Raw genomic sequence first — 69145 nt, 5'->3', positions numbered from 1 at the left:
AATGGAACTTCAATGATGGGGAGTGGTTGTAGAGGGGCTTTGACCTGGTCTTGGGGTTTTCCCACTCTTTGGCACACCTCACAAGACTGGACATAGGTAGAAACATCCTTGCCCATTCCCTCCCAGTGGAATGACCCCCCCAAACGGTCTTTGGTCCTGTTCACCCCAGCATGACCACTAGGGTGATCATGGGCTAAGCTCAAGAGCTTGGCCCGGTATTTAGTTGGAACTACCAACTGTCTCTGAGGATGCCAGTCTTCCTGGTGTCCCCCAGAAAGAGTTTTCTTGTATAAAAGTCCTCTTTCTACAACAAACCTGGATCGATTAGAAGAGCTGAGAGGCGGTGGGTTGCTCCGTGCCGCCGTCCAAGCTCTCTGGAGGCTTGCATCTGCTTCCTGTTCGGTCTGGAACTGTTCCCTTGATGCTGGAGACATCAGTTCCTCATTGGATTGTGGACCTAGGCTTGGTCCCTCTGGAAGCGATATAGGGGATGGAGCTGTTTCTGTTGACTGTGAACCGCTCTCCGCTGGTGCACTATGTTGGGATTCAGGCTCCGGCTGAGCCTCTTGTGTAGGGTTATCGGCTGCTGCCAGTTCAGGTTCAGTGGGGCCCTCTGGTGTTGAGGTTGCAAGTACTGGATTCAGTGCTGGCACGGGGTCTGGTGTTGGTTGTTTGGCTGGTTCCGGTTCTGGGACTGGTTCCGTCTGGGTCTCTGGGACTGGATCCACTACTGCTGTTGTAGACATTGGCCTGGGGTCCGGGTCCATCACCTCTGACTGGGTCCTGATAGAAGTTTCCGGAACAGAGCTAGGCCTCACGGTTTGTTTAGCCTGGCTGCGGGTGACCATTCCCACCCTCTTGGCCTGCTTCACATGATTGGCCAAGTCTTCCCCCAACAGCATGGGGATGGGATAATCATCATAGACTGCAAAAGTCCACATTCCTGACCAGCCCTTGTACTGGACAGGCAACTTGGCTGTAGGCAAATTGAAAGAGTTGGACTTGAAGGGTTGAATCGTCACTTGGATCTCTGGGTTGATTAAATTGGGGTCCACTAAGGAAGCATGGATAGCTGACACTTGTGCTCCGGTGTCCCTCCACGCGGTGACCTTTTTCCCGCCCACACTCACAGTTTCCCTCCGCTCCAAGGGTATCTGGGAGGTATCTGGGCCTGTGGACCTCTGGTGTGATTCTGGTGCAATGAACTGTAATCTGTTGGGGTTCTTGGGGCAGTTGGCCTTTACATGCCCCAGTTCGTTACACTTAAAACATCGTCCAGCTGACGGGTCACTGGGGCGAGGAGGGTTGCTGGAGAACGGGGTGGTGGGATGATAAGGGGTCTGGAGGGTTCTTTGGGAGGTAGGTGGGGCTTTGGGCGGCCCCCGGTAATAGGGTATGGTCTGGGGTGGTCCGTTCTGGTCTCCGCTCCAACTGCGACCAGTTTTCTTCTTCTCTGCCACCTCCACCCATCTGGCTCCAATCTCTCCTGCCTCAATTACAGTTTTGGGTTTCCCATCTAGGATGTATCTTTCTATTTCCTCAGGAACACCCTCTAAGAATTGTTCCATTTGCATTAGGAAGGGCAAATTTACTGGAGATTCAACACTTGCTCCTGATATCCAGGCATCCCAATGTTTCACAATGTGGTAGGCATGTCGGGTAAATGACATGTCTGGTTTCCACCTTAGGGCTCTGAACCTCCGACGAGACTGCTTGGGTGTTATCCCCATTCTGACTCTCGCCTTGGATTTAAACAGTTCATACTTGTTCATGTGTTCTTTAGGCATTTCAGCTGCCACCTCAGCTAAGGGTCCACTGAGCTGCGGCCTCAGCTCTACCATGTATTGGTCAGTAGAGATGTTGTACCCAAGGCAGGCCCTTTCAAAGTTTTCTAGGAAGGCCTCAGTATCATCGCCTGCCTTGTAGGTGGGGAACTTTCTGGGATGGGAAGTGGTACTTGGAGAAGGATTACTAGGGTTTGTTGGGATATTCTGCTGAGCCTTTATCTTATCCATCTCCTCCACATACTTCCTCTCTTTTTCCTTCTCCTCCAGTTCTTTGTCCCTCGCTTCCATAGCTCTCCTGTGAGCAGCCGCTTGGTGTTGTTCTGCCTCCCTTTCTTGTTCCTTCTTCAGCTGCATGAGTTCTATCTGTCTTTCATGTTCCCTTTGTCTTTCCTCAGCCTGAAATTTGGCTAATTCCAGCTGTAGTCGAGCTGAGGATTTGGTCATTCTAACCTCTCTGTTTTTAACTAACTTTACACCCGAGGTTTAGAAATAAACAAACAAAACTTGGCTGTAAAATTTTGCTGTGCTGGAATAGAATACCTATTCTCTGATAGTGATTGTCAGCCTACAGAAAAAGACAATTCCCTTGTCTCTGCTCTGGGCCCAAATTAAAGCAAAAAACCTCCAACTACTTGGAAACCTGCTTACCCAGACCAAAGAAAAAAAAATTTCTTTTCAAACCTGTGCTCCTTGTAAAACAAAAAAAAATCAAAATCCTAAAAAAAAAACCCTGCCACTTTTGTCTCCAGGCAAATGGGTAGAGCACACACCCCCTATTTACTTTTAGGAAGAAAAGAAAAAAAAACCTCTGGGTTGGAAGACTGTGAATTTCCCTGCAGGAGTTAAGTACCCTGCCTCCAGGCAAAGAAAACCTGCAATTCACAAGATAATCCCCTTTTGTCTCTGCTTGGCCACAAAGCAGAGAGAAACCAAGCTGCTTTCAGTTTCAAAGCTGCTTTCTGGACTTCCTAAAAATTCCTTTTTAAAATCTGTATTTCTAGTTCAAAAAATCTCAACTGGATCTCAAAATGATTTCAGGTTAATCCCACCGCTGTGCCACCATGTCAAGGTTCCTCCCCCAAACTGGCCAGTGAGCTCCTGGGCCTCTTCTAATCTGTCCTGGAGGAAAATTCCTTCCTGACCCCAAATATGGCGATCAGCTGAACCCTGAGCAATTGGGTAAGGTTCACCAGACAGATACCCAGGAAAGAATTCTCTGTAGTAACTCAGATCCCACCCCATCTAACATCCCATCACAGGCCATTGGGCCTATTTACCATGAATAGTTAAAAGATCAATTAATTACCAAAATCATGTTATCCCATCATACCATCTCCTCCATAAACTTATCGAGTTTAATCTTAAAGGCAGATCGGTCTTTTGCCCCCTCTGCTTCTCTTGGAAGGCTATTCCAAAGCTTCACTCCTCTGATGGTTAGAAACCTTCGTCTAATTTCAAGTCTAAACTTCCCGATGACCAGTTTATATCCATTTGTTCTTGTGTCCACATTGGTACTGAGCTTAAATAATTCCTCTCCCTCTCCGGTATTTATCCCTCTGATATATTTATAGAGAGCAATCATATCTCCCCTTAACCTTCTTTTCATTAGGCTAAACAAGCCAAGCTCCTTGAGTCTCCTTTCAAAAGACAGGTTTTCCATTCCTTGGATCATCCTAGTAGCCCTTCTCTGTATCCGTTCTAGTTTGAATTCATCCTTCTTAAATATGGTAGACCAGAACTGCACACAGTATTTCAGATGAGGTCTCACCAGTGCCTTATATAACGGTACTCCTTATCTTTACTGGAAACACCTCGCCAGATGAATCCCAAGACCACACTAGCTTTTCTCACGGCCATATCACATTGGCGGCTCATAGTCATCCTGTGATCAACCAATACTCCAAGGTCCTTCTCCTCCTCCGTTACTTCTAATTGTTGCGTCCCCAGCTTATAACTAAAATTCTTGTTATTAATCCCTAAATGCATGACCTTCCACTTCTCACGATTAAATTTCATCCTATTACTATTACTCCAGTTTACAAGGTCATCCAGATCTTCCTGTATGATATCCCGGTCTCTCTCTAAATTGGCAATACCTCCCAGCTTTGTATCATCCGCAGACTTTATTAGCACACTCCCACTTTTTGTGCCGAGGTCAGCAAGAAAAAGATTAAATAAGATTGGTCCCAAAACTGATCCCTGAGGAACTCCACTGGTAACCTCCCTCCAGCCTGACAGTTCACCTTTCAATATGACCCGCTGTAGTCTCCCTGTTAACCAATTCCTTATCCACCTTTCAATTTTCATATTGATCCCCATCTTTTCCAATTTAACTAATAATTCCCCCTGTGGCATGGTATCAAACGCCTTACTGAAATCTAGGTAAATTAGATCCACTGTGTTTCCTTTGTCTAAAAAATCTGTTACTTTCTCAAAGAAGGAGATCAGGTTGGTATGGCAGGATCTACCTTTTGTAAAACTTTTGTCCCACTTTTACAGCTTCTTTTTATGGCTTCTGATAAGGATCCTTCCCGATGCTGAATAAAGAGACATTCCTTTCAAGTCAGGACTCTCTTTAAACCACAAACATCCTGCTGGGTTTGTTCTCGAGATAATCTCATCCCTCTACCAGACTGCTGTCCTGGTCTTCGATAAGGTCCAAGTGGTTTGTTTGCCTTTTGACCCAAGTGGCTTTAACATCTGCCATTCACAGTGTATTTACAACTTGCCACTAAAGACTTCAAGTAATTATTGCAGACAACAAACAATGCTTATCAACCTTTGCAAAACAGCAGAAAAGAAGATAGTCTAAACCGCCAAAGGAAGATACAAGTTATGTTTTAGAGCCTGTGTAAACACACTTGAGTGTCATAAAGATGGTTTTATGACTAGAGACATGCTGTCTTCCTCACGCATGGCTTATCCCTGGGTGACAGTGTGGTGTGGTAGAGAGCTGTCACTTCAAGTGCAAGGGGTTCCCTGATCCTGCTGACAGGCTAGGGGGCTCTGGAGGGGAGCATTTGATCTGGGTCTTCAGCACCATCAGTCTGCAGAGAGCCTGCCTGGAGTAAGGTGGGGTGAATTGTTCCTTGGGGAGCAGCCTGTTGTTTCTCTCTCTGTGTTTTTGGATTCTTATGTCTTGCGGTTCTGGATTCTAAGAAATAAAGTTGCTACCTTCCAGCAAGAGTATTGTATGATTTTATCTAATTTCTCTGTGTGTGTGCCATGAATGTAACAGACAGAAAGAAAAATCCTCCTTGAATTTCTTTATTTACCCTGAGCAATTAAAATCTAGGCATGCCAGTTGTTACATTCTCCAAATATGCTAGATAAAAATAATTGTGAGTGTCTCTTTAGTTCAGTGAAGGCACAGGCAAGTTTGTACTGAGGTAACATTCTAAAAAAATAGATAACCCTTTTTATGTCAGTACTGAGGTTTACCCGCCTCCTTCTGCTGGATATTCCCGCTAGGATTTGGTTCAGAGGGAAATCTGCTGCTCTGGCTGCAATAAAATGTTTTTACTGCAGATCAAAGGCAGATCCCAGATATCTGACAGCAAATAGGCAGATCCCAGATATCTGACAGCAAATATTTACTGAAAGTGGTGTCTACTTTTTATGGCCATTGATCAGGGAGGAGGGTGTAATTGTTGCAGAGCAAAGGGCCCATGTACTTAAATGGCCGACACTCTGTCTCCTGGCAACTGATGGCCTGGGCCCTTCCCCCCTGCAAGGTGATAGCTAAAGGGTTGGAGAACAAAGGAATCAGGTGACCTCCTGGCCCGGGAAAGGGCACCCATAAGCAATTACTGGGAGATTAACAGGGTATCGCAGGTGGCTCCTTGTCCGAGGGGGGAGAGATTTCATTGCTGTGCTGTAGTCCCAGCATCGCCCGTCATGACTGGGTCCCATGTGCTCGGTGCTGGACAAACACAGCGCCAGGGACAATCCCGGCAGCAGAGACCCTAGAGTATAAAAGCCACCATTCAAGCAGGAGATTGCAATTTCAGAGTCAGCTGGTATTTACCTGGTTTCAAGTGGTGAGGTCGGGGCAGGAGGATTAGAAGCCAGGAGTCTGGAGTTCTAGCCTTCCTCTGGGGGGGTCTAGTGGGCTAGAGCAGGGAGGGATGGGAGCCAGGATTTGTGGGTTCTAGCCCTATCCTGGGGTGGCTAGAAGGTCTAGTGGGTTAGACCAGGGAGCCAGGACTCCTGGGTAGAACAGGGCAAAATTTGTATGAATTTATTCACCCCAATTGTCAAGCATGGTGACGCTGAGTAGCCATTGTGCCTGGGACCGCCCTTGAGAATGACTCTGGTTAACGCCTGCACCTCAGATGTGGGTGACCCAGTTTCCAGGCCCTGCTCCAACAGCGATCCAGCCAAAGTGGAGCAGGGCAGCTCCAAGTGGAGCGAGTGAAGAGTCCCCAGCTGAGAGGAGGCAGATCTCTGGTCTAATCCCTTCCCCTTGGCAGGCAGAGGGGGGATTTGAACTGGGTTTTCCCACAGCCCTGGGTGAGTGCTCTAACTGCTGGGCTGAAAGTTACAAGGGAACCCGTCCCCACCGGCCATTTTGTGGCTTTAGGCCTCTGCTTTTGTCTAAATGCCCCAAACTGAAAAAAAACCATTTCCAGTCAGGTCAAACAGAAATGATTTCTGTCCAGGTGACGTGGAATTTTTTGACTTTTTATTTCGCCAAAAATTTGGAATAATATGGGGTTTGGTTCAACCCAAGACAAAACCACAGTAGGGCCTCAGAGTTACAAACACTTCGGGAATAGCGGTTGTTCATAATTCTGCAATGTTCGTAACTCTGAACAAAGTGTTTGGTGGTTCTTTCAAAAGTTTATCACTGAATGTTGACATAATACAGCTTTGAAACTTTACTATGCAGAAGAAAAATGTTGCTTTTAACCCTCTTAATTTAAATGAAACAATTTAAAATTAACTTAATTGCTTTTAACCCTCTTAATTTAAAAGAAATAATTTCTTACCCTTGTCAAATACTAATTTTAAAACTTTCCCTTTTTTTTAAGTCATTTACATTTAGCACAGCACTGGATTTGTTTTTGTTTTTTGTCTCTGAGGCTGGCTGATTGCATACTTTCTGTTCCAAACGAGGTGTGTGGTTGACCAGTCAGTTTGTAACTCTGGCATTCGTAACGCTGAGGTTCTACTATCGTTTTCAATTGCTCGGAACCAAAAAATTCATTACTCACCCAGCTCTACTCCTGGATTCTGTTTCTGATTGCGGGAGATGGAGATGGAGTCAAGACTCCTAGGTTCTAGCCCAGCTCTGGGAAGAGAGTTGCGGGCTGGGAGTCAGGACTCCTGGGTTCCATCTCTGAGGTGAGGAACGGAATGGGCTGTAGTTGACTAAAAGAGGAAGAAAGGGCTGAAGGGCCCCGCAGAACGACTAATGCTCACCACTCTGAGCATTAGAAACTTTTCCCTAATATCCAACCTACATCTCCCTGGCTGCAGACTCAGGCCATTACTTCTTGTCCTGTCCTCAGTGGACACAGAGAATGGTGGATCTCTGTCCCCTCCTGAACAGCCCTGGACAGATTTGAAAGCTGTTCTCAGCTCCCCCTCAGTCTTCTTTTCTCAGGAGTAAACCTGCCCAGTTTTTAACCTTTCCTCACAGGTCAGGTTTTCTAACCCTTTGATCATTTGTGTTGCTCTCCTCTGGACTATCTTCAGTTTGTCCACACCTTTCCTAAAGTTTGGTGCCCAGAACTGGGCACAGGACCCCAAGTGGGACCTCACCAGTGCTGAGTAGAGCAGGACAATTCCTTCCCGTGTCTTGCATATAACACTTCTGGTAATCCACCCCAGGAGGACACCAGCCTTTCCTGCCACTGCATCACATTGTTAACCTGGCATCATTCCCTCCTCTGCCCCGCTCCCAATACCACAACGACACTCCACGTGGGAGCAGGGCTCTGCCGTTAACAGCGGGGAACGAGCAGCCGTTGGCACATCCCACCGGCCTATGGAGTCACCACCCGTTAGCCCGTTGCCCCATCCCAGGTTTTGAAACTTCCTCTGTACATGCAGGGTTTTGCCACCCTCCCCCCAGTCCCAGGGAGAGCAGCCTGCCCCAGACCACAGGGAGGGATCCAGCAACGGCCAAACCACCAACGGACACCCAGCATGCCAGCGGGGCTGGGCAGTGCAGATTGGGTGGGGGCCGGTCCAGGCTGACTGGGTCGTGGGCAGCCCTGTTGGGCCAGATCTGGGCTGGCCAGGGGATTGGAGGGTGTCAAAGCCCTGAGCCCATGAGCACCGTGAGACACTGCAGGGTGAATGGGACAGGATCTGGCACAGAGGGGCCTGGCAGGACCCCCATAGCTTGTGCCAGTGGAGACAGATCCCTCCTGGGCTCAGATCCCCCTGGGCCCAGCCAGCCCAGCCTAGCCTGCACCGGATCCCCCTGGGCCCAGCCAGCTCAGGCCAGCCCAGGCCAGCCCAACCCAGCCTGCTCCTGGGACCAGCCAGCACATGGCAGGGCTGGCTAGCTCAGACCTCTCTGCACGTTCCGTGTGATCTGTCTGGGGCATGAGTGTTAGGTGTGTTCGTTACCTGTCATGAGAGCCAAACTCTCTGTCTCTTACCATTCTCAGTTTTGTTCCCACAAAGGGCTAGTTTGCGGCCTGCCCTGTGGGTTTGGGGGGCCCCAAGACCCTGGGGTGATGGTCATGGTCTGGATTTGAGACCCAGCTCCGCACCAAGTTGGGCAATCCAGGCACTTTCAGCCAGGCTGTTTTGTTCAGGGATGGGGAACCCCTTCCTCAAATGACCCTAAGTTTGGGTCAGTCACTCCAGCTTCCCCCGCTCCCTAGGGGCCCACAGCAAATTTCTTGGCAAGCTGTCATAATATAAAGGGAAGGCTAACCACCTTTAAATCCCTCCTGGCCAGAGGAAAAAACCCTTTCACCTGTAAAGGGTTAAGAAGCTAGGATAACCTCACTGGCACCTGACCAAAATGCCAATGAGGAGACAAGATACTTTCAAAAGCTGGGAAGAGGGAGAACATCAAAGGATCTGTGTCTGTCTGGGTGAAGCTTTTGCCGGGGACAGAACAGGAATGGAGTCTTAGAACTTAGTAAGTAATCTAGCTAGATATGCGTTAGATTCTGTTCGTTTAAATGGCTGAGAAAATAAGTTGTGCTGAATAGAATGAATATTCTTGTCTGTGTGTCTTTTTGTAACTTAAGGTTTTGCCTAGAGGGATTCTCTATGTTTTGAATCTAATTACCCTGTAAGGTATTAACCATCCTGATCTTACAGAGGTGATCCTTTTCTTTTTACTGTTTCTTCTATTAAGATGTTTCTGTTCAAGAACTGAATGCTTTTTTTCATTGATCTAAGATCCAAGGGCTTGAGTATGTGGTCACCTATACAAATTGGTGAGGATTTTTACCAAACCGTCCCCAAGAAGTAGGGTGCAAGGGTTGGAGGGAAAGACTTTTCCAAACAACGCTTTCTCAGGAACCCAGATTAACGTTAGGTGGTGGCAGTGGAAAACCAAGGGCAAAGGGTAAAATAGTTTGTACCTTGGGGAAGTTTTAACCTAAGCTGGTAAAAGTAAGCTTAGGAGGTTTTCATGCAGGTCCCCACATTTGTACCCTAGAGTTCAAAGTGGGGAAGGAACCTTGACACAAGCCAAGTACCTGTGTGGATTTTAGAGCACTTAGGAGAGCTGAGGTTTGAACGGGGAGCTGGTCTTAACCTTCGGTGTAGCAGGGCTGGCAGCCACTGTGACAGCACAGAGGGCGATGAGCAGGTGCCCCCAAAGGGACATTGTCTCATAACCTCCCAAACACACACGAGACCCCACTGCCCACCCAGAGCTGGGATAGACCCCAGGAGTCCTGGCTCCCAGCCCTCACCAGCAGTGGGCAGGCCCCAGACTCAGGAGAGACGACTCCAATCCCCAAGGCCAGACTGGTGCCGGCTGCCAGGCCCTGCCCCCTACATGTCCTGTCCAGCTCTCACCATTCCTCCCTGGGGGGGCCAGGCCGCGGCTCCCACTGGCTCTGCTGGGCACGGGCATTTCCAGCAGCCAGGCCTGTCCCTCCCCTGGCTGGGTCGCTGCCCCTTGCGATGCCCAGGGCTAGGACTGCCAGTCGTCCTGTTTTCGACTGGAACATCCAATCGAAAAGGGACCCTGGTGGACTGGGCCGTTAAAAGTGCGGTCAGTGGCACAGCAGTGGCCCGGGCCTAAGGCGGGTGCCAGGCTCCCTGCATACCCTGGCTCCACATGGTTCCAGGAAGCAGCCGCCAGGTCCCTGCAGCCCCTAGGTGCAGGGAGGCTCCGCGCGCTGCCCCCACCCCGAGTGCCGGCTCTGCAGCTCCCATTGGCCAGGAACTGTGACCAGTGGGAGCTGTGGGAGCAGCGCCTGCAGGTACGAGGGCAGCTCCTGGACGGAGCCTCCCTGCGCCTAGGGGCCACAGAGACCTGGTGGGTGCTTCCTGGGAGCTGTGATAAGTGCCGCCGGACCCCGGACCCCGGACCCCATCCCCCTGCCCGGAGTCCCCACCTGTACTCAAACTCCCTCCCTGAGCCTGTACCCCGGACCCTCCACTCCCCAACCACGGCTCCACCCCGGAGCCCTCACCCCCAGCTGGAGCCCTCGCCCCCCCTGCATGCCAACCCCCTGCCCCAGCCCGGAGCCCCGTCCTGCACCCCAAGTCCCTCATCTCCAGCCCCACCCCAGAGCCAGCACCCTCAGCCAGAGCCTTCACCCCCCACCCCCGCATCCCAACCCCCTGTCCCAGCCCAGAGCCCTCTCCCACACCCTGAACCCTTCATTTCTGGCCCCATCCAGAGTCCGCACCCACAGCCAGAGCCCTCATGCTCCCCCTGTACCCCAACCCTCTGCCCCAGCCTGGTGAAAGTGAGTGAGGGTGGGGGAGAGTCAGCGATGGAGGGAGGGGGGAAAGGTACGAGTCGGGAGTGGGGCCTTGTAGAAGGGGGGCAGGACCTCAGACAAGGGCTGGAGCAGGGGGTGAGGGGTGTGGCAGGGTGTTCGGTTTTGTGCAGTTAGAAAGTTGGCAACCCTACCCTGGGACCTGGGCAGGCAACGCACAGAGGGACTTGCCAGGTCTGGGGGTTGTGGTTATGGGGTATCCAGGGCACCCAATTAGGGGCAAAACCTGTAACAGGGCACTAGGATTGTGTGGTTAGAGAGGCTGGGAGCCAGGAATCCTGGGTTCTAACTTGGCTCGGGGAGGGGAGTGGCGGCTAGTGGGTTAGAACAGGGGGTTTGGGAGTCAGGACTCCTGAGTTCTCTCCACAGCTTGGGGATAGAGTTGGGCTGAGGATAACAGGGAGAGATGCACCAGGCACTGTGGCTGTGGGGTTCACAGTGTCTCAGGACCCTGCCCTGTGCCCACTTCTCCCCTAACTCCCTGCCACACCCAGAATCTCTGAGGTCCTGGGTGGGAGGAGCTGCCCCATCCCACCCACAGCTGCCTGGCCGTGCTCTATATAATGATACCCGAAGGGGAAGGAGACTTAGAGACTCTCAGCTCTGCTGGCAGCTGAATCCATCTCTGACGGAAGCCCCAGGAGTTGGGTGAGCTGAGAACAGACACAGCCAGGGGAAAATGCAGAGGGAGGGTCACTGCGGATTGACCCCAGAGGGGCTGGGCACAGAATCCGGCCCTGATCCCACTGCACTCAGGGGTGACTCAGGATTGACCCCCAGGCAGCTGAGATCACAATCTTGGCAAGAGGGTAAAAGAAAGAGGAGGTGAGATCCAGAGTCAGCACTCCTAAGATCTCTCCTGGGGCAGTGGGGTCTAGTGGTTCGAAACAGGAGGCTGGGAGCCAGGACTCCTGGGTTTTCTACTGGCTCTGCAGGGGTAGTGGGGTCTAGTGGATTGGAGCAAGGGGGGCTGGGAGCCAGGACTTCTGAATTCTCTCCCCCACTCTGGGAGAGGAGCAGGAGCTAGGGTCGCAGAAGGGGGAGAGCTGGGAATGCGGACGAAGGACGCGCTGTGGACAAACAGCTAAAGCAGAGAGTTAGTGGCACGCTGGGGTTGTGGCCAAGGCTCCCCACTGGGGTTTAGGAAACCTGGGTTTCATTCTCTTTGTCTTAGGATGGGATTTTTCAAACCCCCTAAAGGGGTCCTCATGTACCCCCGTGGGACCCAAGTCACCAAATGGGAGCTGAAAAGCTGAGCCTTAACCATTCTGTGCCTCTGTTTCCCCATCTGTAACAAGGGAAGAACAACCCTTTCTCGGTGTGCGCTGCCCAATTAGACTGTAAGAGTTTCTCACTGGCCACTAGCCAACCAGAATCCACGTGACAAAAAGAGAGAGCTGGCTTAATCCATGGAGAAGGGCAATATCACACACCTGGGCTGCTGGGAAGGGTATCTTCAGCTAGGCAGAGAGATAGATAGATATGGGGAAAGAAAGAGAGAAAGAAAGAAAAGCCCTCAAATCTCTGGAACCTAGTCAATGCAGCCCAGCCCTGTTCCTTTAACTCTGCCCTCTTTGAGTGATGGTTGTGGGGCGGAGCTGGTGTGCTCCACTTAATTCTTTAATTAGTGGTTTCAGGAGCATTTGACGTTCTGGCAGAGGCTGAGGCAATTCCGGGTAACTTTAAATGACATTATGGAGTTTGGCAAGAAGCGACTGCCTGCCTGGCAGCCTTAGCCTGCAATCTGCAAGGAGCTCCCCGGCGGTGCGGGGGGCCTGGAGGTGATGAGTGGGTGCAGATCCCATGGAGCAAACAGGTCCCCTCCCCCATGTCCATTCCCCCATTTCCTCCCCACTGCAGGGCGAGCCAGCAGCAGAGGTATCATGGCCCAGAGGGGACCCCACCCAACACTGCTGCTGGTCTTGCTGGCCACGTGCCTGGCTCTGGCCAGGGGGGAGACGCGCTATGAGAAGTTCTTGAGGCAGCACGTCGATTACCCAAAGACTGCCGCCCCAGACACCAGGACCTACTGCAACCAGATGATGCAGCGCAGGGGCATGACCTCGCCAGTCTGCAAGTTCACCAACACCTTCATCCATGACAGCGCTGCCAGCATCACCACCATCTGCGGCTCTGGGGGGACCCCGGCAGGTGGGAACCTGCGAGTCAGCAACGCCTACTTCGACCTCACCACCTGCCGGCTGCAGGGGGGATCACAGAGACCGCCCTGCAACTACAACGGGGGCACCAGCACCCAACGCATCCGCATCGCCTGTGATGGGGGGCTCCCTGTGCACTACGACGGAGCGATATAGCTCGGGCCCATTGCACAGCACTGTCAGTCCCCCCAGACCCTGTTCCGCTGCTGCCCTGGTGCCCATTATACAGTACAGCCGCCCCTTCCCGCCCCCGCCCTCTGCTGCCCCCTAGTGCCCATGATACAGCATAGCCGCCCCTTCCCGCCCCCACCCTCTGCTGCCCCCTAGTGTCCATTATACAGTATAGCCGCCCCTTCCCGCCCCCGCCCTCTGCTGCCCCCTAGTGTCCATTATACAGTATAGCCGCCCCTTCCCGCCCCCGCCCTCTGCTGCCCCCTAGTGTCCATTATACAGTATAGCCGCCCCTTCCCCACCCCCACCCTCTGCTGCCCCCTAGTGCCCATGATACAGTATAACCGCCCCTTCCCCACCCCCACCCTCTGCTGCCCCCTAGTGCCCATGATACAGTGTAGCTGCCCCTTCACCACCCCCGCCCTCTGCTGCCCCTAGTGCCCATTATACAGTATAGCCGCCCCTTCCCCTCCCCCAGCCTCTGCTGCCCCTAGTGCCGATTATACAGTACAGCCACCCCCCTCCCATCCCGCATCTACTAAGTATTGGGGGCAGGTTGTGGGGAGAAGATTGTCCCAGGCGGGGCCCTGGAAGCTGTCCCTGAGTTTTGTTTCCTTGCTCCTTCTTGCAATAAAACACTTTCCTGCCAATGCAGAACGAGTCGGTGTGTTTGGGGGGCTGGGGCAGAGTCACTGTATCTGGAGATCTCAAACCCTCGGCCTATTTGGGAACTTGGCTAAGTTATTTAAAGGGATGAGTGAAGGAGCAGACATAGAATCATGGAATATCAGGGTTGGAAGGGACCTCAGGAGGTCATCTAGACCAACCCCCTGCTCAAAGCAGGACCAATCCCCAACTAAATCATCCCAGCCAGGGCTTTGTCAAGCCTGACCTTAAAAATGCATTCCAGTGTTTCACCACCCTCCTAGTGAAAAAGTTTTTCCTAATATCCAACCTAAACTTCCCCACTGCAAGTTGAGACCATTACTCCTCGTTTTGTCATCCGCTACCACTCGAGAACAATCTAGGGGAACCCCCTTTCAGGTAGTTGAAAGCAGCTATCAAATGCCCCCTCATTCTTCTCTTCTGCAGACTAAACAATCCCAGTTCCCTCACCTCTCCTCATAAGTCATCTGTTCCAGTCCCCTAATAATTTTTGTTGCCTTCCGCTGGATGTTTTCCAGTTTTTCCACATCCTTCTTGTAGTGTGGGGCCCAAAACTGGACACAGTACTCCAGATGAGTCCTCCCCAATGTTGAATAGAGGGGAATGATCACATCCCTCGATCTGTTGGCAATGCCCCTAGTTATACATCCCTGTCATGGAGTCCCCGGGTGATGCTCTGGAACTGCTCCCCATGAAGCCAGTCAGGACTCTGGGGAAGTCTCCTTTCTGTGAGCAGCCTGTCTTCAGGACATACAGCTCACACAGCTTCCACCTTCCTGGGTCTGACCTCAGAGCATTCAGCATCCTCTGCCCCTTCGTGCTATTCCCACAGCGAGTCCGCCCAGGCAGGGTCTTGGGGAAGCCAGAGGGTCCCAACTCCGCAGTCAGACGTGACTCTCAGACAGCCAGTAAAACAGAGGTTTATTAGATGACAGGAAGATGGCCTAACACAGAGCTTGTAGGTGCAGAGAACAGGACCCCTCAGCTGGGTCCATTTTGGGTGGCTGTGAGCCAGAGAATCACGTCTGCACTTCACTCCTCCTCCCCAGCCAGCCCCAAACTGAAACTCTCTCCAGCCCCCACCCCTGCCCCTCCCCCGGGCTTTGTCCCTTTCCCAGGCCAGGAGGTCACCTGAGTCTTTTGTTCTCCAACCCTTTAGCTCTTATCTTGCAGGGGGGAAGGGCCAAGGCCATCAGTTGCCAGGAAACAGGGTGTCGGCCATCTGTGTCCAGACCCATGCACACACCTGCCCTCTAGGGCTCTGCAATGATCATACACCCTTATCCCACCACCTAGATACTTAAGAACTGCCTAGGGGAAACTGAGGCAACCCCACAATATTCAGAGGAAACATTAAGAACAGTCCCGCTTCGTCACAATCCCAAAATGCTATTGGCCTTCTTGGCAACAACGGCACACTGTTGACCCATATCCAGCTTCTCGTCCACTGTAACCCCTAGGTCCTTTTCCGCAGAACTGTTGCCTAGCCATTCGGTCCCTAATCTGTGCATGGGATTCTTCTGTCCTAATTACAGGACTCTGCACTTCTCCTTGTTGAACCTCATCAGATTCCTCTTGGCCCATTCCTCTAATTTGTCTAGGGCCCTCTGTATCCTATCCCTACCCTCCAGCGTATCTACCTCTCCTCCCAGTTTAGTGTCATCTGCAAACCTGCTGAGGGTGCAATCCACACCATCCTCCAGATCATTAATGAAGATATTGAACAAAACCAGCCCCAGGACCGACCCTTGGGGCACTCCACTTGATACCGGCTGCCAACTAGACATGGAGCCATTGATCACTACCGTTGAGCCCAACAATCTAGCCAACTTTCTATCCACTTTATAGTCCATTCATCCAACCCATACTTCTTTAACTTACTGGCAAGAATACTGTGGGAGACCGTGTCAAAAGCTTTGCTAAAGTCAAGGAACAACATGTCCACAGCTTTCCCCTCATCCACAGAGCCAGTTATCTCGTCCTAGAAGGCAATTAGATTAGTCAGGCATGACTTGTCCTTGGTGAATGCCTTCCAATTGGCAGAGTCTCCTTCTGTTCCCTTCCCTCAGATGTATCATCTAGTCCATTCTCCGCATTAGTACCTGTAGAGAGAACATGAAAATGGTTGTTTACCTGTATCTGCTGGTACATGGACACTCCCCTTTCTTCTTCTGGAGGTCACATGCTGCCAAATTTCTTCACCATTATCCTCTCCCCGCTGCACAGCCTGCTCTGAATCTTCAGAACATTGTGCCCATAGAAGCATATCCTGACGTCCGTCCAGGAAATCTTGTTTCTCTTTTGCAACACAGGGTCGACACTTGTTTCTCCAGACCTCAAACCTTCACTTCCAGTATGGAGACCAGCTTGCACTTTGTACAGATAAAGTCGCTTCTGTCCTGTGGAAGAAAGACAAACATGGCACATCCAGTGCAGGTCACAACAGCTGAATGTTCCCCATCCATATTACCTTCCTTCTACGAGCTTCCTTAGGAGTTGTAGTAACTACTCAGAGAACCCGGCAAGATGTAAGCCTCTGTGGGCACTCCCCGGGCCAGCTCTAAGGAAAACTCCCTCTGTTAGCCTCTCTGCTGTTTGCCACTTATATGCCCCATTGCTGTGCAGGGGATGAGTAGGTGCAGGTCACATGGTGCAAACAGGTCCCCTCCCCCTTATCCATTCCTCCATTTCCTCCCCACTGCAGGGCGAGCCAGCAGCAGAGGTATCATGGCCCAGAGGGGACCCCACCCAACACTGCTGCTGGTCTTGCTGGCCACGTGCCTGGCTCTGGCCAGGGGGGAGACGCGCTATGACAAGTTCTTGAGGCAGCACATCGATTACCCAAAGACTGCCGCCCCGGACGCCAGGACCTACTGCAACCAGATGATGCAGCGCAGGGGCATGACCTCGCCAGTCTGTAAGTTCACCAACACCTTCATCCATGACAGCGCTGCCAGCATCACCACCATCTGCGGCTCTGGGGGGACCCCGGCAGGTGGGAACCAGCGAGACAGCAAAGCCTCCTTCGCCCTCACCACCTGCCGGCTGCAGGGGGGATCACAGAGACCGCCCTGCAACTACAACGGGGGCACCAGCACCCAACGCATCCGCATCGCCTGTGCTGGGGGGCTCCCTGTGCACTACGACAGAGCGATATAGCTCGGGCCCATTGCACAGCACTGTCAGTCCCCCGAGACCCTGTTCCGCTGCTGCCCCAGTGCCCATGATACAGCATAGCCGCCCCTTCCCACCCCCACCCTCTGCTGCCCCCTAGTGTCCATTATACAGCATAGCCGCCCCTTCCCGCCCCTGCCCTCTGCTGCCCCTAGTGCCCATGATACAGTATAGCCGCCCCTTCCCGCCCCGCCCTCTGCTGCCCCTAGTGCCCATTATACAGTATAGCCGCCCCTTCCCCACCCCCACCCTCTGCTGCCCCCTAGTGCCCATGATACAGTATAGCCGCCCCTTCCCGCCCCTGCCCTCTGCTGCCCCCTAGTGCCCATGATACAGTATAGCCGCCCCTTCCCACCCCCACCCTCTGCTGCCCCCTAGTGTCCATTATACAGTATAGCCGCCCCTTCCCGCCCCCGCCCTCTGCTGCCCCCTAGTGCCCATGATACAGCATAGCCGCCCCTTCCCACCTCCACCCTCTGCTGCCCCCTAGTGCCCATGATACAGTATAGCCACCCTTTCCCCACCCCCACCCTCTGCTGCCCCAGTGCACATGATAAAGTACAGCCGCCCCTTCCCCACCCCCACCCTCTGCTGCCCTACTGCCCATTATACTGTACAGCCACCCCACTCCCATCCCACATCTACTAAGTATTGGGGGCAGGTTGTGGGGAGAAGATTGTCCCAGGCGGGGCCCTGGAAGCTGTCCCTGAGTTTTGTTTCCTTGCTGCTTCTTGCAATAAAACACTTTCCTGCCAATGCAGAACGAGTCGGTGTGTTTGGGGGGCTGGGGCAGAGTCATTGCATCTGGAGATCTCAAACCCTTGGGCTATTTTGGGAACATGGCTAAGTTATTTAAAGGGATGAGTGAAGGAGCAGACATGCCCCATTGCTGTGCAGTGACCATAATCAAATCCCAGATCAGGGGTCCTGGCTCACTCAGGGGTTTGGGGACTGGATTCTAGGGCCTCTCCTCTTTAGGGGAATCTGGCTCCAGTCCAGATGCAGGTGAGGGAATGGGACGGGGAATGCAGTACAGGGCCATTCCCCACAAGGGGGGACCAGTCCCCATGGGTTACAGGCTCCAGTGTGGCCCCAGCTTGGGCTGCTCAGTGGCCGCTGGGGAATGGGGCACAGGAAATGTTTATTTCTGGAGCACCAGGTACAGTCTGGGCCCAGCTCTGCAGGGTCTGGCTAGCTGTGGGTGTGTGTCAGGGAGGGGGATCCGGGAGCAAAGAGGTTTCATCTGAGGTTTTCCAGTGAATGGCTCATCTAGTTGTAGCCAAAGTCTGTATGGGGCTCGATGTTTCCTTGGGACTCATGACCATCTACAAGGCTCTGTCCCCAAGGGGTTTACAGCACGGAGGCACAGCTGGCATCTCCTACCCCTGCCCCCTTCACCCACTGCCCTGCAGCTCCCCCGAACAGCAGGGCAAGCAGAGCAGCCATAGAAGCACAGAAATGTGGGGCTGGAAGTGACCTTGAGAGAGCATCAAGCCCAGAACCCTGTGCAGAGATAGGACCAAGTAACCCTAGACCAGCCCTGACAGGGGGTTATCCAGTGATACCAACCCCCCACCCCCTTTGGGAGCCTGGTCCAGAGCTTCACCACTCTGAGCATAAGAAACTTTTTCCTAATATCCAACCTACATCTCCCTGGCTTCAGACTCAGGCCATTACTTCTTGTCCCGTCCCCACTGGACACAGAGAATGGTGGATCTCTGTCCCCTCCTGAACAGCCCTGCACAGATTTGAAAGCTGTTCTCAGCTCCCCCTCAGTCTTCTTTTCTCAGGACTAAACCTGCCCAGTTTTTAACCTTTCCTCACAGGTCAGGTTTTCTAACCCTTTGATCATTTGTGTTGCTCTCCTCTGGACTATCTTCAGTTTGTCCACACCTTTCCTAAAGTTTGGTGCCCAGAACTGGGCACAGGACCCCAAGTGGGACCTCACTAATTCCGAGTAGAGCAGGAAAATTCCTTCCCGTGTCTTCCAAATGACACTTCTGGTAATCCACCTCAGGAGGACACCAGCCTTTCCTGCCACTGCATCACATTGTTAACCTGGCATCATTCCCTCCTCTGCCCCGCTTCCGACACCACAACGACACTCCACGTGGGAGCAGGGCTCTGCCGTTAACAGCGGGGAACGAGCAGCCGTTGGCACATCCCACCGGCCTATGGAGTCACCACCCATTAGCCCGTTGCCCCATCCCAGGTTTTGAAACTTCCTCTGTACGTGCAGGGTTTTGCCCCCCTCCCCCGAGTCTCAGGGAGAGCAGCCTGCCCCAGACCACAGGGAGGGATCCAGCAACGGCCAAACCATCAATCGACACCCAGCATGCCAGCGGGCTGGGCAGTGCAGATTGGGAGGGGGCCGGTCCAAGCTGACAGGGTCGTGGTCAGCCCTGTTGGGCCAGATCTGAGCTGGCCCGGGGACTGGGGGGTGTCAAAGCCCCGAGCCCATGAGCACCTTGAGACACTGCAGGGTGAATGGGACAGGATCTGGCACAGAGGGGCCTGGCAGGACCCCCATAGCTTATGCCAGTGGAGACAGATCCCTCCTGGGCCCTGATCCCCCTGGGCCCAGCCAGCCCAGGCCAGTCCAGCCCAGCCTGCTCCTGGGACCAGCCAGCGCATGGCAGGGCTGGCTAGCTCAGACCTCTCTGCACATTCCGTGTGATCCGTCTGGGGCATGAGCGTTAGGTGTGTTCGTTGCCTGTCATGAGATTCAAACTCTCTGTCTCGTACCATTCTCAGTTTTGTCCCCACAAAGGGCTAGTATGCGGCCTGCCCTGTGTGGGGTGGGAGGCCCCGAGATCCTAGGGTTATGGTCATGGTCTGGGTTTGAGCCCCAGCTCCGCACCAAGTTGGGCAATCCAGGCACTTTAAGCCAGGCTGTTTTGTTCAGGGATGAGGAACCCCTTCCTCAAATGATCCTAAGTTTGGGTCAGTCACCCCAGCTTCCCCCCGTCCCCAGGGGCCCACACCAAATTTCTTGGCAAGCCAAGTACCTGTGTGGATTTTAGAGCACTTAGGAGAGCTAAGGTTTGAACGGGGAGCTGGTCTTAACCTTTGCTGTAGCAGGGCTGGCAGCCGCTGTGACAGCACAGAGGGCGATGAGCAGGTGACCCCAAAGGGACATTGTCTCGTAACCTACCAAACACACATGAGACCCCATTGCCCACCCAGAGCTGGGATAGACCCCAGGAGTCCTGGCTCCCAGCCCTCAACAGCAGTGGGCAGGTCCCAGATCCAGGAGAGATGACTCCAAGCTCCAAGGCCAGGCTGGTGCTGGCAGCCAGTCCCCCCCCTACATGCCCTCACCCTTCCCCCAGGCCCTGGGGCTCAGGTGGTGCTGGGGGAGCCAGGCCCCAGCTCCCACTGGCTCTGCTGGGCACGGGCATTTCCAGCAGCCAGGCCTGTCCCTCCCCTGGCTGGGTTGCTGCCGCTTGCGATGCCCAGGGCTAGGACTGCCAGTCGTCCTGTTTTCGACTGGAACACCCAGTCAAAAAGGGACCCTGGTGGACTGGGCCGTTAAAAGTGCGGTCAGTGGCACAGCAGGGGCCCGGGCCTAAGGCGGGTGCCAGGCTCCCTGCATGCCCTGGCTCCACATGGTTCCAGGAAGCAGCCGCCAGGTCCCTGCAGCCCCTAGGTGCAGGGAGGCTCCGCGCGCTGCCCCCACCCTGAGTGCCGGCTCTGCAGCTCCCATTGGCCAGGAACTGTGACCAGTGGGAGCTGCGGGGGCAGTGCCTGCAGGTGTGAGGACAGCGCATGGACGGAGCCTCCCTGTACTTAGGGGCCACAGAGACCTGGTGGGTGCTTCCTGGGAGCTGTGGTAAGTGCCGCCGGACCCCGGACCCCATCCCCCTGCCCGGAGTCCCCACCTGTACTCAAACTCCCTCCCAGAGCCTGCACCCCGGACCCTCCACTCCCCAACCCCAGCTCCACCCCGGAGCCCTCACCCCCAGCTGGAGCCCTCGCCCCCCCTGCATGCCAACCCCCTGCCCCAGCCCGGAGCCCCGTCCTGCACCCCAAGTCCCTCATCTCCAGCCCCACCCCAGAGCCAGCACCCTCAGCCAGAGCCATCACCCCCGCCCCCCGCATCCCAACCCTCTGCCCCAGCCCAGAGCCCTCTCCCACACCCTGAACCCTTCATTTCTGGCCCCACCCAGAGTCCGCACCCACAGCCAGAGCCCTCATGCTCCCCCTGTACCCCAACCCTCTGCCCCAGCCTGGTGAAAGTGAGTGAGGGTGGGGGAGAGTCAGCGATGGAGGGAGGGGGAAAGGTACGAGTTGGTGGTGGGGCCTTGTAGAAGGCGGGCAGGGCCTCAGGGAAGTGCTGGGGCAGGGGGTGGGGCAGGGTGTTCGGTTTTGTGCAATTAGAAAGTTGGGAACCCTATCCAGGGACCTGGCCAGGGCTGGGGGTTTTGGTTAGGGGGTATCGAGGGCACCCAAGTGCTGGCTCTGCAGCTCCCAGGGACTGGCCAGGGCTGGGGGTTGTGGTTATGGGGTATCCAGGGCACCCAATTAGGGGCAAAACCTGTAACAGGGCACCAGGACTGTGTGGTTAGAGAGGCTAGGAGCCAGGAATCCTGGGTTCTAACTTGGCTCGGGGAGGGGAGTGGCAGCTAGTGGGTTAGAACAGGGGGTTTGGGAGTCAGGACTCCTGGGTTCTCTCCACAGCTTGGAGTTGGGCTGAGGATAACAGGGGGAGATGCACCAGGCACTGTGGCTGTGGGGTTCACAGTGTCTCAGGACCCTGCCCTGTGCCCACTTCTCCCCTAACTCCCTGCCACACCCAGAATCTCTGGGGCCCTGGGTGGGAGGAGCTGCCCCATCCCACCCACAGCTGCCTGGCCGTGCTCTATATAATGACACCCGAAGGGGAAGGAGACTCAGAGACTCTCAGCTCTGCTGGCAGCTGGATCCATCTCTGACGGGAGCCCCAGGAATTGGGTGAGCTGAGAACAGACCCAGCCGGGGGGAAATGCAGAGGGAGGGTCATTGCAGATTGACCCCAGAGGGGCTGGGCACAGAATCCGGCCTTGATCTCACTGTACGCAGGGGTGACTCTGGATTGACCCCCAGGCAGCTGAGATCACAATCTTGGCAAGACGGTAAAAGAATGAGGAGGTGAGATCCAGAGTCAGCACTCCTGGGATCTCTCCTGGGGCAGTGGGGTCTAGTGGTTAGAAGTGGGAGGCTGGGAGCCAGGACTCCTGGGTTCTCTCTCCCACTCTGGGAGAGGAGTAGGATCTGGGGTCGCAGAAGTGGGAGAGCTGGGAGTGCGGACGAAGGATGCACTGTGGACAAACAGGTAAAGCAGAGAGTTAGTGGCAGGCTGGGGTTGTGGCCAAGGCTCCCCACTGGGGTTTAGGGGACCTGGGTTTCATTCTCTGTGTCTTAGGATGGGATTTTCAAACCCCTTAAAGGAGTCTTGAGGCCAAACCCTCATGTACACCCCTGGGACCCAAGCCACCAAATTAGAGCTGCAAAGCTGAGCCTTAACCATTCTGTGCCTCGGTTTCCCCATCTGTAACATGGGAAGAACAACCCTTTCTCGGTGTGCTTTGCCCATTTAGACTGTAAGAGTTTTTCTCTGGATATGTGCAGTGCTTGGCACAATGTGGGCCCTGATCTTGGTCAGGTTAATGAGGCTTTAAGGGTAGAATGGACTGGCAGGGGGTGAGGTTTCGGCCCAGGTGGTTCCATGGAGGAGGCAGATCCCCACCCAGCGCTCTCTCCATCTATCTCCCTCCACTACCTACTGCAGGTCGATCCAGTGACAGACACGGCCATGGCCCTGAAGGGACCCCGCCCCTTGCTCTTCCTGACCCTGGTCCTGCTGGCTGCCAGCCTTGCCCAGCTCAGCAAAGGTGCCAGCTACCGGCAGTTCGTGATCCGACACTTCGACAGCCCCAAGACCAGGGCTGCCAACGACCGGCTCTACTGCAATCGCATGATGCAGAGCCGGGGCCTGACCCGCGTCTTCTGTAAACGCCGCAACACCTTCATCCATGCCCCCGCTGGCCAGCTCCAGGCCATCTGTGCCCAGGGAGGGACACACGTTCGCCTCAACCTCTACGACAGCCTGGAGTCCTTCAACGTCACCACGTGCCGGGCGCTGCCCCGCTCCCGTCCGGGGCACTGTAGATACAGGGCTGCAATCGGCAACACCAAGATCCGCGTGGCCTGTGCCAAGGGGCTGCCTGTGCACTTACAGCCAACGTACCTGCCATGAGCGGGGAGCAGGGATCCCCCTTCTTCCCCCCACCCCCGCTTTGATCCTGAGCAGCCCTCTGTTGCTGGGGGCTTCCTGTCCCCATACCTGCCCTTACCTGCCCCTCCTGGGCAATGCCCGCCGTGGGTCTCCACAGGGACATTCAGTGCCTCAGCTTGGGGCCTGCGGGGGGGATTTCCCACGCTGGGTGCCCAGTCTCCATCCACACAAATGAAGATCCGGGTGCCAGCCCCCTCAGCTGGCACAGAGACCCTCAGTCTGAGCCCAGGACCCACCTCACTGGGCAGGATCCAAACACAACTGGCCTGGACTTGGGCTGGAGCTGCCGCGAACCCACCAGGAGTGGAAGAGGCCGAGCAGCTCTGAAACCTCAGACCCATTTCATTGAGAGGCCAGTTTTAGCCCCCCAAATCTGATCAAAATTCCCACAACCCCCTTGGATTTGTCTAAATCTGCATGACTGGATCTGGCCCTGTCACTGGGGGATGTGGAACCAGCTGAGCCTTGTGTGGCCAGACACCACAAGACTAAGATGGGAAGGGGGCTGCTGGTCCGGGTAGAAATGGGGGGCACTGTGGGAGAGGTTAACACCTGTTCCGTCGTCCCCCCTTCCCCCCAGAGCTCCCCAGGCAATGAGATTTGCTAGGCCGGAGCAAGGGCAGAACTGGGAGGCGCTTGGGGTCTCGTCCCTGGCTCTGACATCTCTCATGTGGGTATAAGATGAGGCTGTGACCTGAGCTGAAGGGGAAAGCGGAAGGGGAGGTTATTTCTGCGGTGGCATTGGGTGATGCTGTTGGGGAGTTCGATTCTCTGGCTGCCACTAGCAATACAATGCTGCCAATGCAGAACGGCCTGGCGCCTGTTTGTGGGGCACTTGGCACGGGGTGAACAGCTGCCCCAATGACCTTCAGAGAGCACGGCTGGATTGTCGTGGGGTTATTTAGGGGGCCCAACCTCTGATCTGGCCACAGGACAGGGGACTGGCTGGCAGGGAATGGGACACAGGGTCTTTCCTTTCTAGGGGGCGCTGGCTCCAATCCAGCCCCAGATCAGGGGGCACTGGCTGGCTCAGGGGGCACCAGCTACAATCCAGCCCCACAGCGGGGGATTGGCTTGAGATCACCCTTTGAAGGCTGGGGAGCTATTTCCACCCCCACCCCAGCTCAGCCTATATTTCCCTCTCCCAGTGGGGAGGCCACTTACAGAGGGAGACCCTGGAAGCGTGATCTGCAATGTCACATGCTCTGTATCTGCAAAGCATGGTGCCAAGGGCACGGGCATGGCTGGGATTGTTGCCAGTTCTGGGTGGAGGGCAACATGGACTAGACAAATTCACTGAAGGGCGACACAGGGCTCCTTGGAGAGTTGAATTTCCAACCCCTGGCTTAGCAGCCCTGGGTGTTAACCCATGAGCACAGAGCCACGGCTCCTAGGGTCATTCACCCCTCCCCAGCCGGGTACTGCCCCACCATGCACACTCGACTCTGGGCCATGGGCAGAGGAAACTCTTGGAGATTTCACGGATTTCATTGAAGATACCAACGTGCTGAGACATCAGACTCAGTTCATAGAATCATAGAATCATAGAATATCAGGGTTGGAAGGGACCCCAGAAGGTCATCTAGTCCAACCCCCTGCTCAAAGCAGGACCAATTCCCAGTTAAATCATCCCAGCCAGGGCTTTGTCAAGCCTGACCTTAAAAACCTCTAAGGAAGGAGATTCTACCACCTCCCTAGGTAACGCATTCCAGTGTTTCACCACCCTCTTAGTGAAAAAGTTTTTCCTAATATCCAATCTAAACCTCCCCCACTGCAACTTGAGACCATTACTCCTCGTTCTGTCATCTGCTACCATTGAGAACAGTCTAGAGCCATCCTCTTTGGAATCCCCTTTCAGGTAGTTGAAAGCAGCTATCAAATCCCCCCTCATTCTTCTCTTCTGCAGGCTAAACAATCCCAGCTCCCTCAGCCTCTCCTCATAACTCATGTGTTCCAGTCCCCTAATCATTTTTGTTGCCCTTCGCTGGACTCTCTCCAATTTATCCACATCCTCCATTTATCCACATTCCCCCCACCCTGGAGTCCCTCACACCCCCCCCCCCCAAGCCCTTCTCCTGTGGTTCTCTGCCACATTCCCCCCATTTCAGCCCCTCCTGCTCCTGCGACTCCCCTTCTGCACCCACTGCCCCCACAGCACCCCCCATGCTGGGTGCCATCACACCCTAAAGCAATTCTGCATCGCGGACACACATGTGGCTGGTACCCCAGCCCAAGGAGCCAGGCAGAGGAGAACCCGCCCGCTATAGCCAAGTCACAGCGAAGTGGGAGACAAAGGATGAGGAATTATATAAGGCACCGGGGGGGGGGGGATTGTGCCCACCCCTGGGAGTTGGCATGTGCCATGGAGGGATATGCCACCTGGTTAGAGTGGAGGGGGATGGCAAGTGGACCTGGTCAGTAATGCCAGCAGTGAATGTGAGTGGGGAGCTCCCCCTACTGAGCCCCCAACCCCGCTCCCTGCAACATAGCACCCCCTAGTGCATTGGGGCCAGCACTGATTGCCACAGGAGAACGCTCCCTACTGAGGCCCTGCCCCACTGCCTGTAGCACAAGCACCCCTTAGTGCCATGCTGGGGCACTGGGGCCAGATCTGCCTGCCAGGGGACAGCACCTCCCACTGATCCCCCCTGCCCACTCCCTGCAGCACAGGCCCCTAACACTGCACTGGGGCCAGCAGTGACTGCCAGGGGACAGCACCCCCCACTGATCCCCCCTGCCCACTCCCTGCAGCACAGCTCCCCCTAGTGCCATGCTGGGGCATTGGGGCCAGATCTGACTGCCAGGGGACAGCACCCCCCACTGATCCCCCTGCCCACTCCCTGCAGCACAGCTCCCCCTAGTGCCATGCTGGGGCATTGGGGCCAGCAGTGACTGCCAGGGGACAGCACCCCCCACTGACCCCCCTGCCCACTCCCTGCAGCACAGCTCCCCCTAGTGCCATGCTGGGGCATTGGGGCCAGATCTGACTGCCAGGGGACAGCACCCCCTACTGATCCCCCCTGCCCACTCCCTGCAGCACAGGCCCCTAACACTGCACTGGGGCCAGCACTGACTGCCAGGGGCCAGCACCCCCTACTGAGCCCCCTGCCCTAATCCCTGCAGCACAGCTCCCCCTAGTGCCATGCTGGGGCATTGGGGCCAGCAGTGACTGCCAGGGGACAGCACCCCCCACTGATCCCCCCTGCCCACTCCCTGCAGCACAGCTCCCCCTAGTGCCATGCTGGGGCATTGGGGCCAGCAGTGACTGCCAGGGGACAGCACCCCCCACTGATCCCCCCTGCCCACTCCCTGCAGCACAGGCCCCTAACACTGCACTGGGGCCAGCACTGACTGCCAGGGGACAGCACCCCCTACTGAGCCCCCTGCCCTAATCCCTGCAGCACAGTGCCCCCTAACCCTGCATTTGGGCCAGGACTGACCGCCAGGGGAGAGCGCCTTCTAATGATCTCCCTCCCCGCTCCCTGCAGCACAGCACCCACTAATGCCATGCTGGGGCATGGGGGTCAGCACTGACTGCCAGAGGAGACTGCCCCCTACTGATTAGAGCCCCCATACACAGCATGTATCCCTACCAGTGCTCATGTGGTGCCAGGACACTCTGGACCACCGGCCTGGCCCTTTTTTTCAGGAGCTGTCCCGCCACCCTGGTACTGCCCTGATCCCTCCCTTGGGGCCCCGTACCCATGTCGGACAGACCCCTGAGCAGCATTAACTACACAGCACCTCACTGTGACAATACAGCCTCATGGCACTGGAGTGAACCCCTGCCCTTCCCCTCTGGCACCCACTCCCCCCTTCGCCAATCCTCTGCCCGTGACTGGCTCGGGGACTCAGGGGAATGGGTAGCCCTGTTATAAGCAACCAGACAAAGCCCCAGTTGGACACAGCTCTGCCGCATGGCCAGCTATGTCTCAGCTGCTAGAGACCCGTTGTCCCCCTCCATTCTCTAGGCACAGCTGTTCTGTGTCACCGGGCCGGCCCACCCCGGATCCCTTCACCTCCCAAGTGGGACCCACACTCCCCACACAGACCAACCCCCCCAGATCTAGTGTCTTAGGAGGGACTCAGAGTCCTGCTATGACCCCACCATTAATCGCCCCACTGGCGGCTGGACTGTGTTCCTTCCGTTTCCCAGGATTCTCCGCAGAAAGCAAGTCCCAGCTCTGGGAAGTTTGGAATTAATTATCTCTGCTTTCTCAAAACACTGATTTCCCGGTGGGGCCTCACTTGGCCGGGGGACGAGCCCATGTTGCCAGAGGGCCTCGCAAATAGCAACATTTCTTCCCTGTGAACTTTTCCCAGGGGTTCAGAGCGGGCTGATGATCTCTCCTCTGCTGAGTTGGTTTTTACGACAGGCCAGGTGCAGTCTGGATCCGTGTCATGATGGGACAACCAAATATTGGACTGTATGGTGCAAGTGACTCAGTAGGGGGAGCTCTCCCTGCACAATCAGCACTGACCTCAATGCCCCGGAGAGGTGCTATGCTGCATTTCCGGTAGGCCTTCATCTCTGTTTGTGGCCATTCAAGCTGAGAGTATCCTTGCCATGGGATTTGGCCAGTGGGGAAACTGAAGAACGGTGATTCAGGCTATTTCCAAAGCTGCTACAGGGATTTGGAGCCCCAATTCCTATTAAAATGAATGAGATTGGGGCTCCCAAATCCCCTAGACAAAGCCCAGTGTCCTGGCTAGCTCCCAGCTCAGGGCAGAACATTACCCCTCCCCAAATTCCTGCCGTGTTGTCAAGAGGATATCTTCACCTCCAGCCCTGACCTGAGCAGCTGTTCCCCATTTTCCAGGCTCCACCCCAGAGGTGGCTGCAGTAGGAGACCATTACACAGCGCCAAAGCCAGATTCCCATGTAACAGACAGAAGAATTTGACCCTCATTAGCAGCATTGTTTATTCAGCTTCCCCCTGGGCTGGTGCCTCAGTGTTTCCCAGGGTCACGGATTGTGCAACGCTGGCCAGCAGGATATTTCTCTGAGTGCAGCTGCCCCCGCAGTGTCTTTCTCTCCAGCCGGGCTCGGTATATAACACCCACCCAGAAAGTACGGAGCCCCAGACACTTTGCAGGCAGCTGATCCATACTCCAAGGGAAACCGAGGCATCAGGACTGGGGTGAGTTGTAGATCGGGGCCTAAGCTGACCAGTGTATTTAGGCAAGAAGGCTCAGGGAACCTCGTATTGTAGATGATCCGTAGGAAGTGTGCTAAATAGAGTAATATGGAACAGGTCTAAAGAGTGAAACACGGATCCAAAAGGCCTGTCACGTAATATTCACTGTGTGGAGAAGAAACAGCTCCATGAGTTGAAGTTTAAAATTGGTGGGGGCAGATCCCCAGCTGGGGTCAATGGGTTTAGCTCCATTGTACACCTGAGGAAACTAGGGGTGAAAGAGCAGTCGCCCCAGATCCAGGGCTCCTAACTCCCCGCCTTGCCCTGCAATCTGACTAGAACTCACTCCCTTCCCAAAGCTAGGGAGAGAACCCAGGAGTCCTGGCTCCCAGCTCCCCCTGCTCTAACCAGTAGACCCCTCTCCTCCCCAAGGCAGGCATACAACCCCGGAGTCCCTCCGATCTAACCCACCAGCCCCCACTCTCCTCGCAGAGCTGGGGAGAGAACCCAGGAGTCCTGGCTCCCAGCCCGCCCTGCTCTCATCCACTAGACCTCCACCTCTGCCCATGCTTCCCCCCCCAGACAGCCATGGCTCTGAAGGAACCCCGCCCAGCATTGCTGCTGCTGCTGGTTTTGCTGCCCGCCTGGCTGGCTCTGGGCCGGAGGGAGACGCGCCACGAGAAATTCCACCGGCAGCACGTGGACTTCCCGAAGACCAGCGCCCCGGACGCCCGGCGCTACTGCAACCTCCTGATGCCGCGGAGGAACCTGACAGCTGATGCCTGCAAACCCACCAACACCTTCATCCACGCGGGGCCAGCCGAGGTGGACGGCGTCTGTAGCTCAGGGGGCACCCCCAGCACCGAGAATTACTATGACAGCAACGCGCCCTTTGAGATCACCACCTGCCGGGTGGCAGGGGGCACTCAGAGACCCCCCTGCAACTACCGCGGGAGAACCAGCACCCAGCGGATCCGCGTGGCATGCGTGGGAGGGCTGCCCGTGCACTATAAAACACAGCTCTAGGGGCAAGGAGGCGAGAGGGGGGAGGGACAGTGAGGTTGGCAATTTCATCTGAGTTTAAAGAAATTAGGACCCAATGGGGCCAGGTCCCTCGCTGGTGCGACTGGGAGTTCAGCAGCTTAAATCCCTTAGATCCCTACCCCACCCGCACCCTCTTCTGCCCCACTGCCCACTCGACACTATAGCCACCCCTTCCCCACCCCAACGCTCTGCTGCCCCCTAGTGCTCATTATACAGTATAGCCACCCCTTCCCCACCCCAACGCTCTGCTGCCCCCTAGTGCCCATTATACAGTATAGCCACCCCTTCCCCACCCCCACGCTCTGCTGCCCCCAGTGCCCATTATACAGTATAGCCACCCCTTCCCCACCCCCACACTCTGCTGCCCCCTAGTGCTCATTATACAGTATAGCCACCCATTCCCCACCCCAACGCTCTGCTGCCCCCTAGTGCTCATTATACAGTATAGCCACCCCTTCCCCACCCCCACGCTCTGCTGCCCCCTAGTGCTCATTATACAGTATAGCCGCCCCTTCCCCATCCTTTATGTGCTGCTGGTACAGTGGCTCAAGGACAAACCTGGGACTCAGGATACCTGAGTCTTATTTTTTATTCTTCCTCTGACCCAATTCTGTGACCCTGCACAAATCACTTGAAGTCTCTGTGCCTCAGTTTCCCCATATGTTGTCCATCAAGTCTCTTTAGCATGGAAGCTCCTTGTGGCACGGATTGGCTCTCATCTTGTGTCTGTACCATAACTAGAACACAAACATGCCTCTGTTTCAGTTGAGGTCTCTAAGTGGTACTGTCATTCAAATCGTATCAGTTATTTGGGGGTGGGCGCATCTTTTTTGTTCTGTGCTTGTTCAGAACTTGGGCCATGGTCAGTGACCAGGTCGTCTAGGAACTAACCCACTACAATTAATAAATAATCAGAGAGATGTATCGATCTGAATCCTGGAATTTCCTTTCCTGAGTTTCAGTCTCTTGCTGCTTCCTCCAATAAAGCACTTTGCTAGAAAGGGCTGTGGTCTGTGTTTATGGGGATCTGTGTGTCCTAGGGGAAAGTCAGGAAGTGTAACAAGAGCACTCAGCATGAAATGCCTTGGGGAAATCCTGCAGTGAGATTTCAACCCACAGCCCTTTGTTTAGCAATCTAGTCTCCAAGCTACAGGAGCAGCTGTTTGCTATCATCTCCTGGCATGTGGGGAAATATTGTCTGTGCCAAGACCAGCAGGATCCATTTGGTCTACTCGGGAATCAGTGGAGAGTAAGCCCTTGGGGTACTCATTGACTCAGGGAGCTGGGACTCCCAGCTCAGCTCTCCCCCACAGTCCTGGACATGCTCCCACACCCTGTTGCACCCAGATCCTTCCACATGGGATAAAAAACTGGACAGTGAGCCAGGTTGGTTGAGCCAGTGGAGAATTCCGCTGGCGTCTGGGAGGGGAAAGGGCTGAGCAGCCGGGATTCTAGACTAGAATCTAGACTATTCTCAGTGGTAGAAGAGGACAGGACAAGGAGTAATGGTCTGAGGTTGCAGTGGGGGAGGTTTAGGTTGGATATTAGGAAAAACTTTTTCACTAGGAGGGTGGTGAAACACTGGAATACGTTGCCTAGGGAGGTGGTGGAATCTCCTTCCTTAGAAGTTTTTAAGGTCAGGCTTGACAAAGCCCTGGCTGGGATGATTTAATTGGGGATTGGTCCCGCTTTTGAGCGGAGGGTTGAACTAGATGACCTCCTGAGGTCCCTTCCAACCCTGATATTCTATGATTCAAAGAGACTTTGCAGCAGCGGGGAGTGTGGATTTAGGTTCCACTCTCTTCAGGGATGGGGGTCCAAGTGCCAAACTTTGGGTTTTCCCTACAGACCTGTGAATCTCCAGGGGTTCCAGGGGCAGTTCTGAGATGGTGATGCAGAGGCAAAGGAGGTGTATTTAGTCATTGGAACAATTCACCGAGGGTCGTGGTGGATTCTCCATTACTGACAATTGTTAAATCAAGCCTGGATGTTTTTGTATAAGATCTGCTCTACGAACTATTTGGGGAAGTCCTCTGGCATATGTTCTACAAGAGGGCAGACTACATGGCTGTGTTTGCACACCCCGTCCCCCTGTGGGGTGTATCGTGGGTGTGGTGACACCATGGTTACAGTCTATCAGACTGTTCTGGGCCTCACAACAGTGCGGCCCAATGTCCAGAGACAATACAGCAGCCCTCGAGTACAGGGCAGCGTGGCCTAGGGGCCAGAGTCAACACAGCAGCCCTCGAGTGCAGGGCAGCATGGCCTAGTGGCCAGATCTGGGGGGCTTCTACCAGAATGGGTGTGGCAGGCAGGATAGCAGGACCTGGGCCCACCTGACTCCACCACTTCTTGACCTAGGGCCCTAATAGTGGCAGAGTGGTCCACCACTGGATCAGTGGGGAATTCAACTGCAACACGCTGACCTTCCATGGGCAGGAAATACTACTCACTCCACTTCCCTGGACTACTTCCTGCTATGCTTCCTGTAGCTCTCATCCATGTGGTGTCAGGGTTCCTTGATGCAGGTTACTCCCTGGGATTCCAACACCTGCCAATCATCTGTAGGCAACAGGTCTCCCGTCTAAATCTCATGATCTCCAGCTCCCGCATGTAAGAGCTGTAATGGCTCCTGGGCTAGAGCCTCCACCAAGCATCCTTCCTCCTCAGCAGTCAGTCCAGACTGAGCTGGGCTGCTCTCCTTTATACTAGCACAGCTGTTGGAGCATGCCCAGCATGGTCAGAGGGGTGGGACTTCGTCTGCCCAAAGTGTGGGATTAACCCTCTCCTGCCTAGTGCGGGGTATGCACACCCTGTCACAGACTAGATGATCACAATGGTCCCTTCTGGCATGGGAATCTATGAATCTATTAAACCTGCTAATATGTTAGCAACAGTCCATCTTCTCCAACTTGACGGCTATGTGGCTTTTGTCTCTGGAGCAGGAAATGTTCAGAACTTCTTTCAAGTGAAAGTTGTAACTCTGTCTTGTATTCATTTCATCACCTGAGCTACCCTGCCATTTTTACCAGGAGTTGAAACTCAGTTTCCTCTTTTCCATTTAAAAGTATTTCAGCTTTTTTTTTTTAAAGACTTTTAAAACTTAAATGATACTTGGACAGGCTGTAAACATATGGAGTTTTCTCAACAATCTTTGGAGAGGTCACTCCTGGCTTTCTGAATTTGTTAAGGAAGTGGCTTGAGAGCTGCCAGATAACTTAATTATTTCCCTGTTTAAGATAAATATTTTTATACTCAAATCATTCCTCCCTGAATAGCAAGGCTTGAGCTAGCTCCAAGCACACCTGGTGCTGCCAGGCTGTATGGAACGAACCCAGGTGTCATGGGTTGATCAGAGGAGCTGGGAGTCCAGTGTGACCACGACCTTATCCACACATGGACCTTGGAGAAGTTCCAACTTGTTCCAGCTCATGGGTCAGGGCACGGAGACCAAGCCAAGAAGAATGAGATTGTTTGCAACCCAGCTGGTTCTTCCTGTTGCTCCCGGATGCCTTGGGTCCGTGCCGCCACGTAGCCAGAGGTGCTGCTCCTCCAACCCCACCTGGCCGCAGCTGTATAACAGAACCTGGATAGCTGCAGGCTCAGGGAACTCTCAGCTCTGTGAGCGACTGGGTCCATCTCTCAGGCTCGGGCGAAGGCACTGGGAGCTGAGAAGGTCAGAGAGTCTGTGACAAGGTCAGAACCGCAGGGGGATGGGGCATGGGTCACTTGAGGGGTTAAACTAGTGTAAATGGAGGATTCTCTAGAATCTGAAGTTTTTAAACCATGATTTGAGGACGTCAGTAACTCAGTTGGAAATTTGGGGTCTATCACAGGGGTGGGTGGGTGAGGTTCTGTGGCCTGCAGGTCAGACTGCAATGTGCAGAGATCATGATGGTCCCTTCTGGCTGTAAAGTCTATGAGAGGTGGGGGAGAAGAGAGAGGAGAGGGCAGAGGTCTTCCTCTGAAGCAGGTGGTATTGGCCACAGGTTGAGAGGAGATACTGAGCTAGCTGGACCCTCAAGCTGGTCTAATGTGGGAATCCCTCTTCTCTTATTCTCCACTGGCCACTAGCCAATCAGAATCCACGTGGCAAAAAGAGAGAGCTGCCTTAATCCATGGAGAAGGGCAGTATCACAGAACCAGGCTGCTGGGAAGGGTGTCTTCAGCTAGATAGATATATAGATAGATAGATATGGGAAAAGAAAGAAAGAAAGAAAGAAAGAAAGAAAGAAAGAAAGAAAGAAAGAAAGAAAGAAAGAAAGAAAGAAAGAAAGAAAGCCCTCAAATTTCTGGAACCTAGTAAATGCAGCCCAGCCCTGTACCCTTAACTCTGCCCTCTTTGAGTGATGGTTGTGGGGCGGAGCTGGTGTGCTCCACTTAATTCTTTAATTAGTGGTTTCAGGACCATTTGACGTTCTGGCAGAGGCTGAGGCAATTCTGGGTAACTTTAATGCTCTGCAAATAAAGTTCTGGAGTTTGGCACGAAGCGACTGCCTGCCTGGCAGCCTTAGCCTGCAATCTGCAAGGAGCTCCCCGGCGGTGCGGGGGGCCTGGAGGGGATGAGTGGGTGCAGGTCCCATGGTGCAAACAGGTCCCCTCCCCCTTGTCCATTCCTCCATTTCCTCCCTACTGCAGGGCGAGCCAGCAGCAGAGGTATCATGGCCCAGAGGGGACCCCACCCAACACTGCTGCTGGTCTTGCTGGCCGCGTGCCTGGCTCTGGCCAGGGGGGAGACGCGCTATGACAAGTTCTTGAGGCAGCACATCGATTACCCAAAGACTGCCGCCCCGGACACCAGGACCTACTGCAACCAGATGATGCAGCGCAGGGGCATGACCTCGCCAGTCTGCAAGTTCACCAACACCTTCATCCATGACAGCGCTGCCAGCATCACCACCATCTGCGGCTCTGGGGGGACCCCGGCAGGTGGGAACCTGCGAGACAGCAAAGCCTCCTTTGCCCTCACCACCTGCCGGCTGCAGGGGGGATCACAGAGACCGCCCTGCAACTACAACGGGGGCACCAGCACCCAACGCATCCGCATCGCCTGTGATGGGGGGCTCCCTGTGCACTACGACAGAGCAATATAGCTCGGGCCCATTGCACAGCACTGTCAGTCCCCCCAGACCCTGTTCCGCTGCTGCCCTGGTGCCCATTATACAGTATAGCCGCCCCTTCCCGCCCCCACCCTCTGCTGCCCCCTAGTGTCCATTATACAGTATAGCCGCCCCTTCCCGCCCCCGCCCTCTGCTGTCCCCTAGTGCCCATGATACAGCATAGCCGCCCCTTCCCGCCCCCACCCTCTGCTGCCCCCTAGTGCCCATGATACAGCATAGCCGCCCCTTCCCGCCCCCGCCCTCTGCTGCCCCTAGTGCCCATGATACAGTATAGCCGCCCCTTCCTGCCCCCGCCCTCTGCTGCCCCTAGTGCCCATTATACAGTATAGCCGCCCCTTCCCGCCCCCGCCCTCTGCTGCCCCCTAGTGCCCATGATACTGTATAGCCGCCCCTTCCCGCCCCCCGCCCTCTGCTGCCCCCTAGTGTCCATTATACAGTATAGCCCCCCTTCCCCACCTCCACCCTCTGCTGCCCCCTAGTGCCCATGATACAGTATAGCCGCCCCTTCCCCATCCCCACCCTCTGCTGCCCCCTAGTGCCCATGATACAGTATAGCTGCCCCTTCCCCATCCCCACCCTCTGCTGCCCCCTAGTGCCCATTATACAGTATAGCCGCCCCTTCCCTACCCCCACCCTCTGCTGCCCCCTAGTGCCCATTATACAGTATAGCTGCCCCTTCCCCACCCCCACCCTCTGCTGCCCCCTACTGCCCATTATACAGTATAGCTGCCCATAACCTGCCCCCACTCTCAGGCATAGTGCATTACAGTGCTTTTTCAGTCTTTGTCCTGTGAACATGCTGTGGGGAGATGATTGCTTCCAGATGTCCCCTGGGTGCTGTTACAACCTGGATTTTCTTGCTATTTCCTGCAATAAAGCACAGCAAACGCAGCCTGACTTGGAAGGTGATGCAGCGTAATTAGTCTGCCCTCTGTCTCGCTCTCTGTGTCTCTTCCTCCATCCTCACCTGTCTAGTCTCCTCCAAGTTCTGCAGACAGCAGGGCTAGGAGGTGTTGGGGCATCAGATACAGGTGTTTGGCTCTCTATTGGGCTCTGGTTCCGGTCCAACCCCTTCTCTGTTGGACGTGTGGTTCAGGGGGCCAAAGAATGAGTTAGGGGGCCTTTTCCCCTTAGAGGGCACCAGTGGGGTTGGGGGAAAGGGTTCAGTTCCTTCTGGCTCTGGAACGCCAAGTGTCATCTGGTCCCAGCTAAGCTGGTTCCAGGGGTATGTGTCAGGGAAGGCGCTCTGGGAATGAGATTGTCTGAGATTTATGGCACCTCTGCTTCCACTTCAAGTCTCCATAGGGCTAGAAGGGACCCCCCACACCTGCTTTTAATAAGTATTTAAGTCAGGCTTGGGACACAGTCGCACATGACGTTTTCCCAAGCAAACAAGGGAAATTGGGTCTAGATTTAATTCCTATAAAGTGAGTGCACATCTGGTGGGAAGACCTGGCTGAAAGGGCAGTTATCAATGGGTCACTGTCCAATTGGGAGGGCATATCCAGCAGGGCTCAGTCCTGGGTCCGGTGCTAGGCAATATTTTCATTAATGACTGGGGTAATGGAGCGGAGAGTGTGCTGATAACATTTATGGATGATGCCAAGCTGGCATGGCCCTGCCCCACACTACGCCCCACGACTCCACCCTTCCTTGGCCTCTTCCCCCTGAGGCCCTGCCCGTCATCTGCCCCGAGGCCCTTCCCCCACTTGGCCTCTTCCCCCCGAGGCCCTGCCCGTCATCTGCCCCAAGGCCCTGCCCCCACTCGGCTTCTTCCCCTGAGGCCCTGCATGAAGGGAGGGGATGGAGAGGAGTGTGCAGGGGGTGAGGGGGGGGAAGGGGCAGAGAGGACCAAGCAGTGGGTGTGGTCTTGGGGGAAGAAGCCGAGCAGAAACAGGGCTTTGGGGTGGAGCAGGAGGGTGGGCCCCAGTCTGGGTGGCGGGGCCCCTTTTGAGTGTGGGCCTGGTGCCACGGCCCCCTTGGCATTGTAAACCCGGTACTGGAAACTGGGAGGAGTCGCAAGCACCGCCCTTATCTCCTGCTGTCCCCCTTACAACCACAGCCGCCTGTGTTTCGGCTGAGCCCTCTTTGCACTCCCACCCCGTGGTGTCTCAGGGATCCCCTGCTGTGGGGGGGGGCATGCCCATTGAAATGGAGAGCAGGAACTGGGCTCCCCCAGTAGCAAACTCCTCTGGGGTCGGTGCTGCAGCTGGATGTGCCAGGGAGAGGGGCTGGGGAAGGAGAGACCACCAGGAGGTAGCCCTGAGAACCTGCTGCAGCTGGCGGAGTGGGCTAAGGCAGGAGCTTAACATACCCGTCTCTCTAGGGTTGGGGGGGTGTCTAATCCCACCCCTACAGACTGGAGACAGAATGTCTCAAGGAGCAAAGTGGCTGTTTCCCCATGGAAGAGAGACACACCAGAAGACTGGGGGCAGGTGTTGATCCCAAGGCCGGAAGGGACCACTGTGACCCAGAGAACTGCCTCACAATAATCCCTACAGCAGAGCTTTGAGAAAAACATCCCATCTTGATTGAAAAATCGTCAGCAATGGAGAATCCACCAGGACCCTGGGTAAATCGTTCCATTGATTAATTCCCCCCCCACCCCGCTAAAAATGTACCCCTTATTTCCAGGCTGAATTTGTCTAGCTCCAACTTCCAGCCATCAACAACAATCAAAATGTACAAACAGGTAAAAGTAAGAAAAATGCAGCTTGAGACCTTATTGGGTGTTTGATTTAAGGAGATTTACTCTGTACATTTTCACATGTGATTCTGCCAATTTGTGTTTTAATGGTGATAAATTTGAGCTTTTTGAATCGCAGTGACTTCTGGCATTAAACAATTATTGTCTGACCCCCACCCCCACCCCCAAACTGAATGTCTGACCCCATCTAATTTCCCACAACTGGAGAAATGGAAATGGATAAAAATAAAATCCATAATTTTAAGCAACTGTGAAAATTTAAATAAATATAGAAAATTTGCTAACAAATAAACATTGAGATTATCTGTCAACATTACAGACAAATAAATATAGTGTTTTCTCAAGCCTAACTAAAGCACATGTTGGTAGCTTGCGCCCGGTATCATGCTGTTTTGCTTTAAGCCCCTGTACGCTTCCACCTCTGTGCTCGTCCAAGCCCAGATGGGGCCTGAGAAGCCAGAAAAAGGCAGACTCATTTGGGAATAAGATTGCCCACATGGAGAGTTAGACTGGCAGAGATTCACAGTTCTGCAGGGTTTAAATCCAGGGGAGGCCATTAGATCACCTCGTCTGACCTCCTGTACAGCACAGGCTGTTAAACGCCAGCCAGGTGCCCTTGCATTGAAGCTAAAGACTTTAATGAGAGGAAAACATTCTCGTCCTTGGGAGACTGAAGTGTTGTGAACCAGGAGGAGACCAAGGGGACCCCGCGTGGCAGGGAATTGATTAACTGAGACATGCCCAGATGTCATCCCCCACAGGGGGGAGATTCCTTCCCTAACCCAAAGCTGGCCATCAGTCGGACCCTGTGCATGGGAGCAAAACCCACCAGCCAGTCAGAAGTCTCTGGACCACACCGTCCGAGGTCCTTTCTCCAGCTATGGCCAATCCCTGATGCTTCAGAAGAAGATGGGCCGCCCTCCCCATCCCCCCCAACACACGCACTCAAATCCCCAGAATACACCAAGCCTTCCTGACCCCTGCAAGCTGAAGCCCTGAAGTCTGAGATTGGATGATAGTCGTGATCCTACAGCAGTGCTGTGAATGTTATGTGCTGTGAGTGAGGATGCTGTGCTGTGAGTGAGGATGTTGTGGGCAATGCAGAGGTGCTGTTCTCCCCATGGCCCATAACAGAAGGGGCTGAACAGAGAGACTGAGGTTCTCAGATTTCAGAGCCAGACGGGACCCCACAATCACCCAGCCTGACCCCTGGCAAATTTCTTCCAGCAGCTGGATCTGTTCGAAAGATATCATCTTGTGTCATAAAGACTCCCCCAGCTGGTGTGTCCCCGGGGACGCTGTACCAGCATTGAACTCCCCTCACTGTTAGGCAATGGTCTCTCTTTCAAGACTGACTGTAGCTGGGCTAACATTAGCCACACTGTGAACGTTCCCTGTCGGTGGGAGGCTGGATGGCTCATCCTCAGGAGCTGGATTTCAAGTGTCCAAGATGCCCCCACACCTATCAGGTGCTCAGCCAACAGCCTATTCCTCTCTGCCCCCATAAATGCCCCAGCCCCGTCGCTTTCATGTTCCCCCATCAAAGGCCCTTCTGACCCAGCCAGGCCTTCCCTGCTCAGTGCAATTCACCCAGTCCTGCTGCCCATAAACCCTGAGCCGCTGGTCCCTGGCCAGACAACACAGATCAAGCTGGCTCCAGTCCCACCTGGAGCTGCCAAGCTGCGTGGAGAGAACCCAGGTGTTCGGGGCAGGTTACAAGACCTTGGAGTACTTGCAGCCTGTTCTGGCTCCTGGGCCAGGACAATAAGACCAGTCAGTGAAGGCAGGGGATTGTTTAACACCCCTCCTGATAGCTCCTTGCTGCCATGTAGACGCATGTGCTGCCCAGTCAGCTGCCCCTACTCCACCCCACTCTGCCCTGCCCTGCTGGGGCCAATATAATGGAGCCAGGAGCAGCAGGAGATTCAGGGGACTCTCTGCTCCATCAGCGGCTGGGTTCATCTCCCCAGCTGGGGGTGAAGACACCGGGAGAGCAGAGTTGATGAGAAGGTCAGAGTGACAGGGGGATGGGGTTGGAGCCATGTGGAGTGGACGGGGGATGGGGCCAAAGAGGGGCACAGGGGTGCATGAGGGGGTGATGGGAATTGGAGCAGCTTTGGTACCATGAATGGTGGAAGCAGGTTCCCAGCTCACGTTGTCTCCATGTCCTCTCGTCTTGATCGATAGCGAGTGTTAAACTAGGACATAGAGACACGTCTCCCGGTTTTATTACACAGGGAGAGGAAAATCAGGCAGATGAGGCTCTAGTAAAGAACCCCAGAGGGCAGGAACACAGGCAACCGAGGGACAGTGCCCAATCTGGCTAGAACCCCGGGCAAGGGCAGAGAGAAACAGCCGCAATGTGAATGGGAGGGGCCTGGGGGGAAGCACTGGACCAAATGGTGCAGGAGATGAGACCGGACACTCGAGGAGTAACAGAACCACGGCGGAATAGCTGGAACACTGGTATTTAAGGGGATGCAGGGATAGAGAGAATTGCCAAAAGGCTGGATGAGTTACACTCGCAATGAAAACAGCTAGTAGCCGGTTCTTCAGCCACATCCATAAAAAGAGAACGAGAAGAGAAGATGTGGGACTGCTCTGCAGGGAGGGTGGACGAAGATGAGGATGTCAAGGTTAGGAACAGTCCAGGGATGGCCCCAAACCAAAGGAATACTTTGCCTCAGTTTTCAGTAAGGATGATGATGCGGACGCAGCCAGGATGGCTAATGGGAATGAGTGTATGAGTGTATCTCCTGTGGAAGCAAAACTCATAGAGTTTAAGACACTCAGGTTGGGGGGACTGGGTAATTTCCATCCCAGAACACTGGTACGTGAGATTACAAGTCCAGTAGCAAAGATTTTAATAAATCTACCAAATCTGGGGTGATGCTGTATGACTGGAGATCAGTAAATGTGCCACCCGTATTTAAGAAAGGGAGAAAAGTGATCCAGGCAGCTCCCAGCCCATTAGTCTGACCTCAGGAGCATGGAAGGCTTTAGAACAAATTTTGAAGGAAACAATCATTAAAGACACGGAGGTGAAAGGAAAAGGGGACGTAACACAACATGGGTTTATCAAATGTAGCTCGGTCCAGACTAGCTTGATGTCTTTCTTTGAGAAGAAAACTGATTCACTAGACCAGGGAAATGCGGCAGATCCAATCTGTCTGGACATCAGTAAAGCATTTGACATGGTGTCACCTGGGAAATTATTAACTAAACTAGCAAAGTTGGGGCTCAGTTCAAAACTGTAGGGTGGGTAAGGAACAGGCTGAAGGGGAGATGACAAGGGCTGTGCTGAAAGGGGAAAGATTAGGTTGGAGGAGCGCCTCAAGGATTGGCCTTGGGACCAATCTTAGTTAATATTTTCATTGGCACAAAAAGCCGGGGTGTGCTACTGAAATTGGCTGATGACACAAAGTCAGCGAAGAGAAGACTGGAATATCCTAATGGAAGACCTGGATGACCTGGAGGAATGGAGTGACGGAAAGGGGATGAAGTTCAATGGTACAAAGTGCACGGTCATGCATGTAGGGACTAACAAGAATTTCTGCCGTAAGCGGGGGGCTCATCACTTGGAAATGAGAGGGGAGGAGAAAGTCCCGGGTGCACAGGTTGATCACAACAGGACTATGAGCCACCAGTGTGATGCAGCTGCGAGCAAGGCAAACGCGATCCCAGGACGTATCCGGTGAGGCATTTCCAGGAAAGGTAGGGAAGTATTAATGCCATTGTACATGGCACCAGTGAGACCTCGTCTGGAATCCCACTGACAATTCTGGTCACCCTTGTTCAAGAGAGAAGACTTCAGACTGTAGCAAGAGCAGGGGCTGCTAGGATGCTCAGCAGAGCAGAGGGCCAATCTTCTGAGAGGAAACTAGAATACATTGGGGGCAGGGGGCAGAGAATACCAGGCAGGGAGAGGAGCTATTGCAGCTAAAGGACAATGCTGGCACGAGAGCAAATGGGTAGAAACTGGCCATGAAGCACCATTGGCTGGAAGTGAGACGGGTTCTAAGCAGCAGGGGAGGGGGTTAAGGGACAGCCCGGGGGCGAATGACCTAACTGGTTTGGAGAGGGCACTTGATCCATTACGACGAGGATGGTACAGTGGGTAGCCTGCGACAGAGACCCCGGCTGTCCTTTCGAGTCCCACCTGCCTATGTCCCCCTCCCTCTCCTCTGCAGGTAGACGCCGGGCCAGGTGCAGCGATGGCTGTGAAGGGACCCCACCCAGTGCTGCTGCTGGCCCTGGTGCTGCTGGCTGGCTGGCTGGCCCGGCTCGGCCAAGGAGCCAGCTACCCGCAGTTCCTGAGGCAGCACGTTGACAACCCCAAGACCAGGGCTCGGGATGACCGGACCTACTGCAACATGATGATGCGGCGCCGGGGCATGGCCAGCCCCTGCAAACGCACCAACACCTTCGTCCATGCCCCCGCCAGACAGCTCCAAGGCATCTGTGGCCGGGCGGGTCGGCACGCCGGCCGCAACCTGCACAACAGCAACAACCGCTATCGCATCACCACCTGCCGACTGGCTAGGGGGTCAACCCGCCCGCCCTGCAACTACCGAGGGGGCAGCAGCACCCGTCGGATCCGTGTGGCTTGTGTCAGGAGGCTGCCCGTGCACTACGACAGGACCCTCTAGAGCGGGGTGGCCAGGCCTGGGGCGGGAGCCAGGGCGTCCTGCTGCTTTCACTCTCCACGAACACTTCCATGGCTGGGGCTCCCCGGCTCTGTCCCTGCCCCCTCCTGGATACACCCTCCGCACAAGGCACCCAGCATGAGATCCAGGAACCGGGGGGGGCTCAAGCCAGGCGTCCGAGTCCACGGTGAGGACCCTGACAGCAGAGTGACCTACCATGGCGAGCGCTCGGCTAGCACGACTTCCACTGAGTCCCCAGTGCAAAAAAAAACCTCCTGGATGTCTAGTGCCCCAGGATCAACTGTAATCCCCATTGATCCTTCTGCAGCTACTCAGGGTAATCACCCCACCCTCTGCCGCCCCTTGTGCCCATTATAGAACAACCGCCCCTTCCCCACCCCCGCCCTCTGCTGCCCCCCAGTACCCATTATACAGTATAGCTGCCCCTTCCCCACCCCCACCCTCTGCTGCCCCCTAGTGCCCATGATACAGTATAGCCGCCCCTTCCCCACCCCCACCCTCTGCTGCCCCCTAGTGCCCATGATACAGTATAGCCGCCCCTTCCCCACCTCCGCCCTCTGCTGCCCCTCATGCCCATTATACACTATAGCCGCCCCTTCCCCGCCCCCACCCTCTGCTGCCCCCTAGTGCCCATGATACAGTATAGCCGCCCCTTCCCCACCCCCACCCTCTGCTGCCACCCGGTGCGCATTATACAGTATAGCCGCCCCTTCCCCGCCCCCACCCTCTGCTGCCCCCTAGTGCCCATTATACAGTATAGCCGCCCCTTCCCCACCCCCACACTCTGCTGCCCCCTAGTGCCCAGTGTACAGTATAGCCGCCCCTTCCCCACCCCCACCCTCTGCTGCCCCCTAGTGCCCAGTATACAGTATAGCCGCCCCTCCCCATCCCTTACCCATGCGGTGGTGGGGTTGATGTTGGGAGAAGTGTGTCTCAGGCTTAGCCCTGGGTGCTGTTACTGGGCTCACATTCTCTTGCTGTTTCTCGCAATAAATCACTTCCTGCCCATGCAGCCTGGCCCCTGTGTTTGGGGAGGTGGTGTGCAGAAGAATTAGCTGGCTTTCTCCCCACTGTTAAAAATCACAAGATTTTAGTGAGCTTCCAGCTCTCAATGGCGTGTCAGGCCAGTGGGTCAGCTGCTGAGCTAGCCAATCACCACCTCTGAGTGCTCCGCCAGGGACCAGTTCACTGCCAATCCGATGAAGCAGGGGCTACTTCCCTGCCTGCCTCGCTGCTGGCTTCATTTCTCTAGGGGTGACTGGGGCAATCCCTTGTTTTTCAGACTGGGGAGCCTACAGCTGAGATCCAGACTCCCTCAACCCCCTCCCCACACAGTCTGGGGGACTGTCAGTCTCCCCTGTTCTTTGTCTCTATCCTCTGCTGTGCCCACAATCCCCCCACCATCTCAATGCCTGCTGGCTCCCCTCTCCTGCATTTCCCCCTAGCCCAGCCCCCCTGCAAGCACCAGCCAGCCCCTTTCAATCCCTGCAGGCTCCTAAGCCCCCTATAATAGCCTAACTCAGGGGAGCTGGGGCCTTGAAAGCTGGAGGTGGGAGCCCAGTGGAGAGCCCTGCAGTGGGACTGGGATCCCGTGCGTCCCACAGGACCTGTTGCCATCATAGTGGGAGTGGGTAAAATGTACTTTGTAGAAGGCAGGTTGGGTGGACAAAAAAAAATCAGACTGTGGGAATTTGCAGGTAAATCTCTCATCAGTTTGTCCTAAATCAACTTCAGCAACGTAAACCCCCCCCACAGGCTCCCCCCACACTTAGTCACCTCTCCTGTCTCCCAGGGGAGTTGGGAACACACCTGGGGGTGCAGGAGGCCAGTTGGATGGTGCCAGAGAAAGGGGGGATGCAAGAAAGGGTGATGGGAGATGGTGAGGTTGCATGAGAGAAGAAGGAGGCGTCGTGGGAGGGGGGAATTTGGAGAGTGCTCCTGGTTCAGTAGAGAGCTCAGGAGATGGGTTTGGAGGTGCAGGAGAGAGCCCAGGCCTGCACGGTGTTGGGGGTCAGTTGGACTGGGCCCTTTCACCACAGCTTGAGCCCAGACACAGAGTGATTTTGATCTGATCCATAAGGTTTATTCATTCATCAAGAGTCACAAAGTTTGAGAATCAAGAGATTTGCAGATCTAGTTTGTGGGCACCAAAGTTTGTAGGCATGAACCAGGCACAGCAATGGCCAGCAATTAACATCAAGTGGCTATACCCCAGAGCAACAGATCCCCATGATTTCTCATTCCATTTATTATAATCATTGGTCACCAGTCCTGTATCCCTAACCCCATTCTCACGGGCCAGGCCGCTCCCTAAGTAGTGATCCTGTGCTGTGTCTGAGGGCCTCTCACAAGGCAGCCCCTGTTATTGCTAGTGTTTGCTTTGAAAGCCACTGGTTTAAAGCATCAGAAGAAATTGCTTACAAGTCATTTGCTGAGGTTCTCTCAGACCAGTGTGCTTGGGCTGACGGAGGAGAAACTCGCACCCAGCATCACTCGGTCCGGTCCCTCCAGGTCTCCCTAGGAAGCCTGCAGACTCAGCAAGGGACCACTCAGATCAAATCAAACAAAAGAGACATGCACACTCCGCTATGAAGCCTCCCCACTTCTTCGAAGGCCTGGGGAGGAAGAGGCTTGTCTGAGGGCCCAGCAGCACTTTGCCAGTTCTGCAGCTTCTTGGACAGCAAACGGGGATCTACACCCTACTGGACACTTGCCGATGGACTCTGAGATACCTGCTTCCTCTGCTTACCAGCTACTTCCACCGATAGCCGAGAGATGGCGACGGTGAAAGCCATGTTGCATTTGATCGTTTGCCTAGTGGGATTAGTAATGCGTTATTCATTTCAGTTGTAGTTGCTTCTGGATTAGCTGGGACTGTTGATAGGTTTCCCCCTTTCAAGCAATTTCTTTTAACATTTCAAAACTAATCATGTTAATAGAATAACAATCCCCAGCTCTTCTCTAGCGCTTCACATCAATAGAGCACAAAGCGCTTTCCAAAGGAAGTCAGTAACAAGTTACAGGTCAGGAAACTGAGGCACAGAGCGGGAATGTGACTGATTCAAGTCACCCAGCAGGACAGTGGAAAAGCCAGGAATAGAATTTGGGGTCCTGAGTTCCAATCCTGTGTCCTAGTCACTGTTCATACCTCTCCATATTTCTTCTCTCACCACATAATTCATCCCATGTCTAGAGAGCAACAAGTATTTAAATGGCGAAGCAAACACAGTGGGCTGTATTTCCTCTAAATATGGTGGCTGTGGCCCCTACACTCTTGGATTAAATCTAATGACTTTCACTGAGCAGCCTTCAGGGTGTGCAGGGGAATAGGAGATACTGAAGAACCGAGGCAGATTATCCACACATGGGGACGGGGACAGATCAACGCACAGGAACGCTTGGGTAGACCTGGTAACCCTGGGCGATGCCATTCACTAAACTTTGGCCCAGTTGCCCCTGTTATGATGGAGGGGCGGCCGGACCAAAGCTGAGCAGTGCCACCTAGGGCCCAGTGATATGTAAATCCGGCCCTGCATAGAAAGCTAGCAGGTGAATGGCCGCTACAGACGATAGGGGTCAGGTCCCCAGTCGGTGGAGATGTACAGTGGTTCCATGAATGTCAGTGGATCCAGCCCTGAGTTGGTGTGGACGGCTCTTGACACCAGCTGGTGATTTGGCCCTTGCTTGTCTGTTATAACCAGGATGATGTTGAGCATCACTGTCCACCCCTCCCCCCACAAACACCTGATTCAGGAAATCACTATTTTTAACGTTGAGGTTTGTCTTATTTAATAACCTCTGAATATCTCATAGGCTGGCCTGGCTGTTTAGATGCACAGACTGGCTGCACTCGATGATCCGGGCCTGCTGCGGGGGACCTCTCACCATCTGGTTTGATTCTGGCCAGCCTCTCCTGGCATTCTTCTGCAACATCTCCGACTCCGGGCAGTGGCTCTGGGTACAGTCCAAGCGCTGCCTTCACAGCCCCAGTGGCTAGGTCCCCCCCCCGAGGGCCAGAAGAAGCACCTGCATCGGGACCATCAGACAGGTTACACTGCTGTTGAAATGATTAGCACACAAGTTTCTGCTTCCCAAGAACATTTCCAGCTTCTTGTTGAGACACTGACAGTCCCCAAAACTGAAAAATTGTAGCCCCTACCGGAATACGTTTTGGTTTCTCACTGTTTATGGACAATAGCTATCATTTTTGGGCCAACTGTTTTGTTTTGGGTTTTGTTGTTTTCAACCAAAGGTTTTTTTCTGGTTTCAGCTGAAAATTATTTCTGGTTTTTTTTGGGATTATTTTGGCCAAAATTTTGATCTGTTTCATGTTTTATGGTGAAAGGTCAACATTTTCCATAGGAGGAAAAAACAACAACAACAAAATGTTTCCTAGCCAGCTCCAGAAGCTAGCTTTCTTTATGATCCTACACCACCATGCAGATCAACTACAGACTGGGCCTTTCAAAGGTGCTAAGGAGGAGATGAAATCAGGCCCTGACGTTCCTTTCGGCACAGTCTGGGGGTGGATGCAATGTGTGTTCATGTTCCCAGCAGCTCAGCTGGTCCCTGGGGCCCAACGGACAAGTTGGGAAACCAACCTGTAAGAGGGAAGAGAAAAACAGGGTTGTGTCTTTCCCTGCCCACCTCCCCAGAATTCTGGAGGGGGCTTGGACCAGTTTGGTGATTCTCCAGGAGGGACCCCAGACACTTGCACCCCAGCCCTTCAAGAACCTGGCCCATGGGTTATAGCCTCTGGGTCCCCCTCCTCTCTCTTTAGTTCTCTGTCTCCCCTCCACTTCCCCCTCCTTTCCTTCCCTTCCCTGAGCTCCCTTCCACTCTCCACTCTTAATTATCTTTCATCTCCTGTTTTTCCCCTTCTCCCTTCTCTCCACCCTCCCCTTCTATCCATCTGCCTCTCCTAGTCTCTTCCCATCTCCCTCCCTCTCTCAGGACCTCTCCAGCACATTGCTGGCAAATGGACTCTAAGGGCAGGGGTACCTAACTGCCCCAATGCAAGGCTCAGGGATAGGACCAAATAGCCAGCGAGGGACAGATAATAGCTCCCTCTAACCCTAGCTGTTCCCCTTATTAACCTCACCCTGGACTCATCTTCTCCGCTTTCCCAGCTGCTCAAACCCACTCCCTGAAGATTCAAACCACCCCACAAAGACTAGCCCCCCGGGCGAGGTTCCTGAAGTTGCCTAGGGGATTTGGACACCATTGGGTCATTTGCTTTTTACACAGCAACAACATGGAGAACACACACGGGGCCAGCTGGGTCCCAAACAGCCGTCTTAACTAACTGCACACAAATACGCCCGGTTGGGGCACACACACGCATGTGCACACACACACACATACACAAACGGCTGCTCTGGCTGGGTTCTGCAGCTTCTCCAATACAGGATGCGGTGAGCGCCCCTAGAGGGCTTGCTGGCCATTTAAAGGGCTACCACCCGATTCCTGGACACTGCACACGCCCCTTTCCCCAGGGGAACTGGGAACCCCAATTCCTTTGGAAATCTCAGCCCAAGGCTCCAGCTCACCTGAGTCCTTGCGCGTCTGCTGCTGCCATCAGAGATGGATCCGGCTTTCTGCCCCGGGGAGGGAGCATTTCTCAGCACTTAGCTGCGCAGCTCTGGGTGGGGTGGAAAGCGAAAGGGAACTGAGAGCCTGGACATGGGTTGGGCAGGGCAACTTCATCCCAGGGAGACATTCTAAGTGTCATTAATAACTGTGGGTCACAGGGGTTGAGCATGTTCTGGGAAACTGGTGTGTGTGGTGGTGGTGGGGGACGGGGGTTACATGTGAGGTGATGCTCAATGCCACTGTAAATCAGGCCCAGGCGTCTTGACTTGGGCAATGTGGAAACAGAGGCACTCACAGTCAGAGGCCAGGTGGGATGTTGGGGGCCGGCCCTGACCCTAACCAGCCAGCTCTAGGTCCAACTGGGATTATTTTGGGGGCGTTCTCCGGCCCGTGCTAAGCAGGACGTCAGACTAGCCAATCACAGTGGTCCCTTCTGGCCTTGCACTCTGGCTCTGTGACCTCTTCCCCAGTGAGGGACCAGCAGGAACCTGGGCTGGGATCCCCAAAGGGGCGTACTAGGGGGTTATGGGCCCAACTCCCAGAGACCTGGGCACCTAACTCACTTGGGAACCTTTGGAAACAATCTGCTGCAGAGATCGGTAGGTGTGTGCGTGCAGGGACGGATGGATGCATGGAGGGTGGGATGACACTGGATGGATAGAGACAGACAGTAATCGGTTGTATATAGCTTAGCCCTGGCTGTGTGATGGGCGCAGAGCCCACTGTTGTTTGCAGGAGTCAGCTGTAAGCATCTGGGCCTCTGGAAGCAAAAGGAACCAGGTGCCCGGATTGAGCTAGCAGCTGATTTACAAGGAGCACTTTACAAGGGCTGGGCTCAGTCACTGCATCAGTCAGCTAGGTGCCCAGGCAGCCCCCACTGGGCATGTCTGCTACACCCTGGATGATCTACCTGGCGAAGGTTCAGGGGCAGCACTGTGGGGAGTTTGCGAGGGCTATAGGCATCTAAAATTTGCATCAGCCCCTCCCTGTATCCTCCCCTCCTGGCACAAATGTCAAATGTTATGCAGACGCAAGGGTAGCATGGTATGGCATTGTCACCCTCACTTCTGAGCTGCTGCTGGTGCTGTCATTGCCTTTAGAGCTGGGTGCCCAGCCAGCAGCCGCTGCTGTCCATCCACTCAGCTCTGAAGGCACCTCCAACAAGAGCAGCAGAGAAGTAAGGGTGGAAATGCCTCTCCATTTTTCTGACTAGCCCAGTTAAGCCCCCTCACCGGGAAGAAGCTGGTGCCGCCCCAGAAAGGTCAGTCACCAAGGGCAATGGGCATCCCAGAATTTGGGGTGCTAAACTTGAGACACCTGGGCCCTGATCCCCACCATCACATTTGACATCCCCAATCTCAGTCAGGGTCTGTGCAGTACCAGGCACAATGGGAGGCGCAGGGTGGGGCAGAATCTAAGGAGATTTCCTGGCAGTGGGGCAGAAGTTGTCAGGGTCGGGGCAGAGCCCAAGATTTCCTGGCAGTCAGGGATGGGCAGTGTCAGGTAGATTTCCCAGCACGGTGGGAGGAGGGGGAAGTCCTGAGGTACTAGGACAGTAAAGGCAAATCTAAGTGAACACGGACACTTCCACAGAAGGCAATGATGCATTGGACAAAAGTGGATTTCTAAAGGGACACATGCACCTCGCTCCTTTGATCACACCCCTCCAAATCATGGCACAGTCACAGCTCTGCCAAGCAGCTCTAGGTAATCTCTCCACCTTTCAATACCACTATGCCAAACCCAGGGAATGCACTGAGAGTGCATGCACCTAATTCCCAGTGGCTATTGTCAACTCCAGGGAGGGCAGAGTTAAGGTTGTGTGGAAGTTCGCCTTAACTCAGTATTTCCTGCTTTTCAGAGGTTTCAGATTTGCTGAACTCACCATTATGGAAGGGCAGGAGATACCCCCGGGCAACCTTAACTCAGTGTTGATGAAGTTTTTTGTCAGTAAATTGCCATATAACTTTACAGGGGGATTGAAACAACTTTATTCCAGGGACCAGCAGGGTGCTGCCCTGTGCAGTGGATCACGGCCCTTTCTCTCCAGCTGCTCGGCTATAATCACCACTTTCCATTGTGCTCATAACAGCACCTGGGCTGGAGAATTTGAGCTCTAAAGTATTTATTTCTCTGAAATATAAACTCCCCCATCCATCAACTAAACATGCGTCTCCCCTGTCCCAGCCCCCGCCCTGTTCATTGTTCCGTCTGACTCCTGGTCAATTGAGGGGACCCCCCCACTCCGTCCTTCAAGATGGCAGCACCCCAGGGGTTGAAAAAAATCAAATGCCTCACCCTGGCAGGTGTGTTTATTGTAAGGGCAGCTCCAGAGAGGGGCAAAGCAATAGAACAAGTTCTTTGGCTCCTTGTTTGATCCATGCCCTTGAGCTTTCAGCTGCCTTTGCATTTTTACATGAATTCTTCAAACTATATTTGATCCACAGCGGCCCAGGTGATTAGCCCTTGGTACAGCCCATTTACTGCAAAAGCCTGTTTATTTGGCAGCACACTTTGTGCCACTCTGCAGGGCTTGTACAAGAAACTGTAAGGCACGGAAAGGACTCTTCTTTAGGCACACACGGTGCAAGGCAGTGCCGCTTCCTGGCGCTGCCCACACAGACTGTGATTGCTGACCACTCCTCCACCCTCCTGGTAAATAGCAGAGCAGCCTAGCTTTCCTGTTTGCCCGTTGTCTTTTCGAACAAGATGCTCCTGTGCTTTTGGGGGAAGGGCTCTCCTCAGGGTGACATCCTCCAACATAGGGACAGCCTGCAGAGATTCCCATGGACTTACTAACTGCTCCCCACTTCCCGACCAGCATTGGCCCAGGGGGTATGGAGGAGGGCCACAGTAGACCTGGGTGAGCTTTGGGTTTGAAATTGAGTTTGGAGCTTATCGTGCAGGATAGGCCCAAAGCATGTGACTGAAAAAGATCATAAGAACATAAGAACTGCCCGACTGGGTCAGAGCAGGGGTCCATCTAACCCAGTATCCTGTCTTCTGACAGTGGCCAATGCCAGGTGCCCTAGAATGAATGAACAGAACAAGTAATCATCAAGTGATCCATTCCTTGTTGACCATTCCCAGCTTCTGGCAAACAGAGGCTAGGGACTCCATACCTGCCCATCCTGGCTAACAGCCATTGGTGAACCTATCTTCCATGAATGTATCTAGCTCTTTTTTGAATCCGGTTATAGTCTTGGCCTTCATGAGAAAGAAGAGGTGTTCTGTGTTAAACGTGTAGTGCTTCTTGAAATACCAGAGATCACTAATTTTTAAGGTTGGGGCTGAGATAACAAAGAAAAGAAATGTGGTTAACTGGGTACCAGATTGTGACGTTTTGGGGATCACGCAGGCCAGAGGTTTTCTTCTCTTGCAGTCTGAGCTCTGCCATCTGCATGGCGGTGCTCGGGTGCCTCCTTGTTTCTGCGGAGCCGCAATCTAGGCAGCTTTACCTGCGCAGCCATCTCCAGTGGGGAAGTAAGGTCTGTCGGGTTTCCCAACCCTAGGTCATCTCCCTCCTCCTTCCCCTTCTCCTACTCCAAATATTTAGTGAGTGAGGTTTACAGCTCTGCTGCTGATTTCCCCGTCACACTCTGGGGTGCAATCCACACCAGTGAGGGGTTGTGTCACCGCCTGGCCTGTAACCTTGGGTGTCTCACAAAGTTTTACTGTTGCAGCTCTCAACCTGGGCCACGCACAACCAGCCACCAACATGCAGATCACACCCTAAGCATCTATGCATTAGACAGCCCTGGCTCAGCCACGCTGACCCCAGGAGCCTATCTGCAGCCCCACTCTGGCTTCCCCCAGGCTTGGTTACTACTTGTAGGGTGGCCCCAAAGACTCCCAGTCCCAAATGTTCCCCAAAACACATGTTGTGCACAGCCCAGCCCTCTCCTGGACAGTTCAGATGCTGAGGTTCGATGCCCCTGTAAGAAGTTGACATTCAACAGTTTACTTTAACTCGAGTTACCAAATAGCTGTTTACACACAGCGCAGTTGTTTTAGATTAAAAATAAAGCAAGTTATTAACAAAAGAAGATGGGATGTTAAGTGAATTCAGGTACAAGAGATAAAGTTAGAAATGGTTGGGAGCAAATCAAAGAGAAAACATGAGGCTAAACGTCTAAAATGTGATCTAGCAAGTTTTGGTTGTAGGCATTGTTCAAAATGGCCTCTCTCACCCACCATAGAATCATAGAATATCAGGGTTGGAAGGGACCTCAGGAGGTCATCTAGTCCAACCCCCTGCTCAAAAGCAGGACCCATCCCCAATTAAATCATCCCAGCCAGGGCTTTGTCAAGCCTGACCTTAAAAACTTCTAAGGAAGGAAAAAACTTCTAAGGAAGGAAGTTTTCCAGCAAGATGGTGACTGATGCGTTTCTCGGTCAGGATCTCCCCCAGGATCTACCAGAGGTGCCGGCGTTGGTCTTCTGAGGGGAAAGAGAGAGAGAGAGAGAGGTGGGGTTCCCTGCCCTTTCCTTTTATAGTCCAGTCAACCCTTGAAGTGGATTCTTTGGAAGGTTACCCCTTCAAGCAAAGTTCATCCAAACAGTGAGGAAGACAATGTGGAGTCTGCTGGTGAAGGTGGCTCCGGGCTCTTTCTTCCTCCATTTGTGTTTGCTAAAATGCAAATTGTTCTGTTTCCTGCCACCTCCTCCCCTGCTGTTTTGAGGACCTTATGAACTACTTATGTGCAAATCAAGGTAAACCCACATTCCTGTGTTTAGGACAGACCTTGCCTAGGTGGGGCTGTCTGGTTTTGACCATGGGCTAATAACATTCATAGAATCATAGAACATCAGGCTTGGAAGGGACCTCAGGAGGTCATCTAGTCCAACCCCCTGCTCAAAGCAGGACCGATCCCCAATTAAATCATCCCAGCCAGGGCTTTGTCAAGCCTGACCTTGAAAACTTCTAGGGAAGGAGATTCCACCACCTCCCTAGGTAACAAATTGCAGTGTTTCACCACCCTCATAGTAAAAAAGTTTTTCCTAATATGCAACCTAAATCTCCCCCACTGCAACTTGAGACCATTACTCCTTGTTCTGTCATCTGCTACCACTGAGAACAGTCTAGAGACATCCTCTTTGGAACCCCCTTTCAGGTAGTTGAAAGCAGCTATCAAATCCCCCCTCATTCTTCTCTTCCATAGACTAAACATCCCCAGTTCCCTCAGCCTCTCCTCATAAGTCATGTGTTCCAGTCCCCTAATCATTTTTGTTGCCCTCCACTGGACTCTTTCCAATTTTTCCACATCCTTCTTGTAGTGTGGGGCCCAAAACTGGACACAGTACTCCAGATGAGACCTCACCAATGTTGAATAGAGGGGAACGATCACGTCCCTCGATCTGCTGGCAATGCCCCTACTTATACATCCCAAAATGCCACTGGCCTTCTTGGCAACAAGGGCACACTGTTGACTCATATCCAAATTCTTGTCCACTGTAACCCCTAGGTCCTTTTCTGCAGAACTGCTGCCTAGCCATTCGGTCCTTAGTCTGTAGCGGTGCACGGTATTCTTCCGTCCTAAGTGCAGGACTCTGCACTTGTCCTTGTTGAACCTCATCAGATTTCTTTTGGCCCAATCCTCCAATTTGTCTAGGTCCCTCTGTATCCTATCCCTACCCTCCAGCGTATCTACCACTCCTCCCAGTTTAGTGTCATCTGCAAACTTGCTGAGGGTGCAATCCACACCATCCTCCAGATCATTAAGGAAGATATTGAACAAAACCGGCAGCAGGACCGACCCTTGGGGCACTCCACTTGATACCGGCTGCCAACTAGACATGGAGCCATTGATCACTACCCGTTGAGCCTGACAATCTAGCCAGCTTTCTATCCACCTTATAGTCCATTCATCCAGCCCATACTTTGTTAACTTGCTGGCAAGAATACTGTGGGAGACAGTGTCAAAAGCTTTGCTAAAGTCAAGGAACAACACGTCCACTGCTTTCCCTTTATCCACAGAGCCAGTTATCTCGTCATAGAAGGCAATTAGATTAGTCAGGCATGACTTGCCCTTGGTGAATGCATGCTGACTGTTCCTGATCACTTTCCTCTCCTCTAAGTGCTTCAGAATTGATTCCTTGAGGACCTGCTCCATGATTTTTCCAGGGACTGAGGTGAGGCTGACTGGCCGGTAGTTCCCAGGATACTCCTTTGTCCCTTTTTTCAAGATGGGCACTACATTAGCCTTTTCCAGTCATGTGGGACCTCCCCCAATCGCCATAAGTTTTCAAAGATAATAGCCAATGGCTCTGCAGTCACATCCACCAACTCCTTTAGCACTCTCGGATGCAACACATCCGGTCTCATGGACTTGTGCACGTCCAGCTTTTCTAAATAGTCCGGAACCACTTCTTTCTCCACAGAGGGCTGGTCACCTACTCCCCATGCTGTGCTGCCCAGTGCAGTAGTCTGGGACCTGACCTTGTTCGTGAAGACAGAGGCAAAAAAAACCATTGAGTACATTAGCTTTTTCCACATCCTCTGTCACTAGGTTGCCTCCCTCATTCAGTAAGGGGCCCACACTTTCCTTGACTTTCTTCTTGTTATTAACATACCTGAAGAAACTCTTCTTGTTACTCTTAACATCTCTTGCTAGCTGCAACTCCAGGTGTGACTTGGCCTCCCCGATTTCACTCCTGCAAGCCCGAGCAATATTTTTATACTCATCCCTGGTCATTTGTCCAGTCTTCCACTTCTTGTAAGCTTCTTTTTTGTATTTAAGAGCAGCAAGGATTTCACTGTTAAGCCAAGCTGGTCGCCTGCCATATTTACTATTCTTTCTACACATTGGGATGGTTTGTCCCTGTAACCTCAATAAGGATTCTTTAAACATTGTACAGGAAGAATTCATAACTTTACATGTAATGTTGCTACATCCAGTCCATCATGATATTATTGACCAGTGAGTTCTTAGCTTTCCTATGATACCTCCCAGGGCACGTTCTATACACAGATTGTTACTCTAGCGCAAGGGTGGGCAAACTTTTTGGCCCGAGGGCCACATCTGGATGGGGAAATTGCATGCAGAGCATGAATGTAGGGCTAAGGTAGGGGGTTGGGGTGAGGAGTGTGGGGGGGATCAGGGCAGGGGGTTGGGGTGCAGGAGAGGTGTTGAGTGCGGGCTCTGGCCCGGTGTCATTTACCTCGAGTGGCTCTGGGGTGGCAGCAGTGTGCAGCGGGGCTAAGGCAGGTTTCCTGCCTACCCTGGCCCTGCGCCGCTCGGGGAAGTGGCTGGCACCACGTCCCTGTGGCCCCTGGGGGAGGGGGGCAGAGGACTCCATGTGCTGCCCTCGCCTGCAGGTACCTCTCCCGCAGCTCCCATTGGCCGGGAAGGGGGAACCCCAGGGGCCGCAGGGACATGATGCGGGTCACAGCACAGGGCCGGGGCAGGCAGGGAGCCTGCCTTAGCCCCACAGAGCTGGCAATGCCGTGGACCGGATCCAAAGCCCTCCTGCACTAGCATGTTGGGTGTGAATACAGGGGTGCTTTCTGGTTCAGAAACCAGGCCAAGTTTCTTTCCTGACAACCCCACGTTAATACTGGTGAACCTTCCATGGAGACCATCCAGGTCTGCCAGCCCCAGGGGGAAATTCCCCTTCCTGTTGATAAAGTCTGAGGCCTGTGGGGGGCATGTGTGTCCCATCAGTAGCCCCAAAATAAATTGCAAACCCCAAATGGGCAAATACATCAATAACTTCCTGAATGTTGGCAAGCTTTAGGACATGGGGGAACAGCACCTTCTTGACCTGGTGAAGTTGGCAGATGACCCAAAAATAGGAGGACGGGTAAATAAGACGAGGACGGTCACTGATACAGAGTGACCTCAATCATCGGGTAAACTGGGAGCAGGTGAACAATATGTGCTTTAATATGGCTAAATGTAAATGTATACATCTGGGACCAAAGATCGTTGGCTGTACTTACAGGATGGGGAACTCTCTCCTGGGAAGCAGCGACTCTGAAAAACATTTGGGGGTTGTGGTGGAGAATCAGCTGAACATGAGATCCCTTGGCCACAGCGTTGCACAAAGAGCTAATGTAACCTTGGGATACATAAACAGGGGAATCTCAAGTAGGAGTAGAGAGGTTATTTGGCCTCCGTATTTGGCACTGGTGCGACGGCTGCTGGAATCCTGTGTCCAGTTCTGGTGCTCACCATTCAAGAGGGTTGCTGATAAATTGGAGAGGGGTCAGAGAAGAGCCATAAGAATGATTAGAGAATTAGAAAATTGCCTGATAGTGAGAGATTCAAGGAGCTCAATCTTTTAAGGGGGGTGTCTTGATCACAGTCTGTAAGTATCTTACATGGGGAGCAAATATTTAATAATGGGCTCTTCAATCTAGCAGAGGAACGTCTAACCCGATCCAATGGCTGGAAGTTGAACTGAGACAAACTCAGACTGGAAATCAGGCATACATTTTAAACAGTGAGAGTAATTAATCATTGGAACAACTTACCTAGGTCGTGGTGGATTCTCCATCCCTGACAAATATTAAATCAAGATTGGATGTTTTTCTAACAGATCTTCTCTATGATTTATTTTGGGGAAGTTCTCTGTCCTGTGTTATACAGAAGGTCAGACTGGATAATCACAATTGTCCCTTCAGGCCTTCGAATCTATGCAAACCTCCAAGACAACATCCCTGATCACTGATCTACCAACACCAAGCTAGTTCACTACTGACTCGCTAGCAAGCAGGGCTGGCGAGCTTCCAGACGGTGATGGCCATATACTTCTCCATGGTGACGGGAGTTCTCATGTTGGGGTGATGCCACTGCAGCTCCAGGAAGACAAGCCATGGGGGTTATTCTGACTCGGAGTACGGACACTGAACTTGGAAGTAGAAGGACCAAAGATCCTATTTTATCCTGCACTTTGGAAGTAACTGGACAGTGTATTTACATGTATGAAAAGAGTGTGGTCTGGGAGGCTACGTGCCAGCTAGGCTAGGCTGAGAGTTTTCTAATGAGACTCTAGCCTGCCATCATTTTAGGAACCCCTGACAAGGGGGCCTGGCTAACTCCAGGAGAACAATGATTTAAAAATCTGGGACTGTTCAGCTTAGAAAAGAGGAGACTATGGGGCGATATGATAGAGGTCTCTACAGTCACGAATGGTGAGGGAAAAGTGAATAGGGAAGTGTTATTTACTCCTTCTCATGACACAAGAACTAGGGGTCACCAAATGAAACTAATAGGCAACAGGTTTAAAAATAAACAAAAGGAAGTATTTCTTCACTCAACACACAGCCATACTGGGTCAGACAAAAGGTCCATCTCCCCTGTCCTGTCTTCCGACAGTGTCCAATGCTAGGTGCCCCAGAGGGAATGAACAGAACAGGTAATCAAGTGATTCATCTCATCGCCCACTCCCAGCTTCTGGCAAGCATAGACTAGGGACACAATCTCTGTAGTAGATTGTTTCCAAAGGTTCTTATGGGCATTAGGTGCCCAGGTCTCTGGGAGGTGGATCCAGAGTGCCCTAGTACACCCTTTTGGGGATCCCAGCCCAGGTTCCTAATGGGCCCTCACCGGGGCAGAGCTCTCAGAGCCAGAGTGCAAGGCCAGAAGGGACCAGTTGGAGCTAGAGCTGGCCGGAGTTTCCCTTTCACTTTCTGCCCCACGCGGAGCTGCCTAGCTGAGCGCTTATAAATGCTCCGTCCCCGGGGCAGAGAGCCGGATCCATCCCTGACGCTAGCAGCGGACGTGCGAGGACTCAGGTCAGCTGGAGCCTCGGACTGAGATTTCCAAAGCGATTTGGGTGCCCAATTCCCCTTGGGAAAGGGTGTGTGGAGTGTACAGGAATCGGGTGGTGACCCTTTAAATGGCCGGTGAGCCCTTTAGTGGCGCTCACCGCGTTCTGTGTTGGAGAAGCTGTCAGAACCCAGCCAGAGCAGCCGTGTGCATGTGTGTGTCTGTGCGTGTGCACGTGTGTGTGTGCCCCAACCTGGCATGTTGGTGTGCAGTTAGTTAAGACGGTTGTTTGGGACCCAGCTGGCTCCATGTGCCTTCTCCATGTTGTCACTGTGTAAAGAGCAAATAACCCAATGGCATCCAAATCCCCTAGACAGCTTCAGGAACCTCTGCCTGGGGACCTAGTCCCCATGGGGTGGTTTGAGTCTTCAGGGAGGGGCGTTGAGCAGCAGAGGTGAGAAGGCCAAGGTGAGGTAGTATGGGATGAACAAGGAAAATGGCTATTTGGTCTCACCCCAGAGACAGCCCTTCCAACTGAGACGGTGCGATACCCCCGGCCCTTTTCAGAATCCATTTGCCAGTCCTGTGGTGGAGAGCTCTGGAGAGAGAAAGGCAGAGATGGGGGCGGGGAAGGAGATTGGGACAGACAGAAAGACGGGAGAGGAGAGAGCCCAGAGGAGAGGAAGGTTTAGAAAACCTGACCTGCAAGGAAAGGTTACAGAAACTGAGCAGGTTTCCTCTTGAGGAGGGAAGATTGATGGGGGACTTGGGAGCAGACTGCAAAGGTATGACTGGCCATATAAAGAGGCCAGAGATCAATGGCTCTCCGTGGCCACAGAAGGCTTGTGGGGGCCACTGGGGAAGTGTGCATTACACCAATGCACAGGGGGCGAGAGTCAGCCCCCGCCCCAGCGAGCGAGCCTGACTCTTCGGCTCAAACTGGAGCGAGCTCCTTTTACCTGTGGAGATCCCTGGGGTGATGGCCAAGGTAACACCCGTCCCCGTCTTCACAGCCGGAGGAGAACAAGGTATTTTCCTGCCCTGGATTCTGCATCGCAGTGTGTGCGTGCGCGGGAGATGGGAGGGGAAAGGCACAGCCCCATCTCCCCGCGGCTGGCGGAGCTCAGCTCCCAAACCGGACGCACATCCAAGCCCAGGCGCTGGGGAACACGCGCAGCCCCATTAGCCCTGCAGTTAACGCCTCGCTTAATTGCTGTCCCCTGCCACCCAGCCACCCCGCACTCGGCCCCTGCAGCGCGCTCCGCTCACCCGCTAGCGCGCGCGTGGCCAGAGCTGGGCGCGTACACACGTGGGACTCTCCGGCCCGCACCCCTCCAGGCCCAGACACGCATGCGCAGTTTTCAAGGCCGGGAAGGAAGCGGGGAAAGGAGAGGGGCTGGGATTTAAAGGGCCCGCGCCCCATTCCCGGGACATTGACAAAGCCCCTGGTTAACCCCTTCGCGGCCAGTGGCCAGTCTCAGAGCCCCAGGGCCCGTGCAGAGGGCGGGCTCGGGGGGCAGGGATGGGAGGGAGCTGGGGTGGGGAGATGGGGGACAGGGGGTGGGGCCCGGGGGTTTGGTGGGCAGGGTTTGGGGCTGGAACAGGGAGAGTGAAAGGGGCAGGGGAGAGATGGGGTTAATGGGGGCAGGGAGGAGTGAGGTGGGGGGGGACAGGGGGCAGGTGGGGAGCATGGATGGGTCTGGAGGAAATGGTGGAGGCTAAGGGACAGGATCAATCCAGAGTCACACCTGAGCAAAGTGGTATCCAGGCTGGATTCTGGTCTCAGCTCCCTCAAGGCCAATCCAGAGTCACACCTGACTGCAATGGAATCGGGGCCGGTTCCGATTCCCATCTGCTGTCAATGCAGCGTCCCCCCTACACCCCTTACCTTCAGCAGCAGGAGGTCATTGGCGTGTGGCTCAGGGGTGCAGGCTGGATGGCGACTCCCCCAACGCCCTTGGATCTGTGGCAGCTCCATTCCTGCCGGTCGGCCTTGCGGGAACCGAGAATGCCGGGCAGAGACTCGTAGGGGTGCCATGTGGGAGGGGAGCACAGCCCCCCATTCCAGGCCCTCTCCCCACCCTGCTACCCGTCCCCCATCTGCCCCCCTTCCCCATGAGGGCGTGTTTGCCCCACACTAGCCCTGAACTTAGGGGTGAAGATGGGCCCAGAAGAGGACAATTAACCTGCAGAGCTGCTGCTGATGCGGGACCCAGGGACTGATAAACATTAATTGCTGGTGAAGCCCTGCTGGGGGAGGAGCTGGGACAGGATTATAAAGAGAGGAAGTTCTCAGACCCTCTGGGAGCAGGAGCTTGAGCTGTGGGAGAAGGGTCAAGCGCAGAGGTGTTGCATGGGACGAAAGCCTGAGAAAGCAGGATAGGAAGAAGCCCAGGGTAACAGCAGCAAGGAGCAGGCCTGGGCAGACCTTGGCTGCTGGTTATAGGGTCCCTGGGCTGGATCCCAGTGTGGATGGAGGGTGGGCAGGATGTAGCACTGAACGGTTGGAGGTACCATGTGGAAGGGGGGACGTAGCCGGTGGGCTGACCTGGGAAGAGAGACCACCGCAGTGATGGGAGGGGGCACCATATGAGAGAAAGCTGCAGTTCTGAGCCTGGCCAGGAGGAGGCGCTCTTGCAGTGAGTGAAACCTGTCACAGTCCCATTCTCGCCCCGGGGCTCTGCGCTGATCCAGGCAGGCGTACGCTCAGCTACAACAGTGGTTCTCACAAGGGTACACATACCTCTGGGGGTACGCAGAGGCAGAGGTGAAAGTGGGCTGGTAAGGGCTGGTACGGCATACCAGTAAGAAATGGCTGCCAGTACGGGCCTGCACACAGCCGATGTTAAAGTGCTGCCGCGGCAGCGGTTTAACGTCGCTGCCCCTTCCCCCACCCTCAGCTGCTGAGAGTGGGGGCAAAAGGGGCAGCTTCCCCGGGGCCTGGCAATTTGAAAGGGCCCAGGGCTCCCAGCTGGCACCACTGCAGCAGCGGGCAGAGCCCTGGGACTTTTAAATCACCGCCAAACCCCGGGCCACGTGGGCCAGGCAGCATGGAAGGGCTGGATGGGGGAAGCTGACCCCCAGCCCCGCCCCTTGATCCCAAGGCCCCGCCCCTTCCACCTGAGGCTCTGCCCCTTCTGGGGCCCAGCGCCAGGCCCCTGTACCAGTAAGATTTTTATGTTACTTTGACCCCTGCGCATAGGTCTTGCAGGGGGTATATCAACTCATTTAGATATTTGCCCAGTTTTATCACAGGCTACATAAAAAGCACTAGCAGAGTCAGTACAAACTAAAATTTCAAATGGACAATGACTTGTTTATACTTCTGTATAGAGTAGACACTGAAATGCAAGTACCATATTCATATTCCAATTGATTTGTTTTATAATTATATGGTAAAATGACGAGGAGTCCTTGTGGCACATTTATTTGGGCATAAACTTTCGTGGGCTAAAACCCACTTCATCAGATAGATAGTCGTTCTTTACATAGAATGGTAAAAGGAGAAAGGCAGCAATTTTTCCATAATAGAGGGCTGTGACACTTTTGTATTTTTATGTCTGATTTTGTAAGCAAGCAGTTTTGAAGTGAGGTGAAACCTGGGAGTACGCAAGACAAATCAGACTCCTGAAAGGGGTACAGTATTCGGGAAAGGTTGAAAGCCACTGAGTTACAGGATGCTCTGGGCATGGCCAATTGCCTCTGCGAATTGGTGTCTCGCCCCCGCCTTTCACCCACTTTTCCATCCGCTCCATGCCCATCCTCTCTCTGTCTTTTGGCATCACACTATACCCTATTCTCTTCTTACGCTGTGCACATCCCCGTGGTGTCTGACGCCTTCTGGCCAGGCTTTAAGGGACCTGACTGCACGTTTCTCCCCTGGGGTGTGTTTGGGAGACTGCCAGTCCCCGGTTATTCAGAGCAGGGCTCTCCCACCCCCATCATGGAGCTAGGGGACAGCCTGTGGGGGTCTCACTGAATCTCACCTTATCCACAGTGGAATGGCTTCAAACAGGAAACTGGTTAGTGGAGCAGGGGGCTGGACCCTGAGTTTCCCCCTCCCAGGTGGGTGCACTAACTACTGGGCAGCAGAGTAATTCTCGCTCGTTTAGGCCCAGTGACTGTGTAATTATTTTTACATAATGGAGCAGCGTCAACAGGAGAGACTGAACCCCTTCCATCCCCCCCAAATACCCCTTCCATCCCCCCCCCAAATAGCTCAGTGGGTCCGGCCGGAAACTTTCTATTTTCTGATGAAAAGTGAATTTATTGGAGGAAATACAGACACGTCCCCTCAATTTTGATGAGTTGAAACTTTTTTTCAATGCCCTGAAGAAAGATGGGATGGAGAAGTTTTGACCCACCCTACCTGGGAGTTTGCTGTCTGCCTGTATCTCTTTAACCAGAGTCAGTTCTTACGGCGGAGCTGGGCTTTCCAGCCAGAGGTGGGGGGTGGTCCTGCCTGCTGTCGTGTCCCCTCTGCTTCAGGTCTGGGGTGTCCCATGTAAATTAGCAAGTTCCACTAAGAAAATACTTGGATTTCCTGTCACTGATTCCTCCTGTCAAAGGAGAGTTGAGTTTAGTTAGAACAAGGCGCCAGATCTTGGGAACATCCTAGGGACCTTAAGGGTCTTTGAAACCCCTTCTCCTCCCTGGCATCGCACTATGGCATGAGAATTGCCCATAATGCAGTGGGGCCTGCTCCAGAAATGCTGGCATACCTTCCCCAAAGGACAACGGCCAACATCTGTCCTCCTACCTGCAGCATCTACGGACTGATAGATTCCAAGGCATGGGGCTTGGGCACTCAGCCCTGGGCAGTGACTCTGGTGGGCCCTGAGTGGGGGCGGGGAGGGCCTCTGGTGAGCCCTGAGCTGTCCTGTTTTTACTTAAGGAAATCTAGTCACCCTACCCAGAGCAGATCTTTCAGAAAAGCATCCAATCTCAATTTTAAAATTGCCTGTGACGGACAATCCACCCCGACACTTGATAACTTGCTCAAATGGATAATTACTCTCTCTGTTAAAAGTTTACATCTTATTTCCAGTCTGAATTTGTCTAGCTTCAGCAGAGGGCGGGGGTGGGAAGGGGCGGCTATACTGTATAATGGACACTAGGGGGCAACAGAGGGTGGGGGTGGGGAAGGGGTGGCTATGCTGTATAATGGATACTAGGGGGCAGCAGAGGGTGGGGGTGGGAAGGGGCGGCTATACTGTATCATGGGCACTAGGGGGCAGCAGAGGGTGGGGGTAGCAGAGGGTGGGGATGGGGAAGGGGCGGCTATGCTGTATCATGGGCACTAGGGGGCAGCAGAGGGTGGGGGCGGGAAAGGGGCGGCTATACTGTATCATGGGCACTAGGGGGCAGCAGAGTGTGGGGGTGGGGAAGGAGCGGCTATACTGTATAACGGGCACTAGGGGCAGCAGAGGGTGGGGATGGGGAAGGGGCGGCTATACTGTATAATGGGCACTAGGGGCAGCAGAGGGTGGGGGTGGGGAAGGGGCGGCTATACTGCAAAATGGGCACTAGGGGGCAGCAGAGGGTGGGGGTGGGAAACGGGCGGCTATACTGTATAACGAGCACTGGGGGCAGCAGAGGGTGGGGGCGGGGAAGGGGCGGCTATACTGTATAACGGGCACTAGGGGAAGCGGAGGGCGGGGGGAGGGGTGACTATATTGTATAATGGGCACTACGGGCAGCAGGGGTTCCCTGTTGGGGTAGGTCACTTGCACTGGTGGGGGCTGTGTGGGTTTATTACGCCGTGTGTCACCCCTTGTGCTGAGCTCTTTGGCCCCAGCTGAGGCTTCAGAGCTGCTCCCCCCTTCCGTCCCGGTGGGTGGGGGGCAGCCCAGCCGCGGTGCGGGCCAGCTGGGTTTGGATCCTGCGCCGAGGCGTAGGTGCTGCGTTCAGGGTTTTGTTGTGGTGCAGGGGCAGCTGGACGCAGGCCAGGCGGATCTCGGAGATCCGGTCTGTTTCCGTGTAGCCACAGTGCCAGTGGCCGTTTGGAGGCTGCTGATGGCATTCAGTGAGGCTAAAGCGCTGCTTGCTGTCGCAGTAGTTGTCTCGGTAGCGTGTCCCTCTGTGGTCGCAGATGTCTTTGACGTCAGGTGGGTGGGCGGGATGAAGGTGATTTTTTGTTTGCAGATCATATTGCGCTCTTTCATCATGTAGTTGCAATAGGTCTGGCTGTAGGTATTGGTGGTCTTGGGGTTGTCAACGTGCTTCTCCATGAACTCAGCGAAGGAACTGGCCGGCGTGACAAAGACCGTGTCTGTCTCTGGATCCACCTGCCGTGGGGATAGGGGCTGATGGATGGAGACAGCGCGGGGTGGGGATCTGTCTCCTCCATGGAACCTCCTGGGCCTGAACCCTTCCCCCTCCCAGCCCATTCTACCCCTAAAGCCCTGCTCCACTAATCACCCCCACTGTGATCACAGCCCAGGTTGTGCCGGGCGCTGCACGTATCCAGAGGGGAACACTTACACTCGACATGGGCAAAGCAGAAGGAGAAAGGTTTCTTATCCCCTTGTTACAGATGGGGAAACCGAGGCACAGAGATTCACACTGAGCTATTCAACTCCCACGGAGATGCTCGAGTCCCATGGGAATACACCAGGGTTTGACCTCGAGACTCTTCTAGGGGCGTTGAAAATCCAATCCTAAGAGACAGAACAAAACCCAGGTCCCCTAATCCCCAATGGAGAGCCTTGGCCTCAACCCCAGCCTGCCACTAAGTGTCAGTTTGACTAGTTTGGCAATTATGGCCAAGACGTTTGTGGGCTGGAAGCTCCCTTACCCTGCCCAGGTCGCACACCTCCCCCTCTGCAGGGCTCCACGGGCAGGGACTTACCCAGAGTCAGAGTGGGTGGCTGGTGGCACAAAGTCCTCTGGGATCAGCCCCCCCACCCCCAATCCATTCCATTCTGTGCCCCTGAAAGGGTCATGTAGGGCTTGGTGTGGGACTGAGCTTCCCGTCCCCCGCTGGTCTCCCCTGGCAGACACCCCCCGCCTGAGAGAGTTAGGCTTGCGGGAGGTTAGGGGTCTAGCAGACAGCAAGGTTAGCTACCCTTTTGGTGATGCCGGCTGCGGCCTCAGTATCCTCAGCGACGGCTGTGGTGGGACCCGCTGGCCTGTGGCTAAGGGGGAACCATCCCTTGCTGTTACTGCGCCTCTGTCTCAGGGGATTTCTGCTGGGACCAGCTGCTCTCAGACCTCCCCACTTCAGGGCACCCAGCTGGGTCTGGGGAGCTGCTGGTGCCCTATCTGAGCCTCCTGTCCTTAGGAAGGGCCCCTCACGTGTGACTGAGCTGCTCGGCCTGGCTCGGTGCGTTCAAACTGCTCCCCGGTGGACTGATGCCCCCCGCCCCCCGACTCACCGGCAGGAGCCCCGAGAGGCCGGAGAACTGCCATGGGGAGCAGCAGCAGCGTCTGCCTAGGGACAGGGAGGTTGCTCCTGACGCAGCTCCAGGGTGTTTATAGACCTCACTGGGGGGCAGGAAACCTCAGGGTCACATAGGCCCTCTCTGTGGGGAGCTGGTGTCAAGCAGGGGCCCTTGGGTGTCCTGGACCTGTGGTGAGTGGATCTGGTGTCTTCAAACCAACCCCCTCCCCCAACTCCTCCAACTAACATACATAAGATGCAGCTTTAATAGAAGGTTAAAATGATTTTTAATGGTTTGTGTGCCATTGCAGACTGAGGTTTCTGTATACCAAACCCTGAACCGTGTCCAACATTGAACAGTTTTAAACAGTGGTAGAGGTCATGTTAACACTTCACTCTTCGGGCCCACTTATTCAATCTAAATTAGTACAACAGACCAAAGGACAATGATCTCACTTGGAAAATTGGAAAAACTGTCATTGTTTCCTTTAATAGAGGAAGATAAGGCAACAGGGGATGGATGACTTGATTACCTGTTCTGTTCATTCCCTTTGGGGCATCTGGCATTGGCCACTGTCGGAAGGCAGGATACTGAACTAGATGGAGCTTTTGTTTGACCTAGTCTGGCCATTCTTATGTTCTTATCCATTAACCTAAAAATGGGAAAGCAGCTGGAGAGTATATTACTGGAGAGATACTTAATCAAGTGATGAAATAGCTCTCTGGACTTTTCCTGGGGTTTCTGTCTGGAATATAGAATGAAGTAGTGAACCTACCAAGTGGAAAGAGACCTGATAGTAAAATTGCCAAAGAAGGGTGGCTTAATAACTGGACAGGTATCATTATTCTCAGTGCTTGCAAAAAATCATGTGCAACATCATCCTGGAACATATTAAGAAACAGATCTCCAGCTTAGAGACGGAAGCAGGTTTTAGACCTCTGAACCATATCTCAGACCTATTTTAGAAGAAATCCTGGAGTGGGCAGATGTGACGGGTTTGGTCACAGAGACCCCCTTGGGACTGTCGTCTGATGTGCTGAATTTACCTCTGAGCCTGTTTTCCCTGCCAGCTTGGGACTCCAGAACCCTGCCTTGTTGAGCCAGACATGCTAGCCTGCTGCAACACAGACCCAGGTCTGGGCCACGCCCCCAAAGCTGCAGACTTTAACCAAAAACTGCTCAGCAGGTCAGCTATCTCCAGCACCCAGACACCCAGCTCCCAATGGGATCCAAACCCCAAAGAAATCCTTTTTACTCTGTATAAAGCTTATACAGGGTAAACTCATGAATTGTCTGCCCTCTATAACACTGATAGAGAGGTATGCAGAGCTGTTTGCTCCCTCAGGTATTAATTAGTTACTCTAAGTTAATTAATAAAGTGATTTTTATTAAGTATAAAAAGTAGGATTTAAGTTGTTTCAAGTACTAACAGGCAGAACAAAGTAAGTCGTCAAGGAGAATAAAGCAAAAACACGCAAGTCTAAACCTAATACATTAAGAAACTGATTACAGGAAAAATTTCACCATCAGAGATGTTTCAATAAGCTTGTTTCACAGACTAGACTCCTTCCTAGTCTGGGCCCGATACTTTCCCCTCATACAGTTCTTGTTAGTTCCAGCAGCCATCTTAGGTGGGCCGGTTTTGTTCAATATCTTCATAAATGATCTGGAGGATGGTGTGGATTGCACTCTCAGCAAATTTGCGGATGATACTAAACTGGGAGGAGTGGTAGATACGCTGGAGGGGAGGGATAGGATACAGAGGGACCTAGACAAATTGGAGGATTGGGCCAAAAGAAATCTGATGAGGTTCAGTAAGGATAAGTGCAGGGTCCTGCATTTAGGACGGAAGAACCCAATGCACAGCTACAGACTAGGGACCGAATGGCTAGGCAGCAGTTCTGCGGAAAAGGACCTAGGGGTGACGGTGGACGAGAAGCTGGATATGAGTCAGCAGTGTGCCCTTGTTGCCAAGAAGGCCAATGGCATTTTGGGATGTATAAGTAGGGGCATAGCCAGCAGATCGAGGGACGTGATCGTTCCCCTCTATTCGACATTGGTGAGGCCTCATCTGGAGTACTGTGTCCAGTTTTGGGCCCCACACTTCAAGAAGGATGTGGATAAATTGGAGAGAGTCCAGCGAAGGGCAACAAAAATGATTAGGGGACTGGAACACATGAGTTATGAGGAGAGGCTGAGGGAGCTGGGATTGTTTAGCCTGCAGAAGAGAAGAATGAGGGGGGATTTGATAGCTGCTTTCAACTACCTGAAAGGGGGTTCCAAAGAGGATGGCTCTAGACTGTTCTCAATGGTAGCAGATGACAGAACGAGGAGTAATGGTCTCAAGTTGCAGTGGGGGAGGTTTAGATTGGATATTAGGAAAAACTTTTTCACTAAGAGGGTGGTGAAACACTGGAATGCGTTACCTAGGGAGGTGGTAGAATCTCCTTCCTTAGAGGTTTTTAAGGTCAGGCTTGACAAAGCCCTGGCTGGGATGATTTAACTGGGAATTGGTCCTGCTTCGAGCAGGGGGTTGGACTAGATGACCTTCTGGGGTCCCTTCCAACCCTGATATTCTATGATTCTATGATTCTATGATAAGACGAGCTCCCTGTGGGGAAAGGTCTCCCCTCTGCAGCTGTGCACAGCTGGGAGTGGCTCCCTTTGAGCCAGCACACCTGCAGCAGAGCTGTGCTCTGGGTGGAGCTTGCAGGGACTCCCCCCCACCCCCGCTTCATCAGCATGGGTGGGTGCGAGTGTAGCTAACACTGAGTCATCACAGACCCAGCTCTCTGGCCAGGCTGCTCTCCTCCTCCTCTCACCTGCATGTTAGAGCAGAGAAGGGAGCAGTACCCTGCTGTGGCCTCAGCCAGAGGGCAGCCATTGGTGGATTCCCAGCAAGGGGATGTTTTAGATTTTTGTACCTTGGGTTTTATTCAGGGCAGGGCTACAAATCAGGGAGTGAAATTAACCAGCAGGGGCCGGGGATTGGGGGTGTAGCAAGAAACAAGGATCTGAGCAGGGGGCATTTGGGTAATTCCTCAGGACACAAACTAACTCCCGACTCAGCATAGCCCTGTGATGTTGTCCAGGGTACAGTCTGGACTGATGGACAGAGGTGTCCCCTCAATTCTCCAATGTGGGGTGCCTTTTACACTGCTTCACTGTGAGAGCAACCACTCCTGGTCTGTTCACACACAGCCTCCCCTCTATATGATATATACTATATATTGTATATACTATACACAGCCTCCCATCTAAATCACTCCCATCTATACTGTATGAATGCTATAGGCAGCCACACATGAGTTACACAACAGGGTAACACCTGCAAACTCCCAGTCCCAGACTTTCCCCCAGAAATATGTGTCTTGTACTGCCCAGTTCCCCCCTGGGCAATACAAACTCATAGAAAGTCTGTCATTTTATTAATAGAAAATGATATAAACAAATCCTGTTACTCCAAATGGAGCTCCCCAAACACTTCAATCCAAACACATTGTTTAGTTAAAACAAAAAAACCCACAAATTTATTATCAATAAAAATATAGACTGTAAGTGGGAAAAGATTTTTAGGGAAAGAACAAGTTAAAAATTACTTAGACACGTTAGATTTCTTCAAGTCACCAGGGCCTGATGAAATGCATCCTTGAATACTCAAGGAGCTGACTGAGGAGATATCTGAGCCATTAGCGATGATCTTTGAAAAGTCATGGAAGACAAGAGAGATTCCAGGGGACTGGAAAAGGGCAAATATAGTGCCAATCTATAAAAAAGGAAATAAGGACAACCCAGGGAATTACAGACCAGTCAGCTTAACTTCAGTACCTGGAAAGATAATGGAGCAAATAATTAAGCAATCAGTTTGCAAACATCAAGAGAATAATAAGGTGATAAGTAACCGTCAGCATGGATTTGTCAAGAACAAATCATGTCAAACCAACCTAATAGCTTTCATTCACAGGGTAACAAGCCTTGTGGATAGTGGGGAAGCGGTAGATGTGGTATATCTTGATTTTAGTAAGGCTTTTGGTACTGCCTTGCATGACCGTCTCATAAACAAACTAGGAAAATGCAACCTAGATAGAGCTACTATAAAGTGGGTGCATAACTGGTTGGAAAACAATTCCCAGAGAGTAGTTATCAGTGGTTCACAGTCAAGCTGGAAGGGCCTAACGAGTGGGGTCCCACAGGGATCAGTTCTGAGTCCGACGATGTTCAATATCTTCATCAATCATTTAGATAATGTTATAGAGAGTACACTTAAAAAGACACAAGCGGGGAGGGGTTGTAAGTGCTTTGGAGGACAGGACTAAATTAAAAATGATCTGGACAAACTGGAGAAATTGTCTGAAGTAAATAGGATGAAATTCAATAAGGACAAATGCAAAGTACTCCACTTAGGAAGGAACAATCAGTTGCACACATACAAAATGGGAAATGCCTCCTAGGAAGGAGTACTGTGGAAAGGGATCTGGGGGACCACAAGCAAAATATGAGTCAACAGTGTAATGCTATTGCAAAAAAGCAAACATCATTCTGGGATGTATTAGCAGGAGTGTTGTAAGCAAGACATGAGATGTAATTATTTTGCTCTACTCTGCGCTGATTAAGC

At 53.5% G+C, this 69145-nt stretch overlaps 6 protein-coding genes and 1 long non-coding RNA gene across 7 annotated transcripts; 6 read left to right on the top strand and 1 right to left on the bottom strand.

The window, feature by feature from the left end:
• Positions 1–11328: 11328 nt before the first annotated feature.
• LOC140897028 (ribonuclease-like) lies at positions 11329–13175 on the top strand. Its single transcript, XM_073309283.1, has 2 exons — positions 11329–11368; positions 12581–13175. The coding sequence occupies exon 2, from the start codon at positions 12604–12606 to the stop codon at positions 13033–13035; it is 432 nt and encodes a 143-aa protein (XP_073165384.1). The 5' UTR covers positions 11329–11368; positions 12581–12603; the 3' UTR covers positions 13036–13175.
• Positions 13176–16443: 3268 nt separating this feature from the next.
• LOC140897135 (ribonuclease-like) lies at positions 16444–16982 on the top strand. The gene has a single exon (XM_073309487.1). It carries the CDS (start codon positions 16444–16446, stop codon positions 16873–16875), a length of 432 nt encoding a protein of 143 aa, XP_073165588.1. The 3' UTR covers positions 16876–16982.
• Positions 16983–21790: 4808 nt separating this feature from the next.
• On the top strand, positions 21791–24839 carry LOC140897027 (ribonuclease pancreatic-like). Its single transcript, XM_073309282.1, has 2 exons — positions 21791–21843; positions 22661–24839. Exon 2 carries the CDS (start codon positions 22685–22687, stop codon positions 23126–23128), a length of 444 nt encoding a protein of 147 aa, XP_073165383.1. The 5' UTR covers positions 21791–21843; positions 22661–22684; the 3' UTR covers positions 23129–24839.
• A 3060-nt stretch (positions 24840–27899) lies between these two features.
• LOC140897424 (ribonuclease-like) lies at positions 27900–30350 on the top strand. The gene is made up of 2 exons (XM_073310128.1): positions 27900–28308; positions 28888–30350. Exon 2 carries the CDS (start codon positions 28894–28896, stop codon positions 29329–29331), a length of 438 nt encoding a protein of 145 aa, XP_073166229.1. The 5' UTR covers positions 27900–28308; positions 28888–28893; the 3' UTR covers positions 29332–30350.
• Positions 30351–33992: 3642 nt separating this feature from the next.
• LOC140897026 (ribonuclease) lies at positions 33993–34536 on the top strand. Its single transcript, XM_073309281.1, has one exon. It carries the CDS (start codon positions 34011–34013, stop codon positions 34440–34442), a length of 432 nt encoding a protein of 143 aa, XP_073165382.1. The 5' UTR covers positions 33993–34010; the 3' UTR covers positions 34443–34536.
• A 6854-nt stretch (positions 34537–41390) lies between these two features.
• On the top strand, positions 41391–41825 carry LOC140897029 (ribonuclease-like). Its single transcript, XM_073309284.1, has one exon. The coding sequence runs from the start codon at positions 41391–41393 to the stop codon at positions 41823–41825; it is 435 nt and encodes a 144-aa protein (XP_073165385.1).
• A 4411-nt stretch (positions 41826–46236) lies between these two features.
• On the bottom strand, positions 46237–58493 carry LOC140897025 (uncharacterized). Its single transcript, XR_012154663.1, has 4 exons — positions 58418–58493; positions 57663–57746; positions 47393–47484; positions 46237–46444 (listed from the first exon to the last, which is right to left on the bottom strand). It is a non-coding gene; the product is annotated as an uncharacterized lncRNA (long non-coding RNA).
• Between the last annotated feature and the right edge of the window lie 10652 nt (positions 58494–69145).

Source organism: Lepidochelys kempii, chromosome 13, assembly GCF_965140265.1.
Source record: "Lepidochelys kempii isolate rLepKem1 chromosome 13, rLepKem1.hap2, whole genome shotgun sequence".
In the NCBI taxonomy this organism is placed as follows: domain Eukaryota; kingdom Metazoa; phylum Chordata; order Testudines; family Cheloniidae; genus Lepidochelys; species Lepidochelys kempii.
This window is presented reverse-complemented; position numbering and strand designations above follow the sequence as displayed.

What these genes read in the sequence shown, in the direction of transcription:
- LOC140897028 (XM_073309283.1), top strand. Translation starts at nt 12,604, where the DNA reads ATGGCCCAGAGGGGACCCCACCCAACACTGCTGCTGGTCTTGCTGGCC.
- LOC140897135 (XM_073309487.1), top strand. Translation starts at nt 16,444, where the DNA reads ATGGCCCAGAGGGGACCCCACCCAACACTGCTGCTGGTCTTGCTGGCC.
- LOC140897027 (XM_073309282.1), top strand. Translation starts at nt 22,685, where the DNA reads ATGGCCCTGAAGGGACCCCGCCCCTTGCTCTTCCTGACCCTGGTCCTG.
- LOC140897424 (XM_073310128.1), top strand. Translation starts at nt 28,894, where the DNA reads ATGGCTCTGAAGGAACCCCGCCCAGCATTGCTGCTGCTGCTGGTTTTG.
- LOC140897026 (XM_073309281.1), top strand. Translation starts at nt 34,011, where the DNA reads ATGGCCCAGAGGGGACCCCACCCAACACTGCTGCTGGTCTTGCTGGCC.
- LOC140897029 (XM_073309284.1), top strand. Translation starts at nt 41,391, where the DNA reads ATGGCTGTGAAGGGACCCCACCCAGTGCTGCTGCTGGCCCTGGTGCTG.